At 35.7% G+C, this 72,089-nt stretch overlaps 1 protein-coding gene and 1 pseudogene across 7 annotated transcripts; one reads left to right on the top strand and one right to left on the bottom strand.

Moving 5' to 3' along the window:
- Positions 1-16,352: 16,352 nt before the first annotated feature.
- Positions 16,353-67,726, top strand: LOC120618845 (zinc finger protein 420). Of its 7 annotated transcripts, none has more exons than XM_039882885.1 (6): positions 16,354-16,573; positions 18,115-18,165; positions 31,835-31,855; positions 32,009-32,097; positions 33,339-33,465; positions 64,596-67,726. In XM_039882885.1, the coding sequence occupies exons 4-6, from the start codon at positions 32,089-32,091 to the stop codon at positions 66,512-66,514; spliced, it is 2,055 nt and encodes a 684-aa protein (XP_039738819.1). In that variant the 5' UTR covers positions 16,354-16,573; positions 18,115-18,165; positions 31,835-31,855; positions 32,009-32,088; the 3' UTR covers positions 66,515-67,726. The 7 variants fall into 7 exon arrangements, with proteins under 7 accessions (XP_039738820.1, XP_039738819.1, XP_039738817.1 ...); XM_039882883.1 differs by having other exon boundaries at positions 31,835-31,937; XM_039882886.1 differs by lacking the exon at positions 32,009-32,097 and having other exon boundaries at positions 16,353-16,573; positions 31,835-31,937.
- LOC120618868 (uncharacterized) lies at positions 45,802-45,920 on the bottom strand (annotated as a pseudogene).
- Positions 67,727-72,089: the final 4,363 nt, after the last annotated feature.

Below are 72,089 nucleotides of genomic sequence, written 5' to 3'. Positions count from 1 at the left end.
CTATTAAGTAGCATAGCCAAATTTCAAATCATGACCTTAACCTTTATTTTCTTCCCAATCTCTATATTTTTTTTAATTTTTCTCATTGACTAGTTCATTCATTATTATTGTTAACAAATAGTGATGGAAGACATTCACATCTTACTCCTTACATTAATGGTCATGCCTCTAATTTTCATTGTTAATTACAATGTTTGCTGCAGTTTTTCTGGGCACAGGCTTTCACTATGCCAATGGTCTTTTCTCTCAATGTGAATCTATTTGTGTTTCATAAATTTTGAATTTTCAAAGACTTTTCCACATTCATTATGTTCATAAGGTTTTTTTGTAGTATGAATTCTCAGATGCCTGATGAGATCCAACCTCTGAATGAAGCCTTTTCCATATTAAGCACACTTAAAGGGGGCCATTGCAATAGAGGATGACTTATGGGAAGATTTTCCAGGCTTATTCATGATATTTCTTTGATACATGGTTTCTCCAATGATTAAGTTAGTCTAAATTATGTTTCATACTCTTTATAGAGGTATTTTCTTGTAAAATTAAATTCTGTGTTCACAGGAGACATTTTTCCAACCCTTTCAAACTGCCTTTCTCCTCAGTCAATGTTTTCTTAAGTATGGTTGCAACTCCTTTCACAAATCTTTGCTCTTTTGTTTCCATCTGCTCACCAACTTCTCAGTCTTCTAACAAAAAATAACGAATAACTTATAAAAATTTTCAGCATTATATTTAAATAAAATTTCAGAAATGTGAAGTTGATTCTTTAGCTTCAGGACTTGTCTCCCAAAATAGAGAAATCCAAGTGCAAATATTCCACATCGCCTTGTTTTTAGAAGGAAAACTCTTTAGAATACTTAAAAGTAGACAAATAACATGTATTTAGTGTAAAGAGTTTTAAATGTTTTTAATGTGACTTTACACAGTGCAGAAATCAGGGAAATAAACAGATCCAAAAAGTGACAAATGACAAGACTAAAATGTAAAAATATGTACAATGAGAATAATTTATCTAGGATGACGACAAAGAAAGTAGAATGATCAGAAAATGTCACGCAGTTAAAAAATGACATATTTAAGAACATGCATTTATATACACTCACTTCCAAAATTCCACTAAAATAAAGAAAAGAGAAAAAATGATATATAAGCACAAGAACAAATAATTGGAGAAAGTACAAGAGAATATGATCTATGTTATATTTTTAAAAGCCGAAAAATTGAGGATGGACTGTTCATGGACAGTAAAGCTAAAGGAAGTGAAATGAAGTATTTATAAAGAAGAATGTCTAGAAGTTGATTTGTGTCACAAAATCCAAGTATCTCAAAGATGGATAGAACAAGACAACTCAAAAGGTGAGCATGAAGGCTATAGCTGAAAATAATATATGGAACTGTTACACTTCCTACCCTACAGAATCTGTAGTAACTACTCCTCCATGCCAGGAGATAGAATTACATTTCATGCAAAAACTGAATCAGAGAGGCTCCAAGTACAGCCCTTAAGGAAGGAAGAACAAATAGGAGGATGTGAAAATTTACATAGTGAATGGCAAGACTCTCCACTCCCATCCCTTCTATTTGCCATCCCCCAGAATACTGACAGCCAAAAGTGTACCTTTGTGTAAGAGATGGGAGAACTCTTTCTGGAGAAACTGAATAGACTCAGGGAAGAGATGTGAACATAATAATTGTACTACTTTCTCAACTCCCAAATGCCTGAGTTCCTGCCAAGTAACACCATGTGAAGCCCCCTAGTTAATACGAGTCTTTCCCAGACACACAACTCAAATCAGTTCTTTCATGCATTCATACTTAAAGGTAAATGAACAGCAAAGGATCACCAAATATGTAAAAGATGTCTTTCAATCTCTAGCAGTAAAAATAGGAATTGGAAATAATTGAAGAAATCTGAGAAAATGGAGCAAAGCCAGGATAAAAAGAGCTTAAAAACAGTAAAAAATATTGTAGAAATTCCAAAAGAATGGAACCATCAAAGATGTATATAACATAATATAGCACAACATAACATAAAAGAATCAACATAATAAGAAAGTACTTTTGGAAATTAAAATTGTGGCTGATAAATTTTAAGAGTTCAAGAGAAATCTAGAAAAGAAGGGTTAGGAAATCTCCCAGGAAGGAGAACTAAAATAGAAATAGATTAAAAATAAAAGACAATATGCCCTCCTCAAAAGCAAAAGATTTTGAAGTTTAACAGATGAATTTTATTAAAACTTTAAGAAACAGATTATATACCATTCTTATTTAAACTGTTCTAGATCAGTGAATCAGGAAACTATAGCCCGTGGACCACATCCAGCTACCTGTTTAAAAGGCAAGCATGAAGGATATGACTTAAAATAATATATGGAACAGTTACATTTGTAAGTAAAGTTTAAGTGGAATATAGCCACAATCATCAATTTACATATTATCTATAGCTGCTTTCACTCGAACAGCAGAATTGAGTAGTCCATAAAGCCTAAATATTTCATATCTGACCCTATAAGAAGAGTTTTCTGAACTCTGTTCTAAAGCACAAGGGAAAAAAGCTTATAAAGTCTTTTCATGAAGAGAGAATAACAGCAAATTCTGACAAAAAATGCAGAGCCCCATAAAAGACAGATCTCCTTATGTATATTAAGACAAAACCTAAAATAAAAGCTTAGCAAATAGAAGCCAGCAGCATATCAAAAGAATTAATAAGACACAAGCAAGGAGAGTTCCTGGTAGAACTACTGCAAAGATGGCTTAATATTCAAAGCCTCCACACACACAAAAAGTTATTTAAAAATTTATAGAGAAATTAAAGAAATAGAGAGGTCTATGAATGGAAGACTTAATATAGTAAAGATGTCCACTGTCCTCTAACTGATTTGTAGATTTAATACAATCTCAATCTAATCCTCAATAGGTTTTTTTTTGATATGGAACTAGATAAGGTGATTCTAAAATTTATATGGAAATACCAAGGGCATAGAAGAGCCAAGACAATTTTGAAGAAGAAAAACAAAGAGAAAGGACTTGCTTTACTAGATATCGACACTTATTAAATTAGTTTGCTGCTGACACAAGATAGACAACTAGAATAATAAAAATAAATTAAGCACCAGAAATAGGTTCACACAAAAATGGGTACTTGATTCATGACAAAGGTGGCACACCAGAGTTATATGGAAAGAATGGTCTTTTCAATAAACTCTGCTGTATTATTTGGATGTCCATAGGGAAGTCAGTTAAACTTGATACCTATCTCACACCATACAGAAAAATCAATTCCATGTAGACTGCAAACCCAAATTTTGAGGGCAAAACAATAAGCCCTTTAGAAGATAATATCAGAAAATATCTTCATGAACTTGGATTGGGAAAATAATTATTAAACAGGACACACAAATCATTAGTCATAAAAGATTTACAAAACTGACTACATTAAACTAAGGAACATCTGTTCATCACAAGATGCTGTTAGGAAATGGAGAAAGTAAGATATCAAATGGGAAAAGATAAGTGCAGCACATACATCCCACGAAATACTCTTATCTGTATTGAAAGGTTTTTTTTCAACTTAAGAAAAAAAAGCAACTAACTCAGTAGAAAACTGGGCAAGAGTCCTGGATCAACAATTCATAAAATGGGAAAGTCATACGTAAAAAACATATGAAAAAGTGTTCAACCTTGCAAGTATTTAGTAAAAAGCAAATCAAAACTACAATGATATACCTCAATAAAACACAAACAAAAAACTACAATGAGATACCACTTATATGTTCACCACAATGGCTAAAAATAAAAAGATCAGTAATAGCAAATGTTGGCAAGTCTGTGGAGCAACACGTCACGCTTCTGATGTGAATATAAATTGGAATAAACATTTTGAAGAATAGTCTGGCATTATCAAACTGAAGTTGAAATTATACACAACCTATTAAACCATAATTTGCTGCTATGTATATAAGTGACAGAAATGCATGCACATATGCATCAGGAGGTATATATAAGAATGTTCATAGTATCATTATTTATAAGAGCTACGAATTGGAAAAAACTCAAATTTCAACCATAGAATGGATAAATTGTGGTATAGTCATACAAAAGAAAACTAGTTAGCAATAAAAATTGAAAAAACTAGTGATATACAACAGCACGAACAAATCATGCAACTATAATATTGAACAAAGGAAGTCAAGCATGAAAATATATATGATTCCATTTGCATAAAGTTCAAAACACTAAACCATAATCTTTAGGAATACATAGTTAGGTTATAAAAATATGAAGAAATAAGGAGAGTGATTACCATAAAAGTTAGGATATTGTTATATTTAGGAAGAGTAGGGATAGTGATTGCAAGACATCAGTGAAGTGCTTCTGGGGAGCTGGCAATGTTCTATTTCTTAACCAGGGTACTGATTACATAGATGTTAATTTAATAATAATTTGTTAAGCTATACATTTGTTTTAAGCATTTTTGTTGTGTTTGTTATTTGGATATCCATAGGGAAATCAGTTAAACTTACCACAATATGAATGAATAGTAAGAAAAAAGCAGAAAGGTAGTAAGGCTGGAGTTGGGCTAGCAGGAAGGTGGCAACTTTCATTACAAAATGGGGGTAGTATGGGAGAGTTTTTAAAGCAAAACTCAAAAGCAATAAAAGGACAATGGGAGATATGCCTATGGTTCTAAATTTATGATTCTGAGGCATTTCACAATGGATGAAAAGATCTAAATGAGAAAGAAATGAAACATGAACTTATGTGTCAAACAGTTTTGGTAAGACTAGAATTTCAAAAGCCTGAATACATAAGCAAATAACTATATGAAATCAAGTGAAAAATGAGGATGCAAGTAAAAGGGAAAATAATCATGAAAACAAGGGTTCAAAGGAAGTAGAGAGAATATATGTAAGAATATCCAGAATATAAGTAAGGTTGACCCTCTAAATTTCAATAAAAAGAGAGCCTTGAGGTATAAGCAATATCTGGAAGTGCCATCTAGGTATTTAAGAAGGTTATATCAGTGCCACTCAAATGATTAGGAGCTTTAAAAAAAATCACATTGGAAAACATTTTAGAGATGTTATCCTCTAAACTGTCATGTGACTTTGGACTATTCACACATGTGTCACTTACTCACCTGAATGTCTTCATAACATTTCTTCCTCTACAATCCATGGCTCTTCTTCCTGCTCCAACTCGAAACGACATCTGGTATTAATGCTAGGGAGAAAGAACCATCAGAATTTAGGCTGAATATAGAAAGCTATATGGCTTCTAATGAATGAGCAAAGTGTAGTTTCTGGGGATGCATAATTAAGTCTCCTGTGAAATACAACAAAGGCTGGAATATATATGTGTGTGTACACACACACACACACACACACACACACACACACACACACACATATATACATACATATATTAGTGATATACATATATCACTACAACTCAAGGCTATCCTCCCCATGCCATATAAAAGCCTTTCATATTTCAGAAATGGAGTATCTCATTTTCACAAAACGTTTGTCCTTACTAATAATAGGCTATAGTTCTCCAGCATCACATCCCTATACAAATTCCTCTGAGCATGTTTCAATTGTTGCCATTCCTCTTAAATAAAGTCAATAGCCATAGCCTTGAATGTTTCCTTTAAACACATTCCTAATCAATTTGAGAGCACAGGTTGATGTTTCCTAAAAGCATTCAGGGGTTAGAATTCATAAAAAGTTACATAAATGCCTAATATTTATCGTTTTATTTTGTATTCTAGGAGGGAATTAGTCATATTTACCATATTTTCTATAAGAACAGGTTTTTTGATGCTTTGGCTAACTTAAATCTTCATAATCTCTTGTATGTGAAAGAGGAGATCTTATATGGAGATAGAATTGTAGAAAAGATGGCTATGTAATTCACTGGGATAGGCTATATAGCAAAGGGTGCTGTTAGCAGAAGGCAGTAAAAGGAACATTTAAATTCCAATTTTAGATATGTAAAATTCAAGTATTCTACAGAACAACGAGGTAAAGAGATCCATCAGACTGTTAATATGATTATCAGGAACTCAAAAAGGGACTAGAATGGAAATGAGTAATTTAATAATCATCAATCTATAACTAGTAGCTGAAGCCACTGCAGAGGTATGTAATAATTCATGGAGGCTGTGCCAAATGGGATGAGAAGAGGTGGGGAAAGGGCATCAACAGAATTCTACAAATAATTCTACTTAAAAAACAGACAGAAGAAAAGGATTTGTTAATGACAAATTGTTTTTAAGTTGTCAGAGGATTTTAATCAGCACCATGAGAAAATAATATGATAACAATAAGGAAAATATTTCGGATTTTTTTTTTAACGATTTTTACGGAACTTTATTTTTTTAATTAATTATTTTTATTATGGTTTGTATTGCCGCAGGTTCGAGGTTCCAAGGTAAGGTGTACAAAGCTCAGGCAGTAGGAATGAAATGCGGGGAGCTGTGGGCAACTGCGACATAGCTCTTTACTTCAGAAACGGCACAGCCCGCCTGGCAGGGTGGTGGCGTTATCCAGCAAGGGAACAGACAGCCTCTCAGGGTGGCAGCATCTTTATATACACAGGTTAGAAAATAGTAGCACAGTGCTAGATAATAGAAGCCCACACATGCAGACCAGACACATGGTTACATAAGGGGAGAAGTGCTAAGTCACTTCCACTCGGAAGTTAGCTGCTAAGGGAGTCAGGAGGGAACCTGTAGACAGCCATCTTTCTTTCTCCAAACATGGTGACATTGGTTAACGAAATCCAATCAAGAAATAAACATTATTACATCTACATCAGCTCCTATTCAAGTTTTGCCATTTGTGCAATTACCTTCTTTGCACTAAAGAACCCATTTCAAAATCACACGTTGCATTTAGATGTTATGTCTCTTTAATCTCTTTAGTCTGAAACAATTTCTCAGTCTTGCCCTGACTTTTATAATCTTGACACTTTTGACGATTATAAGCTAAGCTTTAGAGAACCTCTATCCAATCTGGTTTTCTCTGATGCTTCCTCATGATCAGGTTTTGCATTTTGGAAGGGCTGCCACAAATGTGGTGCTGCATTCTCCTCAGGATATATCAAAAGGCACATGATGACAATTTATCCCTTTACTAGTAACATTCTTATTGATCGATTAATAAGGTATACCTGCCAGCCTTCTCCACTGTAAAATGACTCTTTTCCCTTTGTAATTAGTAAAGATTTGGGGGAAAGTATTCTGAGACCATATAAATACCCACTCTTTATCAAATTTTCAATTCGTTAATTTATATCAATAGGGACCTGTTATTTTGTATTTCATTCAAAGTTTGTAATCTATTTCTATTATTACTTATATTAATATGCAGTTTGTCCCAGATTTGGCAAGTGGACACCCCTTCTATCTGACTTCTGTGGCCTTTTTTAACAAGTCTCTATCAGTTTTTGAGCACTTACTTCCCCATACATGTTGTTCCAGGATCATCTTGTATTTGTCCTGTCCCAACATGGAATCAATCATTTCTTCAAGGAGCCCTTGTTCCTATTAGTGAAGAAAATTTTATTTAAAGGCTATGATCTGGGTATTAGTGTGCTCATTGCTTTTGGAGTGTCACTGCTCCCAGGCTCTCTCTCAGTGATCAAAACTAACGAATATAAGTAACAATACACATAGATTGCATGCACACATTTACATTTATATTTATTTTTATATCTATGTATATATGTATAATGAAAATTATAAGTTCACACTGATACTTCCACTTCTAATCTAAAACCACTGAGTTCATTCTAGTCTCGTCCCTTTTCATATGCGTAACTCCTTTCCCTGACAGAGAAGTGTTTGCTCTTACATATGTGTATATATATATATTTAATATGCGTACATACAAAATATATTTAATCTCTCTAGAAGTGATCAGTATCCCAATTCCCACTGCCATACTCTCACTGCTGTAGGCCATCACAGCTTCATTGGCATGTATGCCTACCTTGCTTAGCTCCATCTAATAGCTTTAGGATTATATTGTTCAAAAGAGAAGGGAAAGGGAACAATTTTTCCCAGCTAGGTCAGAGATATGTGATATGAGAAGGGCTCAATCCACTGTTGTTGGACTTAAAGATGGAGGAAGGGGGCCATGAACCAAGGAATTTGGAAGCTTCTAGAAGCTGCAAATGGCTCTCAGCTTACAACCGGCAAGACAATGGAGACCTTGTGGATTTACAAACACAAGTAACTAAATTCTACCAATAACCCAAATAAGCAGGAAACATTGCCGACGTTTGATTTTAGTCTGCTGAGACCTGTATTGGACTTTTGACCTATAGAATTTTAAGAAAATAAATTTTTGTTGTTTTAAGTCACTAAGTTTGTGGGCATTTGTTACAGCAGCAAGAGAAAACTAACACAATGCTCATTTAATTTTCAACAAAGGTATCAAAGACATCTACTGTTGAAATACCATTTGTAACAAAATAGTACTGAAACAATTTAACATCCATATAGAAAAATAAAGAACCTCAACCTCTACCTGACACCATGAATAAAAATTAATTCAAGATAAATCCTAGACCTAATATAAAAAGCTACAATTATGAAGTTTCCAGAAAAAAAATATAGGTAACTATCTAACTATCTTTACAACTTGACAGTAGCCAAGTTTCTTAGGTTATAGAAAGTAATAACTACAAAAGAAAAAATTAGTAAATTAACTTTATTAAAAAAAACTTTTGCTAATCCAAAGACACTATTAGAAAAATGACTAGGTAACCCAAAGGCTAGAAAGATATTCTCAAAGCATTTGTGTGTCATAGGACTATATAAATATATATTTTTTTACCAACTAGATTACTGATTTATTATGAAAGATATTAAAGGATACAAATCAACAGCCAGATGAAGAGATACATAGGGTGAGGTCCTAAACAAAGGAGTTTCTGTCCTTGTGGAGTTTGGGGCCTGGCATGATAGCACATGGAAGTGTTCCCCAACAAGGGAGGACTATATTTTTATATACTTCTATAATGCAACAATCAAAAAATATAAACAAATCAATTAAAATGGACAAAAATATTTGAGCAGAAATTTCACAAAAGAGAATATTCAAATGGCCAATAAGCACATAAAAAGTGGTCAATACTAATACCACTAGTGAAATGCGGATTAAAACCATTACAAGACACTACAGAACACCAATGAGATACATATCCGGAATGACAGCACTAAATGTTGGTGAAAATGTATGGAAATTGGAATTCTCATACATCGTTATTGGGGATGTAAAATGGTACAACTACTTTGGATAAAGATCTGGCAGTTTCTTATAAAACTGAACTTACACCTATACACTATGTCCAAGTAATTCCACTCCTAGGTGTTTTCTATATGTTTGAATATTTTCATAAGAAAATGTTGGTTAAAATATAAAAATATAATTATCAACCTATAATTCTATACTGAACAAAAATAGCTTTTAAGAATGAGAAGGTTTTACAGATTCACAGATACAGAGAATATTTTGAGGGTTATCAGATAGGAGGGGGGTTGGGAAGGTAGGTGAAGAAGCGGGAAGGGATTAAGAAGTACAAAATGGTAGTTACAAGATAGTCATGGAGATACATAGCGTAAGGAAGATAGTCAATAATATAAGGTAATAACTACGTACGGTATCAGAGGGGTATTAGATTTATTGGGGTGATCACTTTGTGAGAAACATAGATGTCTAATCACTATGTTGTATACCTGAAACTAATATTGTATGCCAAGTGTAATTGAAAAATAAAAAGTATTATTAAAAAATGTTTTAAAAATGTGAAAATAATGAATTTGGGCTCCCTGAGTGAGAGGTTGAAATAAAAGCCCACCTGGAGCTGTAACATGTTTGTAACATTTTTTTTCCCTCAGGATTATGCATGTGCTAATAAATCAAATAAGGAACTTTGTTATTGTAAAGATAGCTAGGGAGGACCAATAGAACATAATAATGAAGAGTCAACTGTTGCTAGCTATGAAGTAAGCAACTGTTGTCATAAACAAAGTAATACTGTCTTGTGACAAAGTGGCACATGGTAATTGCTAGCACTAGTAGAGCATCTGTGTGCACTTACTGTAAGGCCTAGGGTAGATGGCACTGTGCCCCTGACAGAACAGGGCTGGGTAGGGCACTCTGAGAACATGTCAATAGGTTTGGAGATAGATTTCAACAGGTTCAGGCTGTGAGATCTTAAATAAATCACAATGAACTGTCTTTGCATATCTCTTCCCATTTTTCTACACAATGGGAAGTTTTTCTTTTCCCTGTTTTTCTAACTCTTAAACTTCTGTGACAGGTGTTAGTTTTTTTTTTTTTAATATTACTTTCTTCTGGTGTTTTTGTCATAATAACGTGACAACTATGAACAGAAAAAAAAGAATGAGAATGTTTTAGGCAAATGACTGAGTATTTTCAATAACAGACCCTCCAAACAAAAGCCGTGGTTGTACTTCAGGTGGAAGGAAAATTATGCAAGGAAGAAAGGTAAGTAAAGAAAGTAGTAAACTTGTGTGTAATCAAACAGTTCATTAAACAATTATAAGAATGTCTCTATGTGTGTATATATTATTTTAATGCTTATGTTAAAAATTTAATAGGACATATTTAAATTGTCAAGGTCTAAAATTAATCAAAATTTTTATTTTCTGCCCAGCATAATGATGTTAGAATACTTCAACTCCAATCACTCTCCGATCAACTTATAACCTACTGTTATTGGTATTTTTTTAGTCATATATTCATGTGTGTTTGTGTATGTGTGTGCATGTGTATACTTACAGTATACACATATAACTAAAATATACCACAATGATAGAATTTAAGTTGGTAGAAGCAATGATTAATATTAAAGTATTCTAACATCATTACACTGTTGGGCAGAAAAAATAATAAGTTTAGACTTTGATAACTTAAATATGTCCTGTTAAATTAAAATTTTAGCAAACGCATCAATATAATGCAAATAGAAGGTATACTTTCCAAAAGAGTAGCAAATAAGAGAAGGGGAGGGGAATCAATCTAGAGGATAAATAAAGGAGAGAAATGAAACATTGAAATGTTACATATAACATATATAGTGATGAGATATCATTCACAAAATAAAATAATAGAAATAAATACAAATTTGTCAGTAAAAGTCTGACTGGATAAATAAAATGTAAACATATGCTGTTTTCAAGAGATATATTAAAAGAACTATACAGAAAGGCCTAAAATGAGGGAACAAAACATTAGCAAAATACTGATCAAAAGGCTGGTGTAGCTATATTAGTATCAGATAAAATAGACTTTAAATAAAAGAATAAAAAGATCATAACATAATGATAAAATGTTCATCTTCATGAATATATAAAAATTCTAAAATTACGTATTACTAAAAATATACATAAATAAACCAAAATTAGTGAAACTACAAGAAAAATAATATTACATCCATAGTGGGAGATTTACGTATTTATTAATTGATAGATGAGACAGCAATCACTAAGATTATAGATTTGACCAAAAATTACAAACCTTATCTAATGGACATATATATCTTTAAATTTTATTATTAGTTTCAAGGATACAGTACATTGGTTAGACATTTACACAGTTTGTGAAATGATTCCTCTGATTTCTCTTTCTCTCCTCTGGCTCTACACCTAGTGGACATATATTTTTAAAATACTGTATATAATAACTGCAGAACACAAATTATTTAAAGACCCACTGAATATTCAGAAAAATTAAACAAATATTGGGCCATAAAGCAAATCTGAAAAAATGTCAATGGACTAATTTTATAGAGACCATCTTCACAGCCCACGAAAGCTGTTGTGTTAGATATATCATCAAAGAATAATTAGGAAAAAATCTATATGTTTAAGAAATAGCTTTCTAAATTATTTATGAGTAAAAGAAATCACAGCAGAAATTTAAAAGTAGTATTTAAAACAATGATGAGACTACTACATGTCAAAATATGAAGCATGCAGCCAAAGCAGTACATACAAGTAAAAGTTACAAACTTAAGAATTTATAAGTATAAAAGTTAATTACCTAAGTATCCAACTTAAAATGTGAGGGAAAAATGGCGAATAAACCAAAGGAAAGTAAAAGCACGGGAATAATAAGGTTTGAATAAAAAACAAAGGAAATAGAAAAAGAGCTGTCTCCCTAGAGGACATACGAATGGCCAACAAATATATGAAAAGATGCTCAATATCGCCATTAGGGATATGCAAATCAAAACCACAATGAGATACCATCTCACACCCGTTAGAATAGCTATTATCGAAAGGACAAGTAATAACAAATGCTGGAGAGGATGCGGAGAAAAAAGAATCCTCATACACTGCTGGTGGGACTGCAAATTGGTACAGCCACTATGGAAAACGGTATGGAGAGTCCTCAAAAAACTAAGACTTGATCTACCATGTGATCCAGCAATCCCTCTACTGAGTATTTACCCCAAAGGCTTGAAAACCCATATCTGAAAAGATATTTGCACACTGATGTTCATAGCAGCATTATTCACGGTGGCCAGGACATGAAAGCAACCGAAGTGTCCTATGATAGATGTTTTGCTAAAGAAGCTGTGGTGAGTGCTCTGTCTTATGCATGTGCATCACGATGGGTCTCTGGGAACCTAAGAGAGAGTTGGTGACTCTGGCGGTTTGCTTTCCTCATTGAGTTGTGGGAATGGCTCTCGTTTCAGGTGTACATTGTGTGCACCCAGAGTCAGGAGCATGCTTGTGGGAGCGATCCAGTTCAGCATGTAGAGTAATGGCATTCAGTGAGCTGTGCCACCACTTCGGATAAAGAAAATATAACCATAGATGTGGAGGTCTCCTTGAGTCAGTCTAAGAGGTTACTAAGAGATATAACTGAATTGTGGATCTTTGGTGAAATATTCTTCAACAAATCTCTATATGAGGGGCTGAATGCAGAGAACCATAGAACTAAGGTAATCCCTGTCTATTTTATGGTTTTTCTGGGTAAGTGTCCTAGGAAAACTGTGCCCAACCTTGGAGCCCCTGTACAGGTGCTTTGCTATTGCCCTATTCCTTTTTTCAGTCTTATCGCCTCTGATCTTGACTCTGCCACCAACTGCCTCTGTGACCTTGAGCTAGTCAGCTTTGTCAGTTTTTCCACCTGAAGCTATTGAAAAGAGGTCTAAATTGAGAGCGCTTCAAAATGGCGTAGACGATAGAGGCTCTGTTCATCCCTCTGGAGACCAAATGAAGGTTGTGATGGAAACAAGAGCAGCAGCAAAGAAAAATCATCTGGGTTCTAGATGAACAAGCCATACAACTAGGGAGAAGTCCAAGACAGCATTCCGCAATGGCAGAAGATAGGATGGGGTGAAAATGCAGGACGTCCCGGTCCTGAGCAGCTGAGTGAGATGGAGGCTGTGGCAGTGGCAGGGGCAGATGCCTCCTAAAGTCTTAAAGGGGCTGCATCAGCGAGTAGATTTTCATGGTGCCGGACCTGCTCGCTCTGAGCACTAGCACTGGGCTGGCTGCTCCAGGGGGGACCAGGGACTACAGGGGAACACTGAGTTGTTGGAGTGAGGGCCATAAGCAAGGCTCACTTGGTACAGAAGTGCTGGAGGTATCCATTGTTCCCTGTTGAGCCCTCCCTCATACCAGTGCACTGGACACAGCTCTGCCATAGCCATGGCGTCATCAAACTGGATAATAGGGGTTGCTCCACCCAGAGGATTCCTGACACCCCACACCCCGCGGCCCCACGAAAGCCACATCCAGGTGTATCCTCAGCGAGTCAGGTGCTCCTTGCTGAGACTCACACTGGTGGAGGCAGCTGGCCTTGCTTTCTGATGTGGCCTTTTGAGGCAACTATAAGCACAGCATCTGTGGATTGCTTGCTGAATCTTAACAGGTGGCCCTGGAAGGGGACAGGCTGGGGCTAAACTTGGCCTGCAGCTGAACTTCTCTCAGGACTGTGCCACTGGACACCTACATCACAAATCTGCACTAATAAGACCGGGAGACTTAGGATCTTTGCTTAGTACATAGAAACAAACACGGAAAGACAGCCAAAATGGGAAGACAAAGAAGCAGAAACCATATGACAGAACAGAACAGAGATCCAGATATAATGGAGTCAAGTAATCTAACAGATGCAGAGTTCAAAACACTGGTTATAAAGAGGCTCAATGAACTTTTGAGAAAAGTAGAGGACTCCAACAAAGAGATAAAAATGGAGATATAGATTATAAGAGGGAACCAGTCTGAAATGGAGAACACATTATCTGAGATGAGAAGCATATTAAATGGAATAAACAAAGGAATAAACAAAGTGAATAAAAAAGAGGATCACACGCCCTATCTAGAGGATAGGAAAGCCAATCAGGACACTCAAACAGAATGGCAAGAAAAAAGAAGTCAAGACTGTAATGATGATTTAAGCAGGATATAGGACACTATTAAGGCTCCAAATATTCATCTGATCAGCGTAAGTGAAGAAAATTAAGATGTTGAACAGCTGTTTGAAGAAATAATGATGGAAAACTTCCCTAACCTGGTGAAGGAAATGGACATAAAACCCCAGGAAGCTCAGAAGATTCCAAAATTCAGGGATCTAAAGAGGCCCAGACCAAGACACATCATAATTAGAATGCCAAAGGTTAAATACAAAGAAACAATATTAAAATCAGCAAGAGAAAAACAAATAATTACATATAAAGGAACACCCATACGACTGGCAGCTGATTTCTCAAGAGTGACTATGCAGGACAGAGGGCTTGGCAAAAAATTTTTCAAAAGAATAAAGACCCAGGATATACAATCAAGAATAATTTATCCAGCAAAGCTATCATTTAGAGATGAAAGACAAATAAAGAGCTTCCAGACAAAAATAAACTAAAGGAATTTATCAGCATCAAGCCACAATTACAGGAAATGTTGGAGGGACTTCTTTAAGAAGAAAAAACAGGTATCAAAAACAGGAATAACGAATGGTAACAACTACATTCCTATCAATAAGTGCCTTAAATGGAAAAAAATTAAGTGCTCCAACCAAAAGATAGAGTGGCTGAAAGAAAACAAGACCCCTACATATGAAAAGGAAGGGAATAGAAAAAGATATTGCTGTGATGAACCTAGAAGGTATTTAAGTCAGACAGGGAAAGATAAATGCTATGTGATTTCACTTATATGCAGAATTTAAGGAATAAAAAGAACAAACTAATCTGTGACAAATATAGTGGACAATTTGGTGATGGACAGAGGGGAGGGGGGTTGGGAGGCAGGGAGAATGGGGTGAAGGGTTAAAGAAGTACAAATTAGTAGCTGATAGTTGGGCACAGGGAGCATGGCAGAGGGAATGCAGTTAGCATTAATACCTTGGCTAGGTGGAGGGTCAGGAAAACTGACTAATGATGACCTCTGCTAAAATTCACTCTTCTTACGTATAAACTTATTTTATTAGTCGATGACCTCTCAATCTTACCCAATAATGTTTCCCTAATAGCAAAAAGAATGGATGCCTACTTCGGGGGATTGTGGCAGAGAAAAAAAGCAGTTACCCTAGGACTAGCTTTGAAATCATCTTTAAAATATATATATGATTTTGCATTCTTCCTCATAACACATGGATTAGCTCCAATAGGAAAATCATTTATTTGCCAGGTAAACTGATAACCTTTTTCAGATCATCAAATTAGTGTTCAAGGAATAAATAACTTGACCATCGGCCGTTTTTTTATAGTCACACGTGCTCTTTTGCTAGTCGAACTCCTACAGACAGTCTGAAATACCGGCACGAATAAAGCACATTTATATAAACAAATCACCAGTCACGCAACCACCACCAATTATGGACACACACACACACACACACACACACACACACACACATGCGGAGGTCCTTACTCTGTCAGACAATCCTACATAGTTACAAAAATGCCATTACTATGCGGCTTCAAGTACAGAGCACCTCACACCCAACAGCACGTAGAACCAATCACACACACAGGCAGAAATAAAACCATACACCGGCCACCGAGGGACTCAGTCCATCGGACATTTCGCTTGTCTCACAGACACTCAAAATCACCAAAGGTCCTGCAAGGTACACAAAGGATCTCACGCCTGTCAGAGGCTCGGTCCCCGCCCAGCTCCAGCTCCTCCCCTACACCTGCCCTGCCGGCCAGTCCCACCCTCTCCTGATCCGGTAGGGCCCGGTACCACCCACACTGCAGGTTTCGGGCCCTATCCGCCCCAGCAGCGCACTCCCGACGCCTGCGCTCTGGGCGCCGGTGGCCACTCCCAAAAATCTCCCGGTCGGCCCTTGGGCCTTGGTCCGCCCACCACAGCCTTCCCGGAGGAAATGTTGGACTACGTTTCCCAGAGCCACCGGTTCCTAACGCGGCTTCATTTCCGTTGGTTCGCGAGATTTGGGGAACTCGCGTGGGGAGAGAGCTATGTCTGTGGAGAGGCTTGGGCCGGCTCCGGTTGAGCCCGCGTACCCGAAATCGGCCTGAAGCTCGGGCGCCAGGCTCTGGACCTTGAGGTGTACCGTCTGTTGAGGTGGGCGGAAATGCTCGGATAAAGCGTCGCTGGAATCGCTGGTGTAGCCGTGTCGCCTACGGATTTGTGTTATGGGTCAAGTCTGACTAGTGTTGGTGACTTTTGGTGAATGAGCGTGTGTTACTGTGGTTTTGTGTTTAAGCGTGAGTGTGAGTGTGAGTTGTTTGTGACTCTGAGGTGTTGATAAAACTGCTGTGACAGTGTGTTTGTGTCGCGTGCTTACCTGACTGGGAATGTGCTTTTGTGATTGTGTGTACCGCGTGTATAACTGGGGTTGCTTGTGTCTGTGAAGCATGCGACGGTGCTGTTGTGACACGGTGTTTAGATGTTCTTGTGTCACTTTGAGGTTGTATATGTGACTGTGTATAGAGTGTATTACTGGAGTTTGCCCGTGACTTTGAGGGGTTATGAGCGTTGCTGTGACATGTTTGTGACCTTGTTTTCTTGACCTGGTACTTGATTTTGTTTTTCTGACTATCTGATTGGATGACTGTGTGTGTCCTGTATATGGGGCTGTGTGTGTGTGCCATTTCCATGACTGAAGAGAGTAAAAATGCTACTGTGAAAGGGTATTTTTGGCCATGTGTGTCCCTGACAGGTTGCTTGGAAGCGTTTGAGTGGGGTTCTGTGTATGCTCTGTGTATGACTGGATTTTGTTTAAGACTAGATGGTGTGACAGTGCAGCATTAACGTGATGTTTGTGACTCTGTGTGATTGTAGAAATATGATTGTGTGACTTTGTAACATCAGTTGTATATTTTATAGTCTGTGTCCATATGGGGGTTTAATGGGTACAGAGGTAAAACTGTGTTTTGGTATTTATGCGGTTCATTCTGGGGCTGAGCCTGCCTGTGGATCATGAGTCCCATGTGGCTTTGTCCTCCCTTGAAGACACGACTTCTTTCTCTTCTAACCACAAAGACTACCCTTCTCCCTTACCCCATACACACATGGCCTGTGTTGATTGCTTTTTTTTCTGTATTCATCCTTAGTTTCACCCTGGGATTGTATTTGTAGGTTCCCTGATGCTTTCTGGTGCCCTCTCACCTTATAGCCTTAAGCGTATTGGATGCAAGAAGTGACAGGAAGGAAGTCAGAAATTTGAGCCAATGAATGAAGAATACATGTATTATTTCTAAGACACAGACCTGGTCTTGAGATGAGAATTTTAGAGCTGATAGCACCTTAAAGACAGGCCACTTGTAAATGTAATAGGGTTCTGGGAGTAGGCGTTCTTTCAGAGAATGTGCTAAAGGAAGCAAGCCACACACTTCAGAACCTACAGCACTCCACTGCAGGGCTCTGTCTCCAGTAGGTAACTCTGAATACAGAAATAAATTCTAGCCCAAGACAGCTGTGACCTTGGTACTTTTGGATACAGAAAGTGCAGAACTGTTCTAGTCTCCTTCTGACCTCCTTCTGTTAACTGAGGGGTAGATTGGTGGAAGATTTGGGGAGAAGAAGAGGATGTGTTCTAATTTAGGATTTACCCTAAGAAAGGCCTAGTATCTCATAATTCCATTTTCTTTTCCTGAGAGTAGAGGCCAGAGGAGGAAAAAATGGCTGTTACAGATTCAGAAGCAGAGTCCAAGGTGAGTAGATGTTTATTCTCTGTTTCCTCAAATGTCTTTGTTTTTTTTTTTCAGGACATAGGAATCTTTGTTTTCTTTCTGAAGTTTCCTAGCTAAGCCTTTTCGAATAATAGAGGGGCAAGACAATTTTCTGTAGCTTGGGAGCAAGGAATATGTGCAGTTAATTGTGATAGATGCATCTCGTAGTGTTTAAATTGAGGAAGAATGGATATGCTGTTCATAGATTTAAAAAGGAGATAATCTTGTGTTATTTCTGACATAGCAGCATTGTTTTAACTTTTTAAAGTTTTCAAATGTACACAAAAGTATGAGCCATCGTATGCCCAGCTTAAAAACAATCACTTGCCAATCTTATTATACGTATTCTTTCTTTTTTTCTTTAAAAATTTTTTTAAATCACATTTTTGACATTCAGTATTATTTTATATAAGTTTCAGGTTTACAGCATAGTAGTTAGACATTTATACAATTTACGAAGTGATTCCTCCCAATAAGTCTAATACTTACCTGGCACCGTACATAGTTATTACAATATCGTTTCAAAATCCTTTCTAATTTGCCTTTTGATTTCTTCTTTGACTTATGAGTTATTAGAAATATGTTACTTAGCTTTCAAATATTTTGCAGATCATCCAGAGATCCTTCTGTTACTGATTTCTAATTTCATTCCATTGTGTTCAGAGAATACATCTTGTCATTCGTTTTATATTTGTCCCATCTGTTCTTTATTCCCTTTTCCTCCTTTTCTCCCTTTTGGATTGAGAGAGAGAGTTTCAAAATAACTAACCATATAAATAGAGAAAAATGATCAAGACCTTCTGGAGTTCAGTAGTATATAACCTACTAGGGATCTATAATCAACTTAATGGGTTTTTAAAGTCACGTAAAATAACACCTCTCATATAGTTAAGCCACCACCTTGAGAGACAGAGGCTCATTGTTTCATCTTGCTTCTGCTTTTAGAAATTGTTTTCCCTCTGCTTTGATTTAATTTTATTTTTAATTAACAAGGTGAATTCAGAGAAGTCGGGTGTCCATTGTTGTCCCTTGACCTGGTTTCTGACCCTGTAATTGTCTTTGGTTTACTCTTCCATTTTTCATTTATTTATTTATTTACTTATATATTTATTGTTAATTAAATTTATTGAAGTGACAATAAAATTATATAGGTTTCGAGTGTACAATTCAATAATACATCATATGTGTATAGCATTATCTGTTTACCACCCAAAGTTAAATTTCCTTCCATCACCATATATAGGACTTCCTTTACCCTTATCTACCTCCTTTCCTCCCCGCTTTCTCTCTACTAACCATTAATCCACTGTCTGTGTCTATGAGTTTTTGTTTGTCTTGTTCATTTGTTGCTTTCACTTTTATTTCTCACATGTAGTGAAATCATATGGTTCTTAACTTTTTCTATCTGACTTATTTCACTTAGCATGATGATCTCAAGAGCTATCCATGTTGTCCCAAATGGCAGTATTTCATTTTTTCTTATGGCTGAGTAATATTCCATTGTAGCTATATCTTCGTTATCCAATTATCTGTCAAAGGGCACTTCAGTTGATTCCATGTCTTAGCCACCGCAAATAATGCTGTAATGAACATTGGGTGTATATACCTTTACAGATAAATGTTTTCAAATTTTGGGGGTAGATATCCAGAAGAGGGATTGCTGGGTCATATGGTAATTCTATTCCTAACTTATTAAGGAGCCTTCATACTGATTTCCATAGTGGCTGTACCAATTTACATTCCCACCAGCAGGGTATAAGTGTTCTTTTTTCCCACCAACCTTGCCAACATTTGTTATTGTTGTGTTGATAATAGCCATTCTAACAGGTGTGAGGTAGTATCTCATTGTGATTTTGATTTGCAATTCTCTAATAGCTAATGAAGTCGAGCATCTTTTCATATATCTCTTGGCCATTTGTATGTCTTGGGAGAAGTGTCCGTTTAGATCCTCTGCCCATTTTTTATTGGATTATTTGTTTCTGTTGTTGAGTTGTATGAGTTCTTTATGGATTTTGGATAGTAGGCCCTTATCGGAGTTGTTGTTTGCAAATATATTCTCTCATTTGGACAGTTGCCTTTTTGTCTTGTCGATGGTTTCTTTTGCTGTGCAGAAGCTTTTTAGTTTGATGTAGTTCTAGTCATTTATTTTAGCTTTCACTTCCCTGCCTTTGAGGTCAAATTCATAAAATCCTCTCTAAATCCAAGGTCCACGAGTTCAGTACCTATGTTTTCTTCTATGCAATTTATTATTCCAGGTCTTATATTTAGGTCTTTTGTCCATTTTGAGTTAATTTTGGCGTATGTTGACAGATAGCAGTCTACTTTCATTCTTCTGCATGTGGCTTTTCATTTTTCCCAGCACCATTTATTGAAGAGAATTTCCTTTCTCCGTTGCATGTTTTTGCCTCCTTTATTGAAAATTATTTGCCCATATGTGGGTTTACTTCTGGGCTCTCAGTTCTGTTCCACTCATCTGTCTGTTTTTCTGCCAGTGTTATGCCATTTTGATTATTGTTGTTTTGTAATATGATTTGAAGTCAGGCAGTGTGATACATCGGGCTGTGTTCTTTTTCTCAGGATTGCTTTCTCTATTTAGGGTCTTCTGTGATTCCATACAAATCTGATGATTTTGTTCTATTGCTCTAAAAAATGCCATTGGGATTTTGATGGTTGCATTTAAATCTGTATATTGCTTTGGGCAATATGGCCATTTTAACTATCTTGGTTCTTCCAATCCATGAACATGAAATATCTTTTCATTTCATTTCTTTAATAAAAGAAATTTATTAAATTTCTTTTAATAATGTTTTGTAGTTTTCAGTGTATTGGTCCTTCACATGCTTTGTTAAGTTTTTTCCTAGGTATTTTATTTTGTTGCAATTGCAAAAGGAATTGCTTTTCTCATTCTTTTTTTTTTGGAATTTCATTGGTAGCATATAGGAATGCAATGGATTTTTGTACATTGATTGTGTGTCCTGCAACTTTATTTATTTCTGATAGTTTTTCAGTGGAGTTCTTTAGGGTTTTCTATGTAAAGAATCATGTCATCTGCAAAAAGTGACAATTTGACTTCTTCATTCTCTATTTGGATGCCTTTTATTTCTTTCTCTTGCCTGATTGTTCTATCTAGAACTTCCAAACTATATTGAATAAGAGAGGTGAGAGCAGGCATTTTTGTCTTATTCTTGATCTTCAAGGGAAGGTTTTTAGTTTTTCGCCATTAAGGATGATATTAGCTGAAGGTTTGTCATATATGGCCTTTATTTTGTTGAGGTGTTTTCCTTCTATATCCATTTTATTAAGTGTTTTAATCATAAATGGATGTTGTATTTTGTCAAATGCTTTTTCTGCATCTATTGATATGATCATGTGATTTTCAGCCTTTATTTTGTTTATGTGGTGTATCACATTTATCAATTTGCATATGTCGAATCATTCCTGTGCCCCTGGAATGAACCCCACTTGATTGTGATGTATAATCTTTTTAATGTATTGTTTTATTCAATTTACTTGTGTTTCGTTCAGGATTTTTGCTTCTGTATTCATCAGAGATGTTGGTCTATAGTTTTCTTTTTATGTGTTGTTCTTATCAGGTTTTGGTATCAGGATAATGTCAGCCTCATAAAATGAGTTAGTAAGTATTGCTTCTTCAATTTTTTGGAAGTTTGTATTAAATTGTCGTTGTTTGGTAGAAATCATTAGTGAAGCCATCTGGTCCTGGAATTTTACTTTTTGGAAGGATTTGGTGATTATTTCAATTTCCTTACTGTTGATAGGTCTATTTATATTTTCCAGTTCTTTGTGATTCATTTGATGAAGGTTGTATATTTCTAAGAACTTGTCCATTTCATCAGAGATATTGACTTTGGTGGTATAGGATCTTTCATAGAATTCTTTGATTTTTTTATATTTCGGTGATATCTGTCCTAACTTCTCTTTCATTTCTGATTTTGAAGATTTGTGTCTTTTCTCTTTTTTCCTTGGTGTATCTAGTCAAGGGGTGTCAATTTTATTGATCTTTTCAAAGAACCAGTTCTTTGTTACATTAATTTTTTTCTGTTGTCTTTTTGTTCTGTTTCATTTAATTCTGCTCTTTTTATTATTTCTCTACCAACTCTGGGCTTCATTTGTTCTTCTAGTTTTTAAAGATGTAATGTTAGATTGTTTATTTGGGATCTTGTTTTTTGAGATAGGCCTGTAATGATATGAACTTTCCTCTTATTACCACTTTTGCTGTATCCCAGAAATTTTGATATGTTGTATTTTTGTTCTCATTTGTTTCTATGTACCTCTTGATCTCTCTTTTTACTTTTTCTTTGACCCAATGGTTCTTTAGTAGCATCTCCAGGTTAATCTCCAGGTACTTGTGGTTTTTCTTCTTTATTTTTGCAGCCAATCTCCAGTTTCAGAACATTGCGATTGGAGAATATGCTTGGTATGATTTCACTCTTCTTGTATTTGTTGAGGCTAGTTTTGTGTCCCAGCATATTGCCTATCCTTGAGAATGTTCCACAAGCACTAGAGAAGAACGTATAATCTGGTGTTTTGGGATGAAAGGCTCTGTAAATGTCAATGTCAATTATATCCAATTAGTCTAATGTGTCATTTTAGGTTGATATTCTCTTATTGATTTTCTGTTTGGATAATCTATCCACAGTTGACGGTGGGGTATTTAGGTCCCCTGCTATAATTGTGTTTTTGTCAGTTTCTCTCTTTAGTTCTGTTAATAATTGCTTTATATATTTTGAGGCTCCCTAATTGGGAGCATAGATAATAAGTATTATGTCTTCTTGAGGTATATTCCCCTTTATCATTATGACATGTCCTTCTTTGTCTCTCATTACCTTTTTTATCTTGAAATCTGTTTCATTAGATATAAGTACAGTTACTCCCACTTTTCCCTGGCTGCCGTTTGCTTGGAGTATCGTTGTCCACCCTTTTACTTTGAGTCTATATTTGTCCTTACAGCTCAGATGTTTCTCTTCAAGGCAGCATATGGTTGGGTTTTGCTTTTTAGATCCAGTCTGCTACTCTGTGCCTTTTTATTGGTAAGTTCAGCCCATTTGCATTTAAGGTGTTTATTGATATATGAGGTTTTCCTATAGCCATTTTATCTTTTGTTTTCTGATAGCTCCATGTCTCCCTTGTATCTTTGCCCTTGTGTTTCTGTCTGTTATTTTAGTTTGTTGATATTCTATGATTTTTCCCTCCGTTCCTTCTTTTTTTATGTTACGTATCTCAATTCTGGATATTTTGTGTGTGGTTACCGTTAGGTTTATGCAAAAAAAAGTTTTGTGTATACAGTAGTACTTTTTCTTTTGTGTGATTCTTATGTCCATTACCCTTTGCAAATTCTGACCTTTACTCCCTACCCTTTTCTGTTTTTCTTACTCAAATTATCCCTATTTATGCTGTGAGTCCATTCCTGAGTTGCAGTAGCTATTGTCTTCTTTTTTAAAAATGTTTTCTATCTCCTTTAACCATTATGTAATATTTAAGTTTATGATACCCTATTTTGAACAAGGGTTGTAATTTCCTGTTTCTGTCCACCTGCCATCTTACTCAGAGTTTTGTATCTTTTTGTCTTTTTGTTTCTGGTAGTAACCTTCTTCAGAATTTCCTGTAATGCAGGTCTTGTGGTAGAAAATTCCCTCAGCTTCTGTATTTCTGAAAAGGTCTTTATTTGTCCTTCATATCTAAAAGAGAACTTTGCTGGATATATTATTCTTGGCTGGTAATTTATCTTTTTTGATAATGTGAATATTTGATTCCACTTTCTCCTAGCTTGTAGAGTTTCTGCTTAAAAATCTGATGATAATCTAATGCATTTTCCTTTATAGGTTACTGTCTACTTTTTCCTGACTGCCTTGAGAATTCTTTATCATTAATTTTTGACAGTTCTAATATAATATACCTTGGAGAAGGCTTTTTGTATTGAGATAATTAGGTGTTCTGTTGGCTTGTTGGATTTGTGGGTTTGAGAAGTTCTTGTCCACTATTGCTTTGAATAGGCTCTCTGTTCCCTTCACCCTCTCCTCTTCTGGTATACCCATTGTTCTTATATAGTTCTTTTTGATGGAGTCAGATAGTTCTTGTAGAGGTTTTGTTTTGTTTTGCTTTGTTTTGTTTTTGTAGCATTTCATGTTTTTACTCTCAGGTCTCTCTTCTTCCATCTGCATCATTTCTAGATTCCTGTCTTCGATATCACTAATTCTTTCCTCCATCTAGTCAGCTCAATTTCCTAAGCTCAGTATTTTATTCTTTATCTCTTTTGTTGAATTCCTCAGCTCCAGAATTTCTGTTTGGTTCTTTTTTTCAAGTTGCCATCTCTTTGGTAAAGCATTCCTATTGTTCATTGATTTTGTTACTGAGTTCATTAAACTGCCTTCCTGGATTTTCTTGCATCTTGTTGAATTTTTTCAGAACTGCAATCTTGAATTCTCTGTCATTTAAATCACATATTTTTATATCTTTAAGTTTATTTTCTGGAGATTTTTCATTTTCTTTCTGAGCTGCCTCGTCACCTTGGTTATTCACGGTATTTGATTGTTTCTCTGCCTAGGCATTTATGGGAATGAACTCTGCTTTTTAAAAAATGTAATTAACAGTGATACATCTTTAGCATGTTGATAAGAAGAGCTTTTCTTTTGTTTTCCAATAGGTGGCCATAAGCCTCTTGCACTACCCAAGACTCCCAGATCTCTGCTATGTGGCAACAAAATGCCCTTTATTCCCTGAGGAGGTGTGTGTCTCCTTTGTGACCGGATTACCTCACCGCAACCCTTGGTGGGCTCCACCCACCATGGGAGAATGTGGTGGGTGTTGGGGTTCCAATCCCCTGAAGTCCTAGTGCTGCCCCAGCAGCCATATGCAGTGTTGTACTGCCTGAGGTGTCCCAGGTGCCTCTGGATGGGTGGGGGTGTGGCAGGGTGGGAGAGGCTGCTGGTGTGCCTATGGCTCTTTTCCTTCTAGTAAAGATGACTTCTAGGCCTCAGCTGCCTCCCCTCTGTATCTCCACCTGTCACTGAGCCCGGCCGCAGTATGCATCTGCCACTCAGGCTCAGTTCTCCAGAGGGCAGACTCCGTGCTCTGTAGCCGACATTTGCCTTTGCAGTTTCCGCTGGGACTCACTGTTAGCTCTGGGAGGGTGGGAGGAGGAAGCCAGTCTCCCTGACTCTGCTTTCTAGAACACAGCTGTCGCATCCCTATTCTGTCTCTGTCCTGATCACTGGGTTCTGTTGTAGTATTAGTATATGCTGATTCCTCCCTTCTCTCCAAGTCCCCCAGGAAGCACCGGACTGGGCCTGCAGCACCATCTTTGTTCTCCCTTTCCTCCACCCCTCTTCACCCCAATTCGCCCACCTTCAGATGCTTTTATGCGCAAATCTCTCCGAAGCGTTTGTGTGTTAGGCTGGGAATCTTCTGTTGGATTATAGGTGTTCAACTTGTTATAGTCTCAGGGGATAGATCAAGGGGACCCCTCATGCGCCGTGTTTCTGTTGTCACTAGATCTTCTTCTTTTAAATGATATATATGTTTATGTGTTGGTATGTATAAGGATATATTTTTTATTGTCTCCATTCTTAATTAAAAGGGAGGATTCTATGTACACTGTTCTGCACCTTCCTTTTTTTTTCCTCACACATTCACTGTATCCCAGAGATCATTGGATAGCAGCCTATAGACATCTTCCACATCCTTTTTTATAGCTACAGTTCGTAATACAGTGTGTAATACAGTGTGTAATAGTTTATTCATCCAGTCTCCTATTGGTGGGCATTTGTTTATTTTTTTTCCCAGTATTTTGTCATTACATAATGCAGCAGTTAATAACTGTGTATGGTTTCTATTTGTAGAGGTTTATCTTTGGGGCAAATTTCTAGAAGTGGCCTACTGTAGTTTATTTTAATTCTTTTGACATAAATTCTATCTGAATTACAACTGTTGAGTAATAATAATAAAATGGGTGCATTTCCTCATTTTTCTCCCTCCCTATCTTTATTATGTAATGGGAAAAGAAAGTCTTAGAGTGTATTTTTATACTTTTTTTTTCCTCTGAATTTACTGAGAAATTCTTGTTTTTTAAACATATCAGGTTTTTTAAAATTTCAAGAAGGTGTTACTTTCTTGTTTTCTGATATCATAGTAGTACGTTTGTTGACACAATTTAGAAAATACAAAAAGAAACAAACAAGGAGGAAAATAACAATTACTCAAAAACCCTTTGGAATGAAACACCGTTCATATTTGGAACTTGTCCTTAAAGTCTTTTTTTTAACTTCTTATTATGGAAAAATTCAAACTTATACAACACTAAAGTGTAGTGTAGTGCATCCCAATGTACCCTACCCATCACTCAGCTTTAACAAATATCAGTTTATGGCTAAACATGTTTTATCTATAGCTCTGCCACTCCTTTCCTACCCTCCCAAAAAACATTGACTATCTTGAAGTAAAATCCAATTAATTTCATCTACAAATATTTTAACATGTATTTCTAAAAAAAAAAATAATAAAAAGAACTTTAAGTAAATACAACTTTTTATTTAAAAAATCATAACTGCAATATCATCACCACTAAAAAAAAGATACTTTCTTAATGTCATGAAATAGCCAGTGTTCAGATTTTCCCCATTGTCCATAGTTTTATATGATTTGTTAGAATCAATATCCAAACAATATCTATTTAGTATAATAGTGTGATATTTCTTAAATCTTTCCGTCATTTCTTGCAGTTCCAGAAAGAGTTTTCTCACAGTTACTAATAATCTGGATTTCGTAGATTGTCTATATGTGGTATTATTTAACATGTTTCTCTAACCCTGTATTTCTGATAAACTGGTATTTAATTCTAGAGGCTTCATCAGGTTCAGGGTGTGTGTGTGTGTGTGTGTGTGTGTGTGTGTGTGTGTGCGCGCGCGCGCGCGCGCGTTGTTTGTTTTGCACTAATCCACATATAATGCATATATAGTGAAGTAGTGCATAATATTTTATTGTTTTCCTTTATGTAATGTTAGCAGCCATTGATCATCTTTGCTTGGAATCCATTATTTTATCAGGAGTTACAAAATGATATTCTCATTCTATCATTTCTCCTGCATTTATGAGCTGGAATACTTCTGTAAAGAGAACCATTCTCTCCTCAATGTCTTGGTTACTCAGAAGTATAGCTTTTGTAAAAAAAAGATGGGATAAAAGCTTGATTTTATTCTCATTGTTTTTCAGCATCTTCCAAAGTTTATCTTGTGTTTTCCTTTTAACTTATTATTATGAACTTGTGGATTTAAATATATTTGATATGTTTCAGTTCTTAGCAGTTATTGTTCTTAATCTTCAAATTGTCAATCTATGGCCAGTGGGATCCTCTTAATACCCTCTCTGATTTGGCTCTTTTTGAATTCCTTTTGGCACGACCTCAATAATCTTTGGTAGATTCCAAACTTTCTGATGTGAAAAGAAGTTCTAGGTTCATCATGTACATTTTCCTCTCCCAAACATGAAATCAGCCACTTGTCTATGTAGCTCTGGTTCCTTTTAGTAGGAAGTGGTTTTAAGAAGCCACAGTTAGGACAGTACAAGTTCTCAGTGCTTCTGGTTGTTATTGCTTGTAGTCCTTTACAGAGCTGGTTAAATACATATTTTTTAGAAGTAGAAAAATCCTGAGTTTATGCTGACATTTCCAATTGAATTTATTTATTTTCATTTCCAGTTGAATTTAAAGATTATATAGACTTTTTCTTGAATTTTTAAATTTGTGGGGTTTTTTTTGTGCTCTGAAAATCTTTATTCTTAATATTAAGGTAGTTATGTACACGTGTTATTCTCATTGTATATATGCGTAATCATTTCAGAATATATATTTTAGATTAACAATGCTAATATTATGTAGCAGTGTAATTATTGAGAAAGTTTGTAGTTATTTTGCCTGTAGGTTATATACCACTAGGGATCTAATGTCAAATGACTGTTATTTTATTTTATTTTTTTAAATTAATTAATTTTTTAATAGAAGAAATGATTTAAATCTCCCCCCCAACCCCCGTCCACCTCCCCCCACTGCCCTCCTCTCACCCTCTGGTAACTGCTAGTAAATGACTTATTTTAAAGCTCCTTGAAATAACCACTTCCTTTCTTTATTTACCTTGTTAGTATTATGAACAGATAAGTGTGTTTACTTTTGGTTATTAGGGACTTTTTAAAAATCTTGATTTATTTTTGTCTTATATAAGAACTCATGGTTCTAAAGTCAAATGGATTCAGTTTGATACTATATCAGTTTTTTTGCACATTTATGTTCATGAGAAATATTGAACTCTATTTTTTTTTCTTGTAATATTTTTGTCAGGTTTTGGTGTCATGGTTATTTAGCTTCAAAATGTAGAAGAGAGTGTTCTTCTTTTCCTATTTTCTGAAAAAATTTGAGAAAGCCTTTTTAATGTCGATAGGACTTACTGATGAAGCCATGTGGACCATCTCTGTGGGCAGGACGTTTTATTTTACCAAAATTCAATTCCTTTAATATTAGGCAATTCTGTGCATGTTCAGTACAGACACAACTATTGTAGGCCTAATCTAATAGTACATGTTAGCACCAATGTAACTTTTTTTTCCAAATGTTTTCGATCCACGTTTGGTTGAAGGTTGGTCGAATCCACAGATACGAACCTGTGGATATGGAAGGCCAACTGTATATGAATCTTTTTAATGAACCTATTTTTGACTTTGTTGATATTGTCTATTGAAATCTATTTTATATTGTGGATTTTGTTTTATTATGTTTTTTCTTCTACTTTGGGCTTCACTTTTTTTTCCAGCTCCTTAAGGTGGGAGCCTAAGTCATTGATGTTACATCTTCCTCTTTTTCTAATATAAACATTTAAAGCTATAAATTTTTCTTTAAGTGCTGCTTTTGCTACAGCCCACAAAATTTGATAAGTTATGTTTTCATTTTAACATATTCTCTAATGTTTTGTGATTTCTTCTTATGGGTTATTTAGAAATGTGCTTAATTTGCAAATATTTGGAGATTCTTCTAGACCTCTTATTATTATTGGTTTCTAGTATAATAATGTATAGACAAAGACCAGAAAATATAATCTGTATGATTCTGTTTTAAAATATTTTTGATACTTGTTACCTCCCCACATCAGATTAGTGCATAGCCATTACATTGTAATCTAAGAGAGCTGTAGTCAAGGTCTCAGCCCCCCTCCCCCACCCCCGGCCACATGCTTTTAAGAATATCTGCATTCCTAGCCCAACTACCTCCATTAGGTTACCTCTTTATCAGGAACCTCTGCCGAGAGTTACTTATTAAAGGTAAGGGGGAAAACTTGAATACACTTTTGCTCCACTTAGTACTCAGTTCTTTTCTACTCCTAGCCCTTCTCCCATCTCCCTCTCAGTGGCCCTGGTCCATGAAATGGGAGGAACCTTTTGTTTGATACTTGCTTGGCACTGAGATGATTCCCCACATTTGTGCTGATCCTGACCTTCTCTAGGTGCTGTGGGAGAGTCAGTGCTTTCTCTTGCTTACATGAAGTGATTAGTAATTGATTAAAGGCTTGACTGTTACTTTCCTTTTGCCTTGTTGTCTTAATCAGCTTTTCTGACAACTGGCAGGTCAGCTCATATCTTGACTGTTGGGTATAGAAATGTTGCGAGATTCTTGAACAGAGAGACGAGACCCCAAGGCTATCGACAGGAAGCAGCATTTATTAATGCCAGCACAAGCTCAGCAGATTCTTTTCCGAAGGCTGAGCCCCGATTGTAACAAAATGGGCAGTTTTATACAGTCTTGTCATTCCTACACAGCTACAGATATAAGGAAGAACATTGGTTGGCAAGCTATGAGAAAACTGACATCAGCCAGAGAGTCCTTGCGGGTGGGAGGGCAGTCAGGAACGAACTTGTTCGAGCAGGAAATGGCCTGGCAGGGTCAGGCTGCCACAGTATCCGTTATATCAAGGTACTTTGATAATGTTATATAAATCCTCTATATCATTACTAATTTTAAAAAATCTACTTGTTCTGACAGTTACTGAAAGATGTTAAAATTCCAAATCTGTGGATTTGTATATTTCTTCCTTTAGTTCAGTCCATTTTTGCTTTATATATTTGATGCTTTGTTGTTAAATCTCTATACATTTAAGATTAGTGTGTCTTCTTGATGAATTTAGCCTCTTTAGTATTATTCTTCATCTTGAAGTCTATTTTGCCTTATATTAATACAAGTACACAGGCTTTCTTATGCTTAGTGTTTGTGAGGTATATTTTTCTCTACCATTTTACTTTCAACCCATCTGTGCATTTTTTGTAAAGAGCATATAGTTGGAACTTGCTTTTTTATCTTATGTTGACATTGTCTCTTTACTGGAATGATTGGACTATTTAAAGTAATTGTAATGTAGGTTAAGCCCTGCCAGGTATGGGAGCATCTATATCTCTTAAGAGGAGGTTGGCACTTTTTGGAATTTAGTTCATTTAAATTTCTTTTTGTCTTCAGCTCTGTGATGAATTTAAAAGGAATTATGATTTTTCATCTTAAATGAATTATTTTTGATTCTTAGAATGGGCACAATTATTGTACCTTTCCAATATCTGGAAGAAGTGGAATTTCTAATTAAATATTTATTGAGCATCTATATCAATGATTCTCTGTAAGAGCAGTGACTCTCCCTAAAAGATGTTTTAGAAATATATCTGGGTGCTTTTGAATGTTAAAATAACTGAGCAGAGAGTGAAGGCTTCTGGCTTTTGAAAGACTGAAGCAAGCCATGGACCTAGATCATAGGTTATACAGCTTTTCTATGAAGGGATAGGTGGTAAATATTTTAGGCTTTCTGAGCAATATAATCTCTTATAGCTAGTCAACTGCCACTTATTGTGAAAATAACCAAAGACAATATATAATAAACAAATGAGTGTAGAGGTATTCCAATAAAGCTTTATTTACAAAAAATAGTTGGTAGGCAGTAGTTGGCCAGCTTCTGATCTAGATCTACTGCAGTGCACAACAAAGAATTATTCTATGACTTGCAAAATGACGAGCATAGCTTGGGGGAAAATGTGTTTATAATTATGTGGGTCTAGAACCTCTCACATAAAGCATATTTTACAGGATTTTTTTTCAAACTGCTGAATTTATTTTACATTATTGCACAGTTTTACTATTAGCTGAATGTTTCAGGAATGGTACTATAGTTTGTTTGAGAAAGTTTGTACTTTGTTTTATGCAGAAATTTACTGAGATTTTTAAAAACAATTTTAAATAATCATGGCACTAATGGCAACACAAATGCTTGCATTTATAGATAATGAATTTCACTTATTCTACACATTTGTACATACACATTCACACAACATGTAGGCTTTATTTCAAAATGTCAAATATAAATAAAATATTTCGGCAATACTCAGTTGAACGTTGTTATTTTATAAATCTAAATTTGTTCATTTTAAGTAGTTGTAAGCATAAGTATTTAATTTTTTGTGCCTTCTGTAGTATGTATGATCATCAATATTTTGAAATATAACAGTTGGTCATTATCTCTGTTTTTGCCATAACGTATATAAGTGTGTCACATTATCTACAATTTTCATTTTAGAAATGATAGAGAAGTTTTTATAAATATTTTCTTTTTGTATATAGAGAGCACTGAGTTTGACAGGGGTAAGAACCACCACCTATATTCCCCCTGCTTAGTGTGTATTTTGGGAATGGGAGCAAGAAGCAGAAGAAGAGAGCAACCAAGGTAATTCTAACTTAACTCATTTGGAGATTTATAAAGAGCATGGTCTCATGGTTCTGTATTCTCCTTCCCAGCACTGCCTTTTTCAGATTCTGTGCTTCTCTAAGATATGAATCCAGAACAGGACTGATCATTTCTTGCAGCTCTAAAAACCATGGCTCAGGTAAATTAGTGTTTTCTTGTGCCCTCTTAAGTCGTTTTTTATAGAGTATGTACATGTTTGCATTCCTTATTCCTGAGACTTCCCTTCTAACTGACCCAACTCAGGAATGTGCTCCTTGGTTTATTCCATTCTTATAAGTGATAATGCCTTCCCTAAGAATGTCTTTTTAATCTAACCTATATTCATATCCTTATTCAAAAATCCATTGAGCATCTTTGACCAGGAGCACTGATAGAACAAAAGCAGACTTCCCGATTTTAGAAGATAAAGAAGGATGTTAAATGGTACCACACATGAGAAAACTTTGAACTTCTCTTTAGATGTAAGTTTCTCAGTTAGGCAAGATAGGAGTTAGTCTTGACTGCTTAGTATCCATACATGGCAAGAACCTATGCCGTAAGCTTTTAAGGTTGGGAACGTGATTAGGAATTAAATACAGAGAGATCAGAGATCTTCCTGGGAATCCATAATTGGTACAATAATATGGTTCCTTTTTAGATTCAATGTTATATGCTAATCTTAAATGTGTAAGTTTGGATTATCTTTTCCATCTTTCTATTGCTTAGAACAAGACCAAGGTATATTTATATGATTAATAGTAACAATAATGATCATTATTCACATGTAAAATTTGTTGAGAAATATAAACTCCCTAAAGCAAGAAATGCTTATGGTTTTTTGTATAACCTGTTTTCTTTATATGGAGCAATTCTACAGCGTATTAAAAATATTTACTAAATTATGGGTAAAAAGGAAAATGCTTGTGACTTAATATTCTGATATGATAAACTGAAGTATCAATACATTATTTATTTTTATGCAAATCTTATTTTGTATGATGGATATTTTGTAAGACTTTACAGAAATGTTTACCCAATTTTTCTTTTTTTTTTTAAATAGAAAAAAAGAGAAATTTTCATTTATTGAGAATGTATGATGTACAAGATACATATTACACAGGATGGTTCTGAATGCTGTGTCTTTTAATTGGGACATTTCATTTAAATTTTATTTAATTCATTAATTTCTTGACTTATATGTAATGAAATGTTCTATATACAGGAATAAAGGAACATGTTGGCACTTCAGAAGCACCTGTTTCTGTGGTGTCTCATCCATTTCAGAGCTTCCTAGCTTATTTGCTTTGTTGCCTCTTTTGTGGCGAGCTCCCCATCATTTCCTCCTCCATTGAAAAAGCATCTTCTTTATTTCCACTACTAGTATTATGTTTGTTGTTTCAGAGATCGGTAATGTTCAGGGATGTTGCAATTGACTTCTCTCAAGAAGAGTGGGAATGCCTGGACTTTGCTCAAAGAGATTTGTACAGAGATGTGATGTTGGAGAACTATAGTAACTTGGTGTCACTAGGTAAGGATATTTACCCTTAGTATTTCAGGATCTACCTTTAGAATGGCTTCCTTTGGTGTTATTTCAAGTTTTTTTTTTAAGTAATTAACTGAATTTCTTCTTATTCTCAAAGGAATGGTTTTAAATTACTATAAGTAGGCATAAATAGTTTCATAGGGCACATTTATCTTGACCGTCCCTCAAATATAATTATCTATCTTCGGCCTTCCTTCCTGTCTTCCTTGATGATCAAGGGGCTAGATTTGAATTCTGGGACATTTGCAATATTGTCAGAAAAAAAAACGAGCTATGCATTGTTACAATTTAGATTTGCTAAAGTAGCTCTAATTATTGTTTTTAAAAATAGATGTGGAAATGTATGGTTTTTCTGACAATAGAAGAGCTTACTTATATAGTGATAGGTTGGATAAATGAATATCAGTAACAATTCAAGTGAACACATTCCATTGCAACAAACACATTCTTTTATTTGTGTTTTATAGGTAAATATTACATTTTAAGAACTTTGCATTTTATATTGAATGAATATGCTAGAACCAGCTTTTATTAGAAAATAGTTCATGAAGTTCCCATGATTGTCTGAGAAAATTTATTGGTTTTTTTCCTTCAGCTCAATAAGAGACAGAGTCTATGTAAATTAAAACTTTTGACCAGGCAAAATGGTGTAGACAATAGTAACTTTGTTCATCCCTCTTGCAACCAAGTTGTGACAGAAACACAGAGCAAACAGACGGAATTTCCTGGGGTCTAGATGAACAGAAGCCCTACAAATAGGGAGAGAAATAAGAAATCACCCTTCAATGGATGGAAGTAGGAGGGGGCAAAGATGTGAGATTGCCCGGTCCCGAGCGGCTGAGTGGAACAGAGGCTGTGGCAGCTGCAGATGCCTCTGAAAGGGGCCGAGTCTGCAACCGGACTTTCACAGTCTACATACTAAGCAAATCTGGGGCTAAGTACAGGCTGGGGCTAAACTTGGCCTGTAGCTATACCCCTCTCAAGACTGGACCACTGGACACCTACTGCACAAAGCCATGCCAGTAAGACTGGGAGACTCAGACTGACCTGCTCACTCTGAGCACCAGCACTGGGTTGGCTGCTCGTGGGGCACCAGGGACTTACAGGGGGACGCTGATTTTTTGGAGCGAGGGCCAGAGGTGAGGCTTTCTCCCAGGCAGAAGCGCTGGTTCCTATTCTACCGAAACTTACATTTTTGTGGGAGAAATACAAAATATGAAACAAAAATATGTGTACATGTGCACATATATATGTACCTATATACATTTATTTATTCGTTTAATAAGTACAACAATTGCAGGTAGTGATAAGCAGTATAAATAAAGATAAAGTAGAGTAGGCAAATAAAGAAATGGGGAGTGAGGATGGACTATTTCAGATAGGTAGATTTTGGAAAAGCCTCTCTAAGGAGGTAATATTTGAACACAGACTTTACTGAAATAAGGGCATGAGTCAGACCAGTTATCTGGGGGTATAGTCTTCCAGGCAGATGGAGTGGTAAGTGTAAAGGGTTTGGGATGGGCATTAACTTTGTAGGAGGAACAGAAAAACATTATATCTGAAGAAGAGTGATCAATAGAGTAATAAGAGATAAAGATAGGCAAAGAAAAAAAGGAGTTGAAATTTTATTCTCTAAGGTGGTGCCTCTGATTCCTGACTAAAGCAAATGTAAATCTTCTCTGGGGAAAAGTAAGAGGGCTTAAGACTGGTCACAGATTAAGATCAACAAAAAAAATGAGCTCATGAAGATTAAATCCACAAGGAAACAGGTCACAGGTGAATAATAGATAATCTAAAGAAACAACAGATTACATGGCAGAAGATTTCACATATTAGAATTATTAGATGTAAATACAAACCATTGGCGAACTGTTAAAAGAAATTCAGTCACAAAAATGACTAGCAATAAGAGATTTTCATAAAGGAAAATATTTGAGAGACAACCAAATAGAACATTTCTAAAGGTTGTTTAGTTCTTTTTAAAAATGATCATTAAAAGATTGATAAATTTGCATGAAAATTATTGTCTTTATAAAAAGACATCATACAAAAAGTAAAAGACAAGCTATGAACTGGGTGGAGATATTTGTAATGCATATTGATGACAATGAAATTAATGTCTAGAATATAAAAAAACCCTATAGATTGATAAGAAAAAGGTAAATAACCTTTATGAAAAATTGGGTAAAAGACATTTATAGGCAGTTCAAGGAAAAAGAAATAAAAATAGTCAATAAACATGGAAAATGCTCAATCTCATTAGCCATCATGAAATGCATATTAAAACCACAGTGAGATCATTATTTTACACACCCTAGATTGGCAAAAAATGAAGAAGTCAGACATTACCAAGTCTTCACAACTTAATATACTTCACTATTCACAGTAGTCAAAAAGTGGAAATGACCCAGTGGTCCCTCAGCAAATGAATGGATGGATAAAATATGGTATATCTTTACAATTGACCATCAGCAATAAAAAGGAATGACGTTCTGATATGTGCCACAATATGTGCCACTTCACTATTCACAGTAGTCAAAAAGTGGAAATGACCCAGTGGTCCCTCAGCAAATGAATGGATGGATAAAATATGGTATATCTTTACAATTGACCATCAGCAATAAAAAGGAATGACGTTCTGATATGTGCCACAATATGGATGAACCTTGAATACATGCTGAGTGAAAGAAGCCAGACACAAAGACTACATACTGTATGATTACATTTATATAATATATCCATAACAGATCTGTAGAGACAGAAAGATTAGTGGTTGCCCAGCACTGAGGATGTGGAGACTGAGAAGTGGGCGTGGATTGGAGAATAAGAATCAGGACATTGAAAATGACTGCTAACAGGCAGGGGTTTGTTTATTTCTGAGATGATAAAATGTTATAAAATTAGATTGTGGTGGATATTGCACAGCTCTGAGTGACTATATTAAAAATCATTGATTGTATACTTTAAATGAACTATAGGTATATGAATTATATCTTTTTAAAAAAGTGTTCTATACCTTACTGATAGCAGTATCAATTGGCATAACCAATTTGGAAAAAATATGAAAATGATTTCCATACTTGTTTGCACTTAAGAAATAGCTAGAGTCCTTCTAAAAATTCCAAATTACAGGCCACACCCCAGTCCAATTAAAACAATCTTTCTGGGCATGGGACACGTTCATATGTTCAGACCCAGTTGGTAACCACTGCAATATGATATCTGAGAATTTATTTTTAAAATTTGAAAGTTCATTTCATTTAATAGTTATTGCCAATATGATTGGATTTATATCTCCCTTATGTTTTTTAAATTACTTTTTAATATTCTTTTTTGCTTTTTAAATCTTTCCTTAATCAGGATGAAGAGTTTTTTGTTTTTATTTTTGTTCTTTGAATTCCATTTTACCCCTTGTTTAGTTTGGAAGATATACACTTTATATATTTTTAATGGTTATATTTAATTTTTTATCACATGCACTTTATTCATCTTAACGCAAATGCAGTTTTGTAGTTTTTATTAATTGTAATGATGTTTTAAGAAATATTAATAGAAATTAAATATTTTATTGGATCTTAAATGTTTTAATTAACATTAAAATTATTCAATCCACATACAATATTTAAATTGTATACTGCTTTATAGAGTTTATCTTGTAATAAATGATATGCTCCATTCTCATGTCTAGGGTTTTAAGACCAACAAGTTGAGAAACACAGATATTAAGGATTGTGTCTACCTTGAAATAAATTGGTGGCTGTTGTGGCAGTGAGTTGAGATTATATAAGAAAGATGAGAAATTGACATCTCTTATGTCAATTATATATCATTGTCACAAAATTCTTACCTGAGTATACGAGCAATGTATGACTACTCTTTCTATACTTTTAGCAACACTAGATATTATCACTTAAAAATATCTCAATTTATAGTTAAAAATTGAGTAATGTATTCCTTTGATTACTGGTGAGTTTAAATATTTTGGGAGTATTTCTGCCTATTTTGGTCCTTTAATCGTTATCATTATTGTTTGTGTCATTTAACAAATATGTTCTTAACAAAGAGTATATCTTCTCACAGGACAATATACAGAATCTTAGGATGCTTTAACTTTGATCAGTCTTTCCCATCTAATCTATTATTGTCGTGTGGTGTTTTAGTTCTGTTTCCTTTTTAATTCCCACAATGGACATTATTTTTGTTTTATAATGACAACGTTTGCTTGTAGATTTATTCACGATTATCCTTTCATTTGCATACTATTCCTCTTCCATCATACCTTCAGACTAGGATCATTTTATATATCATGAAATACTACATTAGGGGTTGCCTGTTGTTAGTAAATGCTCTTGGTTTTGTTGTTGTTGTTGTTGCAAAATAACCTTGTTTCACTTTCATTCTTGCCTGATGATTTAATGGGTATATACTGACAATTCTTTTTTTCTCAGCACTCTGAAGATATTATTCCACTGACTTCTGGTTTCTATTATTGCTCTTGAGAAGTCTGACATCTGTCTCATTGTTGTTCCTTTTGTAAGTAATCTGTAATTTCTCTCTGGCTGCTTTTAAGATTTTTTTTTCCTCTAAGATTTTAATATAATTTATTATATTGTTTTATTTCTAGAAGTTTGATATATTCCTTCATCTCTAGATTTTACTTTTAAAAAATTTGTATATAGTCCCTTTCTCATGGTTTTGATTTTATGTTTTCATATATTTCAAGCATTTATGTTATATGTATCATTCAGCACTTTCAATTTCTGGAGAACAGGTCTAATTCTGCAGTTTCTTGCATTCATGGGGGCTCCTCTGTAATTATGAATTATCTCTAGCACTTTTTTCTCCTTTTGAGAGTCTAGGGCAAGAATAAAATGTTCCTTGTAATTTTCTTTTGAGGTCAGATTAATTTTCCCCGTCTCTGAAATATAGGCCTTGGATAGTTCTGATTTTGTGAAGAGGTTCATTGTTAATCCCTAATCTTTTGTGGACCCAATGGTTTGTCTCTTGGATTTTTTCAGACCATTAATATAAACTTTTAGGCAGTTAAACTCAGCAAATATCCTGAGTGCTGTGACTTCAGAGCATTTTTACCTCTCTAGTTTCTGATTCTCACTTCATTCTGCCTCTGGATCTTCTTTACTTCCTTTTAAGTGTGGCATACTTTTGAAAGGATACATGTCATATGTTATCCAGCATTTCATGATGTTTTTAGGAAATCTGATGCACCAGTATTTACAGTATTGAATCCTATCTTTGAACATGCATGCTATGTCTACTTTTCTTTTTTCTTTATATGTCCTGTAAAGTTTCACTGATTTTTCTTAAAAGCTTTTTCACATTGTTAAAGTAATATCCTCAGTACTTTATATATTTCGTTGACATTATAAGTAGGAATATTTTATTCTACGACATTTTCTAAATGGTTAATGCTGATGACTATATATAGCAATGTGTAGGTTTCAATTGTAAATTGATAATAACTTTGTAGACATATCTAATAGTTTTTCAGTGGATAATATTGGAGTATCAGTAGGTAATTTTGCTTTCTACATATAATGTATTATCTCTTCCTTTTCTATTTGTAACATTTTTCAAAACTATATTGGGTAGGACCTGAGTATTTTAGTATTTTGCAACTTGAAAACAAGTAATTCTTGTCTTTTTTAAAAAAAAAACTATTGGAAGCGCTTCTAATGTTTAACTATTAAATATGTTTCTATAGGTTTCTGGTAAATACCATTAATTAGGGGGAAGAGTCATTCTGGTCCTAGAGAGTTTTTAATAAAGGATCTTAAAAGAGATTTTCTGATGCTGAACTGTTCCTGCACTTGTGGGTTAAACCTTGTTTAATAATGAGACCTCACATATACAGCTATATTCTATGTTGCCAATATTTTATTTTAAAATTTTACCTGTTTGTTCATGAGATCGACTCCGTTTTATTGAGCTCTCTTTGTCTACTTTTGTTATCTCAGTTAATTTAACTTTGTAAAATGATGAGTATATTTCCATATTTTTATATGTTTGACAACAGTTATGTATGATTGGAATTATGTATTTAATAGTTTGGATGATCTTGCCAGTAATACCATCAGTCATCAGTGTCTATTGCCTTTTAGGAGAAGAGACATTGAACTAAAATTTTAAATTGTTATGTGGTTATTGATGTATACTCATCTTTTATCTTCATGTGTCACTTTTTATTATTTTCATCCATTTCATCTAGTTCTTCTAATTTACTATTGAGTTATATATAGGTTTTTTCCTAAACACTTCTAACTCCTATGGAATGTTTGGATTTATGTTCTTTTCTTCCTTTTCCTTTCCAGTATTGGATTTGTGTCCAATCTGATGTTTTTATCTACATGTCAGATTTTTGTATCATTTATTGGTATTTGCAAAGAATTGACTTATAGTCTTTTAAATTTAAATTTATTTTTTATTTTTCAATTACAGGTTGACGTTTAGTATTATATTCATTTGAGGTGTATTATAGCACAGTGGTTAGACATTTATATAACTTACAAAGTGATACCCCCAATAAGTCTAGTAACCCCATGACATCACACATAGTTATTACAGTGCTGTTGACTGTATTCTCCATACTGTACTTTACATCCCCATGACAACTTTGTAACTGCCAATTTGAACTTTTGAATCCCTTCACCTTTTTCACCCAGCCTTCCACTCCCCTTCTACCTGGCAACCATCAGTTTGTTCTTTGTATTTATGAGTCTGTTTGTTTGTTTTGTTTCTTAGATTTCACATATAAGTGAAATCATATGGTATTTGTCTTTCTCTGACTTATTTAACTTAACATAATGCCCTCTAGGTCATTCCATGTTGTCACAGATTGTAAGATTTCATTCTTTTTTATAGCTGGGTAATATTCTGTTGTATATATACAGGTACCACATCTTTTTTATCCAGTCATCTGTTGGACACATGAGTTTTGTTTTCTTATCCATTCAGCCACCCTGTCTTTTGATTGGAGGATTTAATCCGTTTACATTTAAAGTAATTGTTGATCTAGTGTGCAGTTATTGTCATTTTATTATTCATATTTTTTATCTTTTTTTCCTTCTTCTAAAAGAAGTCCCTTTTATATATCTTATAATACTGATTTGATGGTGTTGAACTTCATTAGCTTTTTTCTTATCTTTCCTTTGATTCTAAATGATAGCCTTGCAGGGTAAAGTAATCTTGGTTGTATAGGTCCTTGCTTTTCATCATTCTGAATATTTCCTGCCAATCCCTTCTGGCCTGCAGTTTCTGCTCAGAAATCAGTTAACTGTCTTATGGGACCTCCCTTCTAGATAACTAACTTTTTTCTCTTGTTACTTTTAAAATTCTCTCTTTGTCTTTAACCTTTGGTATTCTAATTATGATGTGTCTTGGTGTGGGCCTCTTTGGGATCATCTTGTTTGGGACTGTCTGTGCTTCCTGGACTTATTTCTATGTCCTTGGCCAGACTAGGGAAATTTTCACTCATTTTTTCAAATAGGTTTTCCATTCCTTGCTCTCTGTATTCTCCTTCCGGTGCCCCTATGATGCAAATGTTGTTATGCTTGGTATTGTCCTAGAGGACCCTTAAGTGATCTTCTTCTTCTTCTTTTTTTTTTTTTTTACTTCATTTTTCTTTTTGCTGTTCTAATTGAGTATTTTCCACTGCCTTATATTCCGAATCATTTATGATCCTCTGCTTCATCTCATCTGCTGTTGGTTCCATCTTTATTTGTTATTATCTTCTTCATTTCTAACTGCTTTTTTATGGTTTTTATGTGCTTTTTTGTTTCCTATCTCTTTGTTGAAGTTCTCACTGAGTTCCTCTATTCTTCCGCTAAGCTCATTGAGCATTCTTATCACCAGTGTTCTGAACTCTGTACCTGGTAGATTGCTTAACTTTATTTTGTTCTTTTTTTTTTTTTTTGGAGTTTTGTCCTATTTTTTCATTTGAGACATGTTTGTCTCCACATTTTGTCTGTCTCCCTGTGTTTGTTTCTACATTTCTGCCACATCTCTCAGTCTTGGCAGGGTGGTCTTATGTAGTAGGTGTCCTATAGGGCCAAGTGGCACAGTCTCTCTGGTCACCTGAGCCAGGTGCTCTAGGTGTGACCTTTGCATGGGTTGTTTGTTGTAGGTAAGCCTTGATTGCCATTGGCACATCCGTGGGTGAAATTGACCCTTAGGCTGACTGGCTGTGAGGACTGGCTGTGACTACATTAGATGAGCTGCTGTGCACAGGCTGACCCCACAAAGTGTGATTCCCTGTAGCAGGGTTATGGTGCCTGCTGAGACCACTCTTTGGGTGTATTGTTTATCAAGATAATTAGGTGGTGCTCTGGTATAGTCTGAAGCTGGCCACCAGGCTTGTTGGTTCTGGGGCCTTTTGGGAGGGGCTCAGGTTCAGGCCCAGGTGCCCAGCCTGGGGCCACCTGGTAGCAGCTACAAAGTGATCTGCTGTTGGTAGCTGCCTGTGCTAGGCTTGGAGGGGCCTGGGAGAGGCTATGCTCTGAACCGAGACTGGCTGCCATTAGTGTTGGGCTAGGGGCTGCTTAGCACAAGGTACAAGGAATGCTGAGGTCAGCCACTGCTTGTTTGGGGTTTGTGGGCCTTTCAGAGATTTTAGGAAAGTCCATAGCATGAGCTGAGGCCGGCCACTTGCTACTTTCAGTGGCTCACAGCCACTGAAAGAGGTTCAGGCCTGTGTTTGAATTGGTTTGAATTGGTTGGAACTGTTAGCCACTGAAAGAGGTTCAGGCCTGTGTTTGAATTGGTTGGAGCAGGTTCTCAGGGAATCACTAGGGTAGGGCCAGTTTGATGGAGACTCAGATATGGAGCCTTCCTGCACTTGCAGGCAGGATTGGGCTCAGCAAAGGAAAAATGGCACCTACCTGCCAGCTCTTTGTGGGGAGGGCTCAACAAAGGAATAAAATGACGAAGAGAGCTGCCCCTCTGGCCTTCACTCTGAAGCCGGACAGTTCAGTTCCTTTCCATATTTCCCTGGGGCTTTTCTAGCTGCTGCTCAGCTCTGGAGCTCAGAGTGAGTGAATCTGTCAGCGAATTAGGCCATTCATGAACCCTAAGAGGACACCTAAGACTGCAGCAGCCCTCAGTCTTACCTGGACAGAATTCCCGCTGGTTTTCATAGTCACATGTTGTGGCGACTCCTCAGCACTGGTGTTCCAGGCTGGGGAGTCCGGTGTGGGCCTGGGACCCCACGCTCCTCACGGGGAACCCTACTTTTAGTTTTGCTAGCCATTTCTATTCTTTCTAAATTCTAGTTTACTTGTTTTCTGATATTCAGCTAGCTCATTTTGTTTCGTTTCCCCCTCAAGTTGAAATCTTAATTCTCTTGTTTTAAAATATTTTTTGTTTTCTACTAAGTGCATTTAAGGCTGTAAGTTTTCTGTGGGTACATTAGCTGAATCTCATGGCATTTCACACAAAGTTGCTCTTGGTGTTTAGCTGTAAATTATAAGTTTTATTTTTATTTTCTTTTATGGTAAACGTTTTATTTCCTTTTATGATAACTAAGAAGCATCTTAGTTAATTCTAGTATCATATACTGTTTTTTTCTATGTTTTTCTAATTTCTCATTTTATTCTAATGTGGTAACACATATCATTAGTTTTAACTATCTGTTTTATTAATTATGTTCTGGTCTCCTCTGTCCTTATTTCTTGTCTGTTTGTATTACTATCCTAAAGCGGGTAAAAAACCTATTTCCTTCTATTTACACAATATTTCTGTTACCACATGCGAGTTTTCCCATATCGAGCAATTCTCCAATTCTTAGTAGATACCAGTTGGGTGTTTTGTAGTCTAACTCATTTCTGACATTACCTTCCCAGAGGTAGCGCAAACCCCACAGTTTAAGTTCTCAGTCCCATAAGACTGCTCCCCAATTCAGATGTCAATTGCAAGTCTTGAGTTGTCACCTACACTTCTGACTGACCAGCCGTAAATCAAGGGTTCCAACAACCCCCTCCTCAGGTTCAATAATTTGCTAAAATGGATCACAGAACTTAGAGAAACACATACATTTAACAATTTATTTTAAAGAATACAACTCAGGAACAGCCAAATGGAAGAAATGCATAGGGCAAGGTATTGAGAAGGGGTTTGAAACTTCTGTGACCTCTCTGGGTGTATTACCCTCCCAGCAGTTTGATGTGTTCACCAATCCAGAAGCTCTCTGTGAACACCTTTGGTTAGGCTTTTTCATGGAGGCTTCATTACCTGGACATAATTGATGAAATCATTAGCCATTAGTGATTAATTAAGCTTTCAGCCTCTTCCTTTCCTGGAGCACTGGGCTAGGGCACAAGTTCCAGTCCTCTAATCACATGGTTGGTTCCCCCGGGAAACCAGCCCCCAGTCCTTAGGAGCTTTCCAAAAGTCACCTCATTAACATAAACTCAGGTATGGCAGAAGACTGTTTTGAATAACAAAAGACATTCCTTTTTTAAAAAATTATTTAATGACAGGAAAATAACATGTTATAAACAAGCTGGTCACAAATGGTGGGTAGAGTATTTCACTTTTGAAAAAAAAAATAATGTATACAAAACACTGGAAAGTTATATGCCAAAATATGCAGAGTATTTCTGTTCAGTGATTATTTTTCCCTTTGCTTTTGCATATTTCTTGAAGCATGCTTATTTCTCAAACAAAAAAGAAAAACACATTACTGGATAGAGAAACGGTTATTAAATGTCAGGAGTCTAGCAATCAAGGTCTGAAATCCAGGACAGGTCCAGTTAGGGTGACAATGGTTGAGCCCAATTACAGAATACCATTCTTTTCTTTATCTTCTGGAATACTGTTTATTAGACTGTTTTCTCTATACTTGAGATTCTACATGTACTTGCATTTAACAGGAATCTATGAAGATTAACTAGCACAATAGCAAAACAATGCTAGCAACTTTGGTTTTTAATAACTACAAAATTTAACAACCATTTTGTAGTTATGAAACACACTAAAAACATAAAACACCTAAAACAAACTAGAGATCAAGAGCTCCTAAATCAAACTAGAGAACAAAAAACTCCATCTGACTAAACCCCTGCCTTTGCTGCCCTTTCTGACCTCTGTTCATTTTCAGTTCTCACTGTAAATCTGGAAGAGGCTATTTTTTTCTCAGAAAGATGCTTTGCCTTCTAGAGTACTCTGCAGAGTTAGAAGGGCTTGCTTGCTAAAATCCAAACCACCTGAAACAAAAAATTTGAATGAGAGAGTCACAACTCTTTCTGCCTAAATTTTTTAAAGAGAAAAGATACTCCTTTTTACCTTTATTAGACAGGATATTCCAAGAGTTTTAGGAGCTCTATGCTAGGAATCAGGGACAAAGACCAAATATATATTTTTATATGTCACAGTGTCTGGGTTTATCACTTTCTCTTTGGCTCTCATTTATTTTATTTACAAGACTAAGTTCTTAGGTGCATAAGGTTTATGAATGTTATAATTCCTCTTGTCTGACTCTAAGATAATTGCCTTGAGCTGTAAGAACTGAAGTAAGCAGAAGAGAACTTCTACAAGCTTCTACTGCCTCATCAAGCTACCTCCTTGCATCTTTACTCATTCTGCCTCTTTTCCTATTAAGATAAATGACTTTTGTGTGCTTTTATCCAAGGCCAGTACCTCCACTTGTGTACTAAATGCGATTCTTTCTGATCTGTTTAGGGACACTGTTGGATCAATTGTTCTTAATCTCCTGGAACAACTTTTCCATATATGCTACAAACATTTTCATCGGCACACAAACATATAATTTATCCCATCTTAAAAGGAAAAACAAAATAAACAAAAACAAATCTCTTGACACACATAGTTTCCTCTTGATATAGCCCTTTCTCTGCTACTTTAAAAAAATGTTTTATTAAATTTATTGGGGCAACATTGGTTAATAACATTATAAATTTCAGGTGTACAACTTTGTTTTTATCATAACTTACTGTGAGTTTCTATAATCCAATTTTTTAAAAAATTTATTTTTCACTTACAGTTGACATACAATATAATATTAGTTTCAGGTATACACATAGTGATTAGACATACATATGCTTTATGAAGTGATCACCCCAATAATTCTAGTACTGATCTGACACCATATATAGTTATTACAATATTATTGATTATATACCGTATGGTGTACTGTATATCCCTATGACTTTATAACTGGCAATCTGTATTTCCTAATTCCTTTTACCTTTTTACCCAGCCCCTCAGTCCCCTCCTGTCTGATGACCACCAATTTGTTCTCTATATCTATGAGTTCCTTTCTCTCTCTCTCTCTTCTTTTATTTTTTTTAATGCCTACAGTACCTGGTATTCCTAGGTGATCTCCCATCCAAGTACTAACCAGGCCCGACCCTGCTTAGCTTCCGAGATCAGACAGGATCAGGCTTGTTCAGGGTAGCATGGCCGTAGAAAGAGTTTCTTTCTCTTTTGTTTGTCTTTTTTAGATTCCACATAAAAGTGAAATCACATGGTATTTGTCTTTCTCTGACTTTTTCACTTAGCATAATATACCCTGTAGGTCCGTCCATGTTGTCGCAAATGGTGAGATTTCATTCTTCATTATGGCTGAGTAATATTCTATTGTATATAGGTACCACATCTTTCTTTATCCATTCATCTACTGATGGACACTTAGGTTGCTTCTACATCTTGGCTATTTACTATAGTTAAATAATGCTGCAATGAATATAGAGATGCACATATTTTCTTGAATTAGTGTTAGATTTTTTTTCCCAGAAAAATACCCAGAAGTGGAATTGCTGGGTCATATGATAGTTCTAGTTTTATTTTTTTGAGAAACCTCCACACCGTTTTCCCTAGTGACTGCCCATATTTGCAATACCAACAGTGCACAAGATTTCCCTTTTCTTTACATCATTGCCAACAGTTTTTTTTAGATTTCTTGATGATAGCCATTCAGACAGGTATGAGGTCATATCTCATGGTTTTATTTTGCATTTCCCTGATGATTAGTGTTTTTGAGGATCTTTTCATATGTCTATTGGTCATCTTTATGTGCTCTTTGGAGAAATACCTATTTAGGTCCTCTTCCCAATTTTTAATCAAATTGTTTGGGGTTAAGTTTTATGATTTCTTTACTGGGTATATTACTGAAGAATATCTCCCATTCAGCAGTTTGATTTTTTTGTTTTGTTGATGGTTTCTTTTGCTGTGTAAAAACTTTTTAGTTTGATGTTTATATCTGTCATTTTTCCAATACCATTTATTAAAGAGACTGTCTTTACCCATTGTATATTGCCTACTTTGTCAGAGATTAATTGACCTTATAGACATGGGTTTATTTCCGGGTTCACTATTCTGTTCCATTCATCTATATATCTGTTTTTATGCCATTACCATGCTGTTTTGATTACTAAATCCTTGTAGTATAATTTCATATCAGGTAGTGTGCTACCTCCTATTTTGTTCTTTCTTGATATTGCTCTGGGTATTTGGGGTCTTTTGTGATTCCATATAAATTTTAGAATTATTTGTTCTAGCTCTCTAAAAAATGCTATTGGTATTTTGATAGGGATTGCATCGAATCTGTAGATTGCTTTGAGTAGTATGGATATTTGAATGATTTTAATTCTTCCTATCCATGACATTGATATGTGCTTCCATTTATTTTTTTTCTTCAGTATCTTATAATTTCCCAACCACACAGGTCTTTTACTTCCTTGGTAAAATTTATTCCTAGATATTCCTTTGTTTGACAGTTATTTTGCCAGCTGGGCAGTAAGGGTAACCAGATGTCTTAACACCAGCCAAAAAAATAATGAAAATCCAGAAAAATAAAGATTTCTTTCTCTGTAACCTAAAAAGTTTCATCTGTGTATGTTCATGAGCATCAGGTCTGCTGGGTGAGCTCTTTTTTTAAAAACTTTTAAAATTTTTTCCTAGCTTTATTGAAATATGATAGACAATTAGTTGCTAATATTTACATTGTACAATTCAATGAGCTTTTTTCAATTATAGTTGGCATACAATAATATACCAGTTTCAGTTGTACAACCCTAGTAATCAGAGATCCACATAACTTGCAGAGCGGTCACCCCACTAAATCTAGTACCCTTCTTCCCCCTTACGTATTTTTACAACATTATTAACTATCTTCCCCCTGCTACACTCTATATCTCCATGTCTATTCTGCAAGTATCTATTTTTATCTCTTAATCTCTTTGCCTTTTTTCCTCACCCCCAACTCCCCTCCCATCTAGTGGCCCTCAAAATATTCTCAGTATCTATGAGTTTATTATTGCTTTTGTTGTTGTTTATTTGTTCTTTAGATTCCACATGGACATGAAATCATGCGATATTTGTCTTTATCCTTCCTATTTCCTTCAGTGCAATACCCTCTACGTCTATCAAGGCAATATCTTTCTCCATCCCCTTCCTTTTAGTTTGTGTCTTTTAATCTGAAGTAAGTCTCTTGTCGGCAGCATATGTAGTGGTCTTGTTTTCTTATCCATTCAGCCACTCTATCTTTTGTTTAGAACATTTTATTCTTTTCTATTTGAGGTACTTGTTGATAGGAATGTAGTTATTACCATTTTTTATTCATGTTTTTGATATATGTTCTTCTTTAAGAAGTCTCTCCAACATTTCCTGTACTACTGGCTTGGTGTTGATAAATTCCTTTAGCTTATTTTTTGTCTGGGAAGCTCTTTGTCTGTCCTTCGACTCTAAATGATAGCTTTGCTGGATAAAGTATCCTTCGTTGTAGATCCTGGGTCTTCATCCTGTCAAATATTTTGTGCCAAGCCCTTCTGTAATGCATGGTTTCTTTTGAGAAATCAGTTGCCAGTCTTATGGGTGCTCCCTTACAGGTAATTAACTGCTTTTCTCTTGCTGCTTTTAAAATTCTCTCTTTGTGTTTAACCTTTGACATTTTAATTACAATGTGTCTTGGTGCGGGCCTCTTTGGGTTCCCGGTTTTGGGGACTCTCTGAACTTCCTGGGGTTGTACGTCTATTTCCTTCACCAGGTGAGGGAAGTTTTCCATCATTATTTCTGCAAATAGCTCTTCAATGTTTTGTTTTCCTTCAGGTACCCCTATGATGCAAATATTTTTACATTTAATAGTGTCCCATAGGCTCTTTAAATTATTATAGCCTTGGCTTCTTTTTTCTTGCCATTCTGATTGAGTATGCTCGGCTTCCCCATCTTCTAAATTGGTGGTTCAATCTTCTTATTTATCCACTCTGTTTTTTCTATCTAATATACTCTTCATCTCAGATAATGTATTGTTTATTTCTGACTGGTTCCTTTTATAATTTCCATTTCCACTTTTATGTTTTTTATCTCTTTGTTAAGGTTCTCACTGAGTTCATCTACTCTTCCCCTAAGTTCATGGAGCATCTTTATAACCAGTGTTTTGAACTCTGCATCTGTTAGGTTGCTTGACTCCATTATTCCTGGATATCGGTTCTGTTTTCTCATATGGTTTCTGCGTCTTCTCATTTTGGCTGTCTTTCCGTGTCTATTTCTATGTACTAAGCAAAGGTCTTAAGTCTCCTGGTCTTTTTAGTATGACTTTGTGAAGTAGCTGTCCAGTAGCACAGTCCTGAGAGAAGTTCAGCTGCAGGCCAAGTTTAGCCCCAGCCTGTGCCCCTCCAGCGCCACCTGTTAAGATTCAGCAAGCAATTCACAGATGCTGTGCTTATAGTTGCCTCAAAAGGCCACACCAGAAACCGAGGCCAGCTGCCACCAGTGTGAGTCTAGGTGCTGCTCAGCAAGGGGCACCTGACTAAGGGAGAACACACCTGGATGTGGCTTGGGTGGGGCTGCAAGTTGGGGGAAGCAGAGTTTCAGGGAATCCTCTGGGCAGAGTGACCTCTGTTATCCAGTTTGATGAAGTCTTGGGTATGGTGGTGCTGTTGTCTGTGCACTGGGAGTGGCCAGGGCTCAACAGAGAACAAGGGATACTTCAGGCACTTCTGTTTGGCAGAGACCCTAGCGTCTGGTTCTCACTCTGACAATTCAGTGTCCCCCTATAAGTCCCTGGTTCCCTCTGTGCAGCCGAACTGGTGCTCAGAGTGAGCAGGTCCATCACCGTGTAAGTTTGCTCATGGATGCGGCCCCTTTAAGAGGTGTCTGCAGCTGCCACTACTGCAGCCTCCGTCCCACTCGGCCACTCGAGACAGGGCAATTCCGCGTCCTCGCCTGGTCTTACCTTCTGCCATTGCAGGGTGATTTCTTGGATTTCTCCCTAGTTGTATGGCTTGTTCATCTCTATCCCAGGCAGTTTTCTTTGCTGTTTGCTCCTTGTTTGCGTCACAACTTTGATTTATTCTCTAGAGGGATGAACAGAGTCTCTGTTATCTACGCCATATTTTTTCTCCACATGTACCTGGGTGAGTTCTTTTAAATGGCAGAAGTAGAGGAATATTTCCTCCTCTCACAGCATCTAGAAACAGAAAAATCAATAGGACTATAATCATAAGGAAAACCTTGTTCCAGAAAGTTGGAATTTTACCCCAAAGATTAAATGAAAAAAATCTTCCCCTACCCGCAGCCAGGCCATCTCCTCTCCCAGCTCCCTACTTCAGTTGAGAGTGCCCAGCCTCTGGATTGTTTTATTTCACTTTCTGATAATTTATTGGTGTATAAAAATGCAACTGTTTTCTGAATAATTTTGTATCCTACTACTTTACTGAAATCATTTATCAGTTCTCATAGTTTTTTGGTGGACTCTTTAGGGTTCTTTATGTGTATAGTATCATGCCATCTGCAAATAATGAGTTTTACTCTTTCCTTTCCAATTTGGATGCCTTATATTTCTTGTTCTTGTGTGATCGCTGTGGCTAGGACTTCCAATACTATGTTGAATAAATGTGGTGAAAGTGGAATCCTTAGCTTGTTCCTGATCTTAAGGAAAATGCTTTTAGCTTTCACCATTGAGTATGATGTGAGCTGTGAGTTGTCATAAATGGCCTTTATTATGTTGAGGTATGTTTTCTCTATTTTCACTTTGCTGAGAGTTTTTATTATAAATGGATCCTGGATTTTATCGCATGATTTTTCAGCATCTATTGATATGATTATGTGATTTTTATTCTTCATTTTGTTTATGTGGTGTATCATGTTAATTGATTTGTGAATATTGAATTAACCTTTCATCCCAGGAATAAATCCCACTTGATTATTGTGTATGATCTTTTAATGTATTGCTGAATTCGGTTTGCTAATATTTTGTTGAGGATTTTTGTGACTATGTTCATTGGGGATAATGGCCTATGATTTTATTTTTTATTTTTTGTAGTGCCTTTGTCTAGTTTTACAATCAGGGTAATGGTGGCCTTGTAAAATGAGCTTGGGATCCTTGTATCCTTTTCAATTTTTTGGAATAGTTTGAGAAGGATAGGTGTTAATTCTTTGAATGTTTGGTAAAAGTCACCTGTGAAGCCATCTGGTACAGGGCTTTTGTTTGTTGGGAGTATTTTGATTATTGATTCAATTCGTTAGTGGTTTTCTGTCTATTCAGATTTCTTCTTTTTTCCTGATTCAGCTTTGGAAGGTTACATGTTTCTAGGAATGTATCCATTCTTCCAGGTTTCTCAATCTGTTGGCATATAATTGTAGTATTTCTTTATAATCCTTTGTATTTCTGTGGTGTCAGTTGTCACATCTCTTTAATTTCTAACTTTATTTGGGTCTACTCTTTTTTTTTTTTCCCTTGATGAATCTGGCTAAAGGTTTATAAATTTTGTTTATCATAGAACCAGCTTTGTTTTGTTGAAGTTTTCTATTGTTATTTTAGACTCTATTTCCTATTTTGTTTATTTCTACTCTGATCTTTATTCCTTCCTCTATTCACTTTGGGCTTTGTTTATTCTTATTTTTCTAGTTCCTTTAGATGTTATGTTAGATTGTTTAAGATTTTTCTTGTTTCTTGAGGTATACCCATATTGCTATAAATTTGCTTCTTAGATAGAACTGCTTTGGCTGTGTCCCATAGATTTTTGTTTTATTGTGTTTTCATTTTCTTTTGTCTCAAGGTATCTGTGGACTTCTTCCTTGATCTTATTAACCAATTCACTGTTTAGTAGCATGTCATTTAGCCTCCCTATGTTTGTGTTTTTCAGTTTTATTTTTGTAATTAATTTCTTGTTTTATACCATTGTGTTTAGAGAATATGCATGATGTGATTTCAGTCTTAAATTTATTGGAATTGCATTGTGGCTTAACATGTGATCTATCCTGGAAAATGTTCCATGTACGCTCGAAAAGAATGTATATTCTGCTGCTTTGGGGTGAAATGTTCTAAAAATATCGGTTAAATCCATCTTGTCTAATATGTGTCTTTGTGGATTTTTTGTCTGGATGATCTATCCATTGATATCAATTGGGTGTTAAAGACCCCTAGTGTTACTGTCAATCTCTCATTAATATTTTCGTTATGTATTTAGATGCTCTTAATTTTGGCGAGTAGATGTTTACAAGGGTTATATCATCTTCTTAGATTGATCCCTTTATCATTATGAAATATTCTTCTTTGTTTTTCTTTACAGCCTTTTTTAAAAGTTTATTTTGTCTGATATAAGTATGTCTACTCCAGCTTTTGTTCATTACCATTTGCATGAAATATCTTTTCCATCCCTTGACTTTCATTCTTTGTGTGTTTCGGTATAAATTTGGTCTTTTGTAGGCAGCATATGTATGGGTGTTTTTTAAAAATCCATTCAGCCACCCTGTCTTTTGATTTGAGCCTTTAATCCGTTTACATTTAAAATAATTATTGAAGATTTGTAGTTATTGCCATTTTATAAATGTATTTTGATTGTTTTTGTACTTCTCTGTTTCTTATTCTCTTACTCTGTTATCTTATATGTTGATGGTTTTCTGTAGTGTTGTTTGGATTCTTTTCTCTTTATTTTTTGTATATCTCTTATAAAGTTTTGGTATGTGGTTACCAAGCTATGTTTATAGCAGTCTCTTTTGAGGTGATGGTCACTTAAGTTCGAACATATTCTATAATCACTACAGTTTTTACTAATGCTTCCTCAGGTGTTTTTGGTTTTTTGTTTGTTTGTTTGTTTGTTTGTTTTGCTGCTTTTGTGTGTTTCTGCGTGTATCAATTTATTGTTATAGTTACACATGATTTTTCTACTTTTGTCTTAAGCTTTGTACTAACTTTACAGTCAACTGATCCACTGCTTTTACTGTTTATCTTAGTGAAAATTTTTTTCTTTCCTATATTTTCTCATTCATATTTTTTATCTTTTCTATTTAAATACGTCCCTTTAACATTTCTTGTAATAGTGGTTAAGTGGTGTTGAACTCCTTTAACCTTTTCTTGTCTGGAATATTCTTTGTCTCTCCTTCTGTTCTAAATAATAGCCTTGCTGGGTAGAGTAATCTTGGTTGTAGGTCTTTGATTTTCATCACTTTGAATATCTTGTGCCATTCTCTTCTGGTCTGCAAAGTTTCTGCTGAGAAATTGACTGACAGTCTTATGAGAGCTCCTTTCTATGTGACAAACTGCTTTTCTCTTGCTGCTTTTAAGATTCTCTCTTTGTCTTCGATATTTTAATTATGATGTCTCTTTGAGTTCATCTTGTTTTGGACACTGTGCTTCCTGGACTTGTATTTCTATTCCCTTCACCAAGTTAAGGAAGTTTTCACTCATTATTCCTTCAAATAGGTGCTCAATCCTATTCTATCTTCTCTTTCTAGTACTCCCATGTTATTGGTCCTCTCGATGTTTTCCCAGAGTCCCTTAAACTGTTCTCATTTTTTAAGTTCTTTTTTCTTTTTGCTGTTCTGATGCGGTGTTTTCAGATACCTTATCTTATAGATCGCCGATTTGATTCTCTGCTTCATCTATTCTGCTGTTAATTCCATCTAATGTATATTTCATTTTAGTTATTGTGTTCTTCATTTCAGACTGGTTCTTTTTTTATCGTTTGTGTTTTCTTTCTCTTTGTTGAAGTCCCTGAGTTCATCTATTCTTCCCCTAAATTCATTATGCCTACTTATAACCAGTGTTTTGAACTATGTATCTGATAGATTACATTACTTGTCTCCATTTTGTTTTGTTCTGTCTGGAGTTTTGTCCTGTTCTTTCATTTGGGGCATGTTTCTTTGTCTCTACATTTTAGCTGACACTCTGTGTTTGTTTCTCTCTATTAGGTGGATCTACTATGTGTCCTCCTCTTGACAGTGGTGCAGTCTCTGTTGTCACCAGAGCCAGTTCTTCCAGGGGTGTCCTTTGTGTGGATTGCGTGTGCCTTCCTGTTTCAGTTGAGCCTTGATTGCTGTTGGCATATCAGTGGGTGAGGTTGACCCTCAGGCTCTGTGGCTGTGAGGGCTGGCTGTGACTACAGCAGACCAGCTGTTGTGTGGGGCTGACCCTACATAGTGGCATTCATTTTACTGGGACTCTCTTGACAGCCAACTCCACCTTTTTTGTGTGTCATTTGTAGAATTGGTTATATGGGGCTCTGGTGTGATCTGAAGCAGGCCTCCATATGTGTTGCTTCTAGAGCCTCTTGGGAAGGTCTCCTGTGCAGGCCAAGGTCAGTTGCTGCTTGTGCCAGGCTTGGTGCTGCTTGTCAGAAATTATAAAGTGATCTGCGGTTGGTTGCCTCTTTTGCTGGGCTTGCAGGTGTTTGGGAGGTGCTACTTAATGAACCAAGGGCAGTCACCACTTGTGCCTGGTTTGTGCCTGCTTATTTCAAACTGTGTTCTAGACCAGGACTGGCCACTGCTTATGACAGGCCTGGGGCCACATGATAGAAGTTATAATACAAGTTGAAACCAGTTGCCACTTGGCCTGTGGCTGCTTAGCAAGAGCTACAAGGAATGCCAAAGTCGGCCGCTGCTTATTTGGGGTTTGAGGACCTTTGAGGGATTTGGGGAAAGTCTGCAGCACTAGCTGAGGTAGGCTGCTTATGTGGAGGAGCCACTTGGAGAGGTTCAGGCTGAGAAGAGAGATCGGTGCAGCAGGGCCTCAGGGAATCACCAGGATGGGGCAAATGGTGTTAGTCAAGTTAATGTAGAGCATAGATTTGGCTCCTACCTGCCTATGCTTAGCTGACTGGTGGGGGTCAGATCAACAAAGGTACAGTGGTCTCTGCCAGTGGATCTCTCCCCAGAGAAAGTTGCCCTTCCTTCTGCCCCTGCAGCCCTCATGCAGAAGTTAGTCAATTTTGATACTTCCCGTATGTCCCTAGCACTTTTTGAGCTTCTACCCCTGTGCTTGAGCTTAGAGCTAGTAAGTTTGTGAGCAAATGAACCTGCGTATGGTTTCTTTAAGGCCTGTGCCTTGTTCTTCCACAGTCTTCAGTCTTTCTCTGACATAGTCCATGCTGTTTTCACAGCCAAATGTTATGAGGACTCCTCTTTCTGGCATTGGTGTCCTAACCTGGGAAGCCACATATAGGTGTGGGACTGGCTTGCTCCTCAGGGTGGACCACTGCAGCCAAGATATCCCGCCTGATTCATAATCGCCACACCGTGAGTTTGGGACCTGAATTTCCTACGTCTCCGCCCTCTTACCAGTCTCCACATGGCTTCTTTTTGACATCCTTAGTTATTGGAATTCTGCTCAACTAATCTTCAGGTGGTTCTCAATGATGGTTGTTCTATAATTTAGTTGTAATTTTGATGTAGTCATGGGAGGGGCAAGTAGAGTTTACCTATTCTGCCATCTTGACCAGAAGTCCCTACATTTACAATTTTATAATATGACATCTGTATACTCTGTTGTGTGCTAATGAACTGAAATTAAGTCTCCTTTAGTCCCCATATATCTGTTTGACCACCTCTACATTCTTTATCCTCCAACCACCCACCTTCCCCTTGCTAGCCACCATTCTGTTGTCTATGAGTTTTTCGTTTTATTTGTTTTTTGTTTTGTATCATACATGAGTGAAATCAGATAGTTCTTGTCCTTTTCTGTCTGACTTATTTCACTTAGCCTTATACTCTCAAGATTCACTCATGCTGTCTCAAATGGCAGTATTTCATCTTTTTATGGATGAGTAGTATTCCATTGTATATATGTACTACATCTTTATCCATTCATCTGTCAAAAGGCACTTAGGGTTTTTTTTAATATCTTGACTGTTGTAAATAATGCTACCATGAAAATAGGGTTCACAAAATAGGGTTACAAATAAGTGTTCACAAATTTGGGAGGGGGTGGATATCTAGAAGAAGAATTGCTGAGTCATATGGTAGCTCTATTCTTAATTTTTTGAGGAATCTCCATACTGTTTTTCATAGTGCCTGCATTCCCACCAGCAGTGTGCAATGGCTTCCTTTTTTCCCATATCTTCTCCAATACTTGCTGTTTCTTGTCTTATTGATAATAGCCATTCTGTCAGATGTGGAATATTTCATTGTGGTTTTAATTTGCCTTTTCTTTATAATTAGTGATGTTGAGCATCTTATATATCTGTTAGTCATTTATATGTCTTCTTGGGAAAAGTGTTCATGTCCAGAAAGTGTTCTGCCCATTTTTTAATTGGATTGTTGTCTTTGTTGTTTTTGAGTTGTATGAGTTCTTTATAGATTGTGGCTCTTAGCCCCTTATCGGCAATATCGTTGCAAATATCTTCTCCCATTTGGTTGGTTTTTTGTTTTGTTTGATGGTTTCTTTTTGTTTAGAATCTTTTTCATCAGCTATAGTCCTATTCGTTTATTTTTTTATTCATTTATTGTCTTGATTTGGGGTCAACTTCACAGAAATCCCTCTGAGACCAAAATCAATTAGTATAGTGCTGCTTTGTTCTTCTACGTATTTTATTATTCAGTCTTATATTCAAGTCTTCAACCCATTTTGAGTTAATTTTTGTGGATAGTGTCAGATAGTGTCAGATAGCAGTGTAGTTTAATTCTTTCGCATGTGATTTTCCAGTTTCCCCAACGCCATTTCTTGAAAAGACTTTCCTTTGTTCGTTATATGTTTTTGGCTCCTTGCTCGAAAATTAGTTGCCCATATTTGAATGGGTTTATTTCTCAGCTCTCAGTTCTATTCCATTGGTCTGTTAGTCTCTTTTTCTGCCAATACTTTACTGTTTCAATTACTGTAGTTTTGTAGTGTAGTTTGAAATCGGTGAAACTTCCAGCTTTATTTTTTTATCTCAAGATTGCTCTGACTGTTTGGGATGTTTTGTGATTCCATACAAATTAGAGGAATTTTTGTTCTATTTCTGTGAAAAATGTCATTGGCATTGTCTTAATTAAATCTGGATTGCTTTAGGTAAAGTAATATGGCCATTTTAACAATATTGAGTTTTCCAATCCATAAACATGAAATATCTTTTTATTTTTTTGGTCAGTTGCTTTTCTTCAGTGTCTTTCGATAATATCTTGTACTGTTGAGTGTACCAGTCCTTCACATACTTTGTTAAAGTCTGTTCCTAGGTGTTTTATTCTTTTTGTTTGATTTAATTAATTAATTAATTCATTCATTTAATGGTGACATAGGTTAACAAAATCCGATAAGTTTCAGCTGTACATTTTAACAGTAAGACATATATACTTTTATATTTATATTTCGTCTTCACCTCCCATAGTTAGATTTCTTTCTGTCACCACATATTTGACCCCTTCTACCACATCTACTTCCCCTCACACACTCCCCTCATGGTCTTTTGTCCATGTCCATGTCCTCTTTCTCCTGTTCAATTGTTGCTTTCAGGTTTATATCCCACATATAAGTGATATCATGTGATTTGCAACTTTTTCTGTCTGGCATATTTCACTTAGCATGATTATCTTGAGGTCCATCCATGTTGTCACAAATGGCACTATTTCATCTCTTCTTATGGCTGAGTAGTATTCCATTGTATATGTATACCACCGCTTCTTTATCCAATCATCTATTGTAGGACTTCAGTTGCTTCCATGTCTTGGCCACTGTGAATAATGCTGCTATGAACTTCGGTGTCCAAATATCTTTTTGGATATGGGATTTCAGTCTTTGGGACAAATACCCAGTAGAGGGATTGATGGATCATATGGTAGATCAATTCTTAGTTTTTTGAGGAACCTCCATATTGTTTTCCATAGGGGCTGTACCAATTTGCAGTCCCACCAGCAGTGTATGAGGGTTCCTTTTCTCCACATCCTTTTTAGCATTTATTACTTGTCCTGTTGATTACAGCTGATTACAGCTATTCTAACAGGTGTGAGATGGTATTTCATTATGGCTTTGATCTGCATTTCCCTAATAGCTAGTGATGTTGAGCCATTAGTGATCTTTTCATATATTTGTTGGCCATTTGTTTGTCCTCTAGGGAGAAGTGTCTGTTCAGGTCCTCTGCCCATTTTTTTATTATATTGTTTGCTTTTTGTTCTTAATGAGTTATATGAGTTCTTTGTATCTTTTGGATATTCAGCCCTTATCGGAGGCGTTGCTTGCAAATATATTTTCCCATTTGGATGGTTGTCTCTTTACTTTATTGATGGTTTCTTTTGCTGTTCAGAAGCTTTTTAGTTTGATGTAGTCCTGTTCATTTATTTTAGCTTTTACTTCCCTTGACTTTGAGGTCAAATTCATAAAATCCTCTTTAAGTCCAAGGTCCTTGGGTTTAATTCTTATGTTTTCTCTATGCATTTTATTGTTTCAGGTCTTATATTCAGATCCTTAATCGATTTTTAGTTAGTTTTGGTGTGTGGTGATAGACAACAGTCTAGTTTCATTCTTTTGCAGGTGGCTTTCCAGTTTTCCCAGCACCATTTAATGAAGAGGCTTTCCTTTCTCTACTGTATATTTTTGGCGTTTTTGTCAAAAATTATTTGCCCATAAAAATATGGGTTTACTTCTGGACTCTCGATTCTGTTCCACTGGTCAGTGTGTCTGTTTTTCTACTAATACCATACCGTTTTCATTATTAGTGCTTTGTAGTATAATTTGAAGTTGGACAGAGTGATGCCTCCAGCCTCGTTCTTTTTTTTAGGGTGGCTTTGAGGAAAATAGGTATTAAATCTTCTTTGAATGTTTGGTAGAATTCACTGGCGAAGGCATCTTTTGTGCTTCCATACAAATCTGATGATGTTTTGTTGCATTTCTTTAAAAAATGCCGATGGGTTTTTGATGAGGATTGCATTAAATCTGTATAATGCTTTAGGTAATAAAGTCATTTTAACTATGTTGATTCTTCCAATCCAAGAACACGGAATATCTTTCCATTTCTTTGTATCTTCTTCGATTTCTTTTATAAGATCTTATAGTTTTCATTATATGGGTCCCTCACATGTTTCATTAAATTTATTCCTAGGTATTTTATTCTTTTTGTTGCTATTGCAAAAGGGATTATTTTTTCCATTTCTTTTTCTGACAATTCGTTGTTAGAGTATAGGAATGCTATGGATTTTTGAGCATTGATTTTGTATCCAGAAACTTGACTGTATTTGCTTGTTTTCTAGTAGTGTTCTTGTGGAGTCTTTAGGGTTTTCTATATAGAGAATCATGTCATCCACAAATAGTGACAGTTTTACTTCTTTGTTTCCTATTTGCATGCCTTTCATATCTTTCTCTTGCCTGATTGCACTTGCTAGGACCTCCAATGTTATAATGAATAACAGTGGCAATAGAGGACAGTCTTGCCTTGTTCCTGTACTTAGAGGGAAGGTTTTTAGATTTTCACCATTAACTCTAACGTTGGCTAAGGGTTGTCATAGATGGCCTTTATTATGTTAAGTTACTTTCCTTCTATACTGATTTTGTTAAGTGTTTAGGTCATAAATGGATGCTGTATCTTGTCAAAGTTTTTTTCTGCATCTACTGATACGATCATATGATTCTTATTTTTTTAATTGGTTTATGTGGTGTATTACATTAATTGATTTGTATATGTTGAACCATCCTTGTGCCCCTAGGATGAAGCTCACTTGATTGTGGTATATAATCTTTTTAATATGTTACTGTATTCAGTTTGCTAGTATCTTATTTAGGATTTTTTGCATCTGTGTTCATGAGAGATATTGGTCTGTAGTTTTCTTTTTTGTGTTACCCTTACCAGGTTTTGGTATCAGAATAATAATGGCCTCAAAAAATGAGTTGGAAAGTATTGCTTCCTCTGCGAGTTTTTGGAAGAGTTTGAGGAAAACAGGTATTAAATCTTCTTTGAATGTTTGGTAGAATTCACTGGTGAAGCCATCTGGTCCTGGACTTTTACTTTTTGGTAGGTTTTTATGATTGTTTCAATTTCCATATTGCTGCTCAGATTATTTAGATTTTCCAGTTCTTCTTGAGTCAGTCTAGGAAGATTGTATTTTTCTAACTATTGGTCCATTTTTCTAGGTTATTATATTTGGTGTTACGTACTTTTTCATAGTATTCTTACATGATCCTTTGCATTTCTGTGATATCAATTGTAATTTCCCCTCTTTCATCCCTGATTTTGTTCATTTGTGTCCTTTCTCTTTTTTTCTTCAGTGAGTCTAGCCAGGGGTTTGTCAATTTTATTAACCTGCTCAAAGAACCAGCTCTTTGTTACATTTATATTTTCTATTGTGTTTTTGGTTTCAATTTTATTTATTTCTTCTCTAATTTTGATTACTTTCTTTCTGCTGACTTTAGGCTTCATTTGTTCTTCCTTTTCTAGTTTTTTAAGATGAAGTGTTAGGTTGTTTATTTGGGCTCATTCCTGTTTTTTGGAAGTAGGCCTGTAATGATATGAACTTACTTCTTATGACTGCTTGTGCGGTGTCCTAAAAGTTTTGAAATGTTGTTCTGTTATTTCATTCGTTTCTATGTATCTCCTGATCTCTTTATTTCTTCTCTGACCCAGTTATTCTTCAGTAGCATGTTCTTTAATCTCCATATATTTGTGGTTCTTCCTGATTTCTTTCTGCAGTTGATCTCTCGTTTCAAAGCATTATGATCAGAGAATATGGTTGGTATGATTTCAACCACCTTATATTTGTTGAAGCTCTCTCTGTGTCCCAGTATGTTGTCGATTCTTAAGAATGTTCCATGTTCACTAGAGTAGAATGTATAAGCAGCTGTTTTGGGATGGATGGCTGTATATATGTCAGCTATGTCCAGGTGGTCTAATGTGTCATTTAAGGATGTTATTTCCTTATCGATTTTTTGTTTAGATTACCTATCCATATCCGACAGTGGGGTATTTAGGTCCCCTACTATGATAGTGTTTTGGTCTGTTTCTCCTTTTAATTGTTAGTAATTGCTTTACATATTTCGGGGCTCCCTGATTGGGAGCATAGATATTAAAAAGTGTTATTTCTTCTTGGTTCATGATTCCCTTTATCATTATGAAGTGTCCTTCAGTACATTTCTTTACCTTTTTTATTTCGAAGTCTAGTTCATCTGATGTTAGTACTGCTACTCCCACTTTTCTCTGAATGCCATTTGTTTGAAATATCATTTTCAACCCTTTCACTTTGAGTCTATATGTGTCTTTGGAACTGAGATGTGTCTCCTGGAGGCAGCATATGGTTGCGTTTTGTTTTTTGACCCATTCTGCAATTCTGTGCCTTTGTATTGGTGAGTTCAGTCCATTTATATTTAGGGTGATTATTGAAATATGAGGTATTCCTATAGCCATTTTATCTTTTGCTCTCTTAGCTCGGTGTTTCCATTGCTTCCTTGTTTTTTCTTTTAGTTGGGTTTTGTGAGTTTTTCCTCTGGTTCTTCTTCTTTTACTTTATATACTTCAGTTTTGAATCTTCTGTGTGTGGTTACCATTACAAATATGTAAAGGATAGTTATATATATACTGTCATCCATTTTCTTCTGTGTGTGCCTTATCTCCATTCCCCTTGGCGAATTTGGATCTTTGAATCCTCCCCTTTTCAGTCATTGTTGTCTCAATTTGTCCGTGTGTATGCTGAACGTTCATTACTATCTTGTTATAACAGTTCACTTATTATTTACACTAGAATGCCCCGTTCTTAGTAAGGGTTGTACTCCTCTGCTTCTATTTGCCTGATAGTCATTTTACTCCTAATTACATATTTTGTTGTTGTGGTTGTTATTTTGTTTTAGGTGAGCTGACCCCTTTCAATATTTCCTGTAGTGCAGGCCTTGTAGTGGAGAATTTCCTCAATTTCTGTATGTCTGGGAAAGTCTTAATTTCTCCTTCACATCTAAAGGAGAGCTTAGCTGGATACTTTATTCCAGGCTGGTAGTTCCTTTCACTTAATAGTTTAAATATTTGATTCCATTACTTTCTGGCTTGGAAAGTTGGTGCTGAGAAGTCCGATGATAATCTAATGGGTTTTCCTTTATACGTTACTGTTTTCTTCTCTCTGGTCGCCTTGAGAATTCTATCTTTTTCGTTGATTTTTGACAACTTTAATACAATGTGTCTTTGTGAAGGCCTTTTTCGGTTGAGATAATTGGGTGTTCTGTTGACTTCTTGAATTCCAAGCTCCAGCTCATTACTTAGACTTGGGAAATTCTCATCCACTATTTGTCTGAAAATGCTTTCTAGTCCCTGCTCCTTTTCCTCGCCTTCGAGAAAGCCCATTATTCTTATGTTTCCTCTCCTGATGGTATCAGCTAGTTCTTGTATTTCTCTTTCATTACTTTTCATCCTTCAGTTTCTCTCTTCTTCCTTCTGATTTATTTCTAGATTTCTGTCTCTGATATCATTGATCCTTTCCTCTATTTGGTTGTCACTATTTCCCAAGCTTGTTATTTCATTTCTCAACTCTTGCAGTGTGTTTTTTATCTCCAGAAGATCTATTCTTTTCTTTTTGAGGGTTTCAGTCTCCTTGCTCTGCTCATCTAGTTTTTTTTTTTTAATTCTTAAAACTATTGATACGACTCATTTTGTATTTCATTGAGTTTTTTCAGAAGTACCATCCTGAACTCTCTGTCATTTAAGTTGCATATTTCTATATCTGTAAGCTTATTTTCTGGAGATTGTTCTTTTTCTTTCTGAGATCCCTTGTCACCTCGGTTGTTCATGGTGTTTAATGCACTATTTTTCCTGGGCATTAATAAGTGTATTCTGCTGTTTTTCCTAAAAGAAGGTTTATTATATAAAAGTCTCTCTTTAGACTGTTGCAAAGAAGGCGCTCTTTTTTTGGTTTCCAGTAGGTGGCATCTAAGCCTTTGGATCCCTACTTTATATAAAGCCTTAAAAATGCCTTTTTAAAAAATTTTATTGTAGACATTTAATCACGCTTGCTACCCTCAGTTTCAGTCACTCTCAATGTTAGTGACAGTCTCAGCAACATTTGCTCAGATTCTGCTGAGGCTCTGCGGTGATCAGGTCTCAGAGGGTATGGGGCATGGGCCCTCCGGGTTGGGAGTTGGGGCCTGCAGCTCAGCCTCCATTTTGCAACTGGGGCTGGTAAAAATCAATCGTTTCTCTGCGGTCCCATCTTGCTTCTCTGCGGTCCCATCCTGCAGTCTCAGCAGCATTTGCTCAGATTCTGCTGAGGCTCTGCGGCGAGTTCACTGTAGTCCCAGGCAGGGCTGTTCATAGAAGTCCCCACACCTTCACCCCTTCCCCTCCTCCTGCAGGGAGCTTTGTTGGCTGCAAGAGGCAGCTTCTTTATTTCTCCCAGTCCACCGCCCGATACCCAGGGTTCTGACATTTGGTAGCTCTTATATGCAGATCCCACGCTCAGATGTGCTGGTGTGCAGTTTGGGTGTTTTTTCTTAAGTTTTAGATGTTCGGCTTATTGTTGTTTCAAGGAGAGAGATCTGGGGACATCTCTCACTCCATCGTGTTTCCGCAAAGTCCTTTTTTTGTTTTTAGAGAAATGATGTCCAGTAGTTAACTGCAGAAATACTGGAGCTTGACTGTCCAGAGGATTTTTATTCATCCCTGTGAACTGTTGGCCTGATCTCTTGAGTTGTTTTTTTGGGGGGGAGTGGGTTTCTTTTTTAGATTATTAAGATACCAAGCTAGACAATTGAATATAGTAAATGTTCTGAGGATAGCTGTGGCTTTAAAGCATGTTTATTATAGTTTCATTGTGGCCCCTGTGGATCTTCTTTACTTTCTTTTAAGCTTAGCATACTTTAGAACTTTAGTTTGTCATGTTTAATTCAACATTTATCAGTGTTCTTTAGGAAATCTGATGTACCACCTACATATCAAGTGTATCCACTGTCACAGTCATAATATAAAAGTTTTATTACAGTCTCAAATTCCTTTTGTTGTCAAACCCTTTCCTCTCATCAGCCTATGAATACTTGACATATTTTCCATCTCTACAGTTTTGCCTTTTTAGAATGTCATATAAATGGAATAAAAAATGTAGCCAATGGGGGTCTGGCTTTTTTCACTTAGTAAAATACATTTAAGATTTATATTGCATGAATTAATAGTTTGTTTCTATTTATTGCTGAATAGTGTTCCACTGATTGGAAATACCAAACTTTGTTGATTCATTCATCTTTTGAGAGACATCTGGATTTTCACTTTTTGCCCATTATGATTAAAGCTGCTATAATCTTTGCTGTACAGATGTTTGTCTAGACATAAGTATAAATGCCTGCCCAGAGTGGTCTACTGTTTTTCCCTTATTCCTCATTGTAGCCCTTAGAGTTCTCATCCTAGAGTATTGAGAATTTATGATAGGCCCTTTTCTCCAGCTATCATCACCCAAGCGCTATGAAATGGTCTAAAACACAGCTTAGTTTCTCTACCTCTCAATTGTCTTTTCTAGATTGTAAGATGTCTCTAAGTGGAAAAGTGGCTCTAAAAGTTCAGCTTATTTCTCTAGGTTTTCAGTAGACTTTTCATTCTCTGATCTCTCATGTGCCATTTTTACATGTTAATATATAAGACTATAATATTTTTTCAGTTTCTAGGTAGTAACACATTACTGGAACGTAAAATCAATTTAGTGGGTTTTGACTCTGTATGTGTGTGTGTGTGTGTGTGTTTAAGAAAGCGAGAGAGAAAACTAGAAAACGGTAGAAACTGTTTTACAAAATTATAAATATAGCAGATTGTGATGTGTAAAGTAAGTAGGTATTATTGTATGTAGGTCATTAGTAAATAATATTTTTAAAACACTTATGTTAGCCAGTTATTCCTTGTGGATATAATTTTCTCCATATATTTTCTTATATAGTCTTTTCTACTGTGAAAGCTCTACTTGTGAAATGACAACAGAAATTTTTTTGTTCTCTTATCTTTCAGATTTGCCTTTAAGGTGTGCAAATAAGGACTTATCTCCAAAAAAGGACACTTACAAAACAGAGTTATCCCAATGGGAAATAAGTGACAGGCTTGAAAACTGTGATCTTAAGGAGTTCAATTCCAGAGATTTTTTGGAAGTCAGAGGCACATTGGAAAATCAGAAGGAATATTTCAGGCAAGGAATGATCATATATGGAAAAATGTCCATTTTCAACCATCATACTTACTTATCTCAATATCCCAGATGTCATTCTACTGAGAAACCCTATAAATGTAATGAATGTGGGAAGGCCTTTAGACGAGCCTCGCACCTAACTCAACATCAAAGTATTCATACTGGTGAAAAACCCTATGAATGTAAGCAATGTGGGAAGGCCTTTAGTCGTGATTCACAGCTCAGTCTTCATCAGAGACTTCATACTGGTGAGAAGCCCTATGCATGCAAGGAATGTGGGAAGGCCTTTACTCAGAGCTCACAACTTATTTTACACCATAGAATTCATACTGGTGAAAAACCATATAAGTGTGAGGAATGTGGGAAAGCTTTTATTCGTAGTTCACAACTCACCCGACATCAAAAAGTCCATACTGGTGAAAAACCTTATGAATGTAAAGAATGTGGGAAGGCCTTTACTCAGAACTCACAACTTACTCTGCACCAGAGACTTCATACTGGTGAGAAACTTTATGAATGTAAAGAATGTAGAAAGGTTTTTACTCAGCTCTCACAACTTATTCTGCATAAGAGAATTCATACTGGTGAAAAACCCTATGAATGTAAGGAATGTGGGAAAGCTTTTATTTGTGGCTCACAGCTTTCTCAACATCAGAAAATTCATAATGGTGAAAAGCCATATGAATGTAAAGAATGTGGGAAGGCCTTTATTCGTGGCTCATTACTTATGCAACATCAGAGGATTCATACTGGTGAAAAACCATATAAATGTGAAGAGTGTGGGAAGGCCTTTATCCGTGGCTCACAACTTACTCAACACCAGAGAATTCATACCAATGAGAAGCCCTATGAATGTAAGGAATGTGGAAAGACCTTTAGTCATGGTTCACAACTTACTCAACATCAGAGAATTCATACTGGTGAGAAACCCTATCAATGTAAGGAATGCGGGAAAGCCTTTAATCGTGGTTCACTCCTTACACGGCATCAGAGGATTCATACTGGTGAGAAACCCTATGAATGTAAAGAATGTGGAAAGACTTTTAGTCGTGGCTCAGAACTTACTCAACATGAGAGAATTCACACTGGTGAGAAACCTTATGAATGTAAGGAATGTGGGAAGTCTTTTATTCGTGGCTCACAGCTTACTCAGCACCAGAGAATCCACACTGGTGAGAAGCCTTATGAATGTAAAGAATGTAGAATGGCCTTTACTCAGAGTTCACATCTTTCTCAACATCAGAGACTTCATACCGGTGAGAAACCCTATGTATGTAATGAATGTGGGAAGGCCTTTGCTCGTGGCTTACTACTTATACAGCATCAGAGAATTCATACAGGTGAGAAACCTTATCAGTGTAAGGAATGTGGGAAGGCCTTTATTCGTGGTTCACAGCTTACTCAGCATCAGCGAATTCACACTGGAGAAAAACCTTATGAATGCAAAGAATGTGGGAAGGCCTTTAGTCATGGTTCTCAACTTACTCTCCATCAAAGAATCCATACTGGTGAGAAGCCCTATGAATGCAAAGAATGTAGAAAAGCCTTTACTCAGAGCTCACATCTTTCTCGTCATCAGAGAATTCATACTGGTGAAAAACCATATCAGTGTAAGGAATGTGGGAAGGCCTTTACTCGTGGTTCACAACTAACTCAACATCAGAGAAATCATATCAGTGAGAAATCTTTTGAACATAAGGAATGTGGGACAGACTTTACTCATGGCTCACAAGTTTATATATGAATTGGTTCTTTGTGATTAATATAGAGAGCATTCTCGGGTCAACATATTATCAAAGAATTCTTAAAATGTGCATATGGGAGCACACTTGTCTCATAAAGCTTAGCATCAGTGAATTTATATGGGGAAAGATAATATTAACGTAGTCCATGTAGAAAAACTATCATTACTAGAAACCTCTTAAACTTTAGCAAACTTAAATAGACAGTAATTTGTTAATGTAGTAAATATAGGAAGGTCTTTAGCCATAGCACATCTTTTTCAACACTATCTTGACTCTACCAGTTGCTTTCCTTTGTGACATTTATCATGATAATTAACCTCTACTTTCGTTTAATTGTTAAGAAAATCTGAGAAAAATGCCTTCCTTATAAGATCTTTGGAAGTATTATATGAATTATTACATGTAAAGCTCTTAGAACAGTGCCTTGAACATAACATATCACAAATATTAGGTATTGTTATAGTGTTAGAGAATTTGCGTGAGATGAGGACACTTATGAATATTGAGAAATCTTTCATTAACACTTAACCCCAATTATTTGAGTAGGGGGCACTGTATTCCATAATAAATGTATGAAAGCTTTCATTCAGATCTCATCCCATATGCTTATGAGGAAATTCATACTGTAAAAAAAAAAAAAAAAAAAAAACTAGATCAAACCAGTGTATTGTTGAAGAGGTGTATATTTTCTACCATCTCTGACCACAATTCAAGAATATGATTTAGAAATTTTAAAAAAAGATAGCCAAAATAAATCTACTAGGAACTTTTTAAAAACTTGAATTTACAGCTTTTGATTAAACTAAAAATAAAAACTGACATTACAGATTTTCGCAATGAAAAATGATGACAGTCTGTCAGAAACTACTTTCTCTCTACCCAATATCCATTTCTCCTTAGTGACAGAATTCATGGTTGAAAACCAATGTTAGCCTCCCTTGCCTATCAACAAGATGGAAGTAGTGTTTGAGAAGGACATTTAAGAAATCCTTTATCTCTCTCTACTTTTTAAAACTCTGCCTACAATGTGGACATTTAATCTGCAGCTCTGGCAGTTTTATGGGAACTTTGAAAATGGGTATTAAGGATGGTGAAGCAAAAACACAATAAATATACACCTCAGCTTTAATTTTATGGAAAAACCATAAACAATTCTGGTCTGCCAGCTTCCTGTATTTATATAAAATGAAAATAAATTTGTTGATGCTGTTGTCATTTTCTTATTGACACTAAAAATTATTAAAGATATAGTTCTGTACCTGGATGTGGAATGCTGTTGATAAAAGAAATCTCAAATGTGGCATTGCTTAAGGGCTATGGAGAATGATGATCTACCCACCTCTGTTTAGAAAACTGAAGCTTTTCGGTTTTTTTAGACAAGACATTTGGTCAGACTCCCACTCTGTCTCACAAGGCATTTCTTGTGCCAATCAAGGCTGTCATGTTAGAGGAAATGGTAGGAATAATTCAGAATGTATGGGTTGGATACTTCTTGCTGCATTCAGTAATGTCTTGTGGAAGAAATTTAGTGGAGTTAGCTACAGAGGCTGCTAGCAGAGATGGAAAGCAATATTGCTTTGAGAGATGCAGGTGCTCAATCCAAGTTGATGGTAAATTTCAGAATTTTGAGACTTGTAGTATTCAAAATGCCAAACTGATTAACTGAAGCCACATGTAGTGATATAAAATGGCAGCCTAAACAAATTAGACTATTGCCCATCCATGCAAAGGCAGTGGGTCTGCTAGCAAAGAAGAGTTTAAAATGTTTTCCGCAAACCTAATCTAAAAACATAATTTCTTGTGTATTTAGTGCTTACTGTATTTCAGCCACACTCTTAGGTGTTTGGGGTATATCAATGAGCAGGAGGAGATAAAATAATAAAACACTGTAGAGTATATGAGAACAGAAGTGTTATGGGAGGAGGGGAGTCATTCAAAAGGAGTTGAAGGGGATATGACAGTTTAGATTGCTATATGAAGTAGAATGATTAGGGCAGACCATGGAGAAGGAAAGATCTGAGTCAAGATTTGAAGGAGTAAGCCAAAATTGGCTTAAAATCCAGTGTTCGTTTAGCTCACACATCTACAAAATTTTGGACAGGGTTTGGCAGCAACATCTCATCTCTGATTCATACAGCATCAGATGGTGGCTTGAAAGCTAGAATGTCACTTGATAGCTGAAGGCTGGAATAATCTGAAGACTCACTTATCTGAAGTCTTGCTCACATGTCTGGTAATTGACTCTGGCTGTCAGCTGAATTTCAAATAGGGCCGTTAGGCAAAATACCTATATGTGATTATCTCCATGTGATTGCTATCTTGGTGACTTGGGTTCCAAGAGTATGTCCCAAAGAACAAGGTGGTAGTACATGTACTTTTTATCATGGGGCCTTAGAAATCGCATTATTTGTGCCATACTCTATGGGTTGATGCATTCACAGTGCAATAAAAGAAGTGTCACATCATAAGGAGAGCTTATAGGAGGGGATATATTATAGCCATCTTTGTAAAATACAATGTGCCATAAAGATGCTTCCATATCTAGCCTTGAAATCACATAATCACTCCTGCCATTTCCTATTGGTTTAGACCGTTGCATCTTGATGGTAGAGTGTCATGTAAGTAGAGCATATGAGATGGGATATATTGTTTGCTGATGTACTATAATTTTGGCAGACTGCCAAAATTCTCACCTTTTTCTGGGCACCTGGCTACCCAGCAATTCACATTGTGTTGGGAAGGTAGTCAGTTTGGACTTGGCTGGGCTGCATACTTGCCAAGGGATTTCTATATGCTGTATAGGTAAATGGCTGGGGCACAGCACCACTTAATGTTCTTACACAACCAAACTGCTAACCGCTAACCAACCATGTAGTAGGAAGAAAGTGCAAAACGCTCCATACCAGGACCAGTAAGAAAAGCCTATTGAAAAAGTTAACATCACACTCACTGTAAAGAAGAAAATGCTTGGAAGCCAGTCCATTATAGCAGAGCAGGTACTGAAAGTTGAATTTGGAGCTGTGAGGCAATAAACATAACTGGCACAAGAGTAGATGAATATCTTGAAAATATAAACTCCTTTAAGTCAGGAAAACAAGCCAGTTGAAAAATAAATGCATATGCAGGTATTTCACAGAAAAGGAAGCATAAATCATCAATAAACAAGAAAAGTTGCTTGTCTTCATTAGTAATCAGGAAAATGTGAACCAGAACTATATTGAGATACCATCTCACAAATATCTATTGGAAAAATAAAACTGGCAAGTATCAAGAGGTAGGATTTGGAGGAATGGGAATTTCATCTGCTGGTGAGTGAAAATCATAACTACTTTAGAGAAACAGGCATTTATTAATTTTAAAGTTGCACATGCCCAGTAACTTAGTATATATATTCAGCATACATATAATTAATATATCCCTTATGAAAAAATTGCACAGATGTACTAGGACATAAATACAAATATGCTCCAAGTGATGCTGTTTGTTTTGCCTTTATTTGTCATTTCTATAATTAAATATTTATAGAACACCCACTAACAGTAGAATACACATGTTTTTAAGCACTCAGAACATTAACCGAGATAGGCTATATGCTGAGTCATAAACATCAACAAATTAAAAATCTAAATCACATAAAGTATGTTCTCTGACCATTTGTTCTCTGAACATAAGGGAATCAAACAAATCAAAAACAGCAACAGGAAAAACAACAAACACTTGGAAATTAATCAACACACTTATAAACAATCCATGGGGCAAAGAGGAAATCTCAAAAAGAAAAATTTTTAAAAGTACTGAACTGAATAAAATTGAAAGTACACAGATATTCATAGCTGCTTGATTTGAAATAGCCAAAAAACTGAAAAACAATCCAGACATGTCCTTCATCAAGTAAATGATTAAACAATGCATCTATACCATGGAATAACAGCAATTAAAATTATTTTTAAAGGCATAAACTATTAATACACATAACTTGGATCGATCTCCAGGGAATTATGCTGAGTGAAACAAAGCCAATCTCAATAGGTTACACAATGTATGATATCATTTATATAACATACTTGAAATGTCAAAATTATAGAAATGTAGAAAAGATGGTGCAAAGATTAAGGATGGAGGGTATAAAAGGGCATAATGATGTGGGTGTGGTTATGAAAGGGAAACAATGGATTCTTGTGATGAACTACATCTTGACTAAGTTGGTAGATACACAAACAAATGTGATAAAATTTTATGAAACTAAACACATACAATGAGTACAACTGGGAAAATACAAATAAGATTAGTGGATTGTATCAGTGTCAATATCCTGGTTGTGATATTGCATTACAGTTTCGTAAGATGTTATTTTTGAGAGAAATGGTAAAGTGTACACTGGATCAATATAATTAAATAAATGCTGACTTTTCCATTGTCTTCCAAGTTTCCCAGTAAACTCGATGGAATGAAACTTGCCCTCTAATAGATTCCTAATGGGCATTTATACATATTGAAAACTATTTTTCTCTAGCCTTGTACTGGAAGGAAAATGGCTGGACACAAAATCGTTGGCCCACACTACCTCTTGAGATTTTGGAAAATGCTGTTCCACCTTTGTATTTCTTTTTAGTTTTTGAGAATTATAATGTCACTACCCTCTTCTTCCACATAAATGGAGAAGCAAACGAAAGCCTATGACTATGGTAGAATTTTAAGAATCTTCTCTTTACATTTCTAACTAGCTTCATTATTTTACGTTTTTACACTTTTCTGATCTTACAAATTAAACTATGATATACTTTAGAACTAAGTTGTGGCTTTCATCACTTTCCTAGTGTTTATCATAATATCTGGTACCAAAAATGTAGCCAACATTGTTTTATTCAATCCAACAAGTAAATAACTTTTTTTTAAAAAAAAAAAAAAAAAAAAACGTACAAGTTAATAGTCCTTAATCTGGTCAGATATTTCTTAAAGTGTTAATTTTTGAAATTAAAAAATATATATATCCTTATGATTAAAGGAGCACACTAAAGTAATTTCCATTGGTTAGTAGGAATTTATAGTATAAACACATTTAAGAGTATTAACTCTTACCAATATATATTGTCCTCTTTGTCACTTGCAACAATATTTCACTTAAACTTTATTTGGTTTGACAAAAATACAGCTACCTCTGCTCTTTTTTGGTTGACTACTTCCATGAAGTATCTTTATCCATCCTTTTACTTTCCATCTCTTTATGTCTTTTTATATAAAGTGAGTGTCTTGTAGATAGCACTTGGATGGACTGTGCTTTTATCTATTTCTCCAACCTCTACCATTTCATTGGACAGTTTAATCCATTTACATTTAAAGTAATTAAGGAAGAAAGGACTTGTACTTTTTACATATTTTTGTATGTTTTATGTGTTTTTTAATTTCTCAACTACTCCATTAGTGTTGTATTTAGTTGATTTTTTTAATTGTATATGACTTTGATTCTCTTCTGTATATTTTTAGTTACTGTTTTAGTAGTTTCCTGGGGGATTACAATTAACACCTTAAACTTATAGTTTGGATAATAACAACTTAGTCTTAATAATATACAAC

This window comes from Pteropus medius, unplaced genomic scaffold, assembly GCF_902729225.1.
Source record: "Pteropus medius unplaced genomic scaffold, Ma_sr-lr_union100, whole genome shotgun sequence".
In the NCBI taxonomy this organism is placed as follows: Eukaryota; Metazoa; Chordata; class Mammalia; order Chiroptera; family Pteropodidae; genus Pteropus; species Pteropus medius.
The sequence above is the reverse complement of the archived record's forward strand: the minus strand, read 5'-3'. Positions and strand labels throughout refer to the sequence as shown.

What these genes read in the sequence shown, in the direction of transcription:
- LOC120618845 (XM_039882884.1), top strand. An exon ending in TAGTAACTTGGTGTCACTAG is followed by an intron (nt 33,466 to 64,595) that starts GTAAGGATATTT and finishes CTTATCTTTCAG; the next exon opens with ATTTGCCTTTAAGGTGTGCA.